This window comes from Oenanthe melanoleuca, chromosome 26 (assembly GCF_029582105.1).
Source record: "Oenanthe melanoleuca isolate GR-GAL-2019-014 chromosome 26, OMel1.0, whole genome shotgun sequence".
Taxonomy (NCBI): Eukaryota; Metazoa; Chordata; class Aves; order Passeriformes; family Muscicapidae; genus Oenanthe; species Oenanthe melanoleuca.
In genome coordinates, this window is record NC_079359.1 from 5479678 (window position 1) to 5549134 (window position 69457).

The following is a 69457-nucleotide window of genomic DNA, read 5'->3' on the forward strand; positions in this document are numbered from 1 at the left end:
TTGTCCCCGTTTATCGGTTCCGGGCTCTGTCCCTGTTTTGTCCCCGTGTATCGGTTCCAGGCTCGGTCCCTGTCCCCTGGGTGTGGCTCTCTCCCTCTCTGCCGTTCCCGAGCTGTTCCGGGCTCGGTCCCTGTTTTGTCCCCGTTTATCGGTTCCAGGCTCGGTCCCTGTTTTGTCCCCGTGTATCGGTTCCAGGCTCGGTCCCTGTTTTGTCCCCGTGTATCGGTTCCAGGCTCTGTCCCTGTTTTGTCCCCGTGTATCGGTTCCAGGCTCTGTCCCTGTTTTATCCCCGTGTATCGGTTCCAGGCTCGGTCCCTGTTTTGTCCCCGTGTATCGGTTCCAGGCTCGGTCCCTGTCCCCTGGGTGTGGCTCTCTCCCTCTCTGCCGTTCCCGAGCTGTTCCGGGCTCGGTCCCGCTCCGGGCAGGGCGGGGCGGTGACTCAGCCCCGCTGGGCCGGCGGTGCCTCCGCTCCTTTCCCACGCTGCCTCAGCTCTGCTGCTGCTCTGGGAGCTTGGGGAGGCTGCAGGGACAGAAGGTGCTGGGTGTGGGAGCTGCTCCGTGTACCAGGAGCCACCACTGCAAATACCACAAACACTCCCTGAGACATCTCCTCCTGCTCCCTCTCTCCTGGCTCCTCTTCTCCTGCTTTGGCATGTCCTGCAGGAAATCTTTTCTGTGACTTCTGGCTTACCCTTGGGGAAAAAAAAAAGAAAAATATTTGGGATAGGCACAGTCAGTTTCTCATTGCACAGCCAAGAACGACAGAAGACATTTAAGAGAGGTGCTGCTGCCTGGGAAATGCAGGGTCCCACTGAAATCCTGCCAAGGGACCTGCTCCAAAGATCCTTTTCAGTGTCTTTCTCCCTCCTGGCTGTGTCTTGTCCCCTGGAAGGAAGCAGGAATCAATTTCACCATGGATAAAACATGTTCAAGAAAAGCTGAAGGTGGAACTCAAAGGCTCCCAGATAATTTCCAGTTTTTCCCTTTATGCTTTTTGAGCATTTCTTTCAGCCCTGGGAAAAGGAGTGGGACTGATTTTCCTGTTCTGCCAGGAGAGCTCCTCGTTGATTGAAGCAGGAGTTTCCTGTACTGGGAGAGAAAGAGGCTTCCTGGAGAAGGAGTAAAAAACATTGGGAAAAAAGCACTGAGATGCACAAAGGAAATCTCTGCTGCCTTTCACTGGGCAGCAAAGGGACCACACTGAACTTGGCCTGGGGACCCAAAAACAGCCACAGGGATTGCCTGAGCTCTGTTCTCTCAGTAACATCCTTCCTTGTGAGGCTCTTTGTGGAGAGAAGTGCCAGGGAAAGGCAGGAGAATACTTCTCTGGGAAAGTATTTGGGTTCTGCAGTGCCAGGAACATGCAGTAGATTTATGACCTTTGAGAATTTCCACCTGCTTTTTTTCCCATGGCATTCCCTTGGGAGGCCAGACCCACACGAGGGGGCTCTTCCCTGCTGCCCAGCTGGGGTTTGGCTGCTTTGCTTCTCCTCTGCAGAAATCAGCCAGTGCAGCTCTGCACCCACGCAGTGCTGAGCCCTGGGGCTGCTGCAGGAATGAGCTCAGCTTTGGCCACATCCCACCTTTGGGATACTGGGGACCTGAAATATTGGCCAAAATGTGGATCAAGACTAGAGCTGCTCCCTAGAAATGCCTGTCAGCAGTTTCACCTTCCCAAAGACATTCTCTGGGACCCTGCAAGGATTCCTGCAGTGCTCTCTTTGTGCCAGAACACTTTCTTGGTCTCCTCCATCAGCTGGGATGAGCAGGCTGGGAGCACATCATTTCTGCACAGGGATCTCATCTCGTTTCTGCCACCACGTCCAGGAGGGGGCAAGAGGGAGGTAATTACATCAAAACCTCTCATCAAAGCTTTTCTGCATGAGAGGACCAAGCTGCAGAGTTGTGATGGGAGCCTGAGAAGCATTCCTGGGGTTTGGGATTAGATGCCACATCCTGATGAGCTGCTCTCAGTTTTCTTTATCTGGGAAATGCTGTGGGTGTCACTGCTGCCCCCACTCTGATGGAGATGGTGCTGTGAGGCTCAGGCTCAGCTTCCTGCATCCCACAGTGCAGAGAAACTTCCTGGTGCTGGTGAAAGGGACAGCCCTGTGCTTGGGATGCCTCCTGGGGCCCCTCCAAAGGCTCTCCTGAGACAGAGACAAGCTTAGGAAGCACCAAAAGGGGCCAAGAACCATCTGGGATCTGTAACAATTTCTGTGCAAGGTGCAGTGGTACAATGGGGCTGTGCACAGAGCCCAGAGTGCTGCCTGTTCAGGGCAGCAGGGACTGGGACCTGTGGGGCTGCTGCCCTCTCCTGGGTCAGCCCCAGCTCAGGGAGGTGCTGGGGGCTCTGGGTGCCAATGCCACACTGGCAAAACAACCAAAATAAAACCATCCCAACCAAAAAGCTTGAAGAAATTCCAGCAATTTTTATTGATTTCAGTTTTTCCAATGAAGCAAATACATACAGTACAGCCAAAACAAAACTCTGAGACATTTTTCTCACATACCTATATCTTACACTGTAGAGCTATGGACTGGTAAGGCTGAGTTGGTCTCACACTGGTGTGTATTCAGAAAGGAATAAAACTGCCTTTGACTTGTCCATGAGGCTTCTGAAATGCTGGGGTGGGATTGTACACACACAAAAGAAACAAAGCATTTATAATAGACCAGAAAAGCTCTGCTGTGCCCAGGACAGTGAGGTGGTGTTTATTTACAGGGTGTCCACCTGCTCCTGCTCCTCCTTCCTCCTCAGGAATTCTCCATCCCTGTGCCACAGACCTGCCTTGTCCCTTGTCCTGCCTTACCTTGGCTCTTCAAGGACAGGAAACCAGCCCACCAGAGAGGATGTCACAGTTAAAATCATGCCTTAAAAAAAATACCTCCCCAGAAGGAAAAAAAAATGTACTGGAGGTGCAAACAGCATTAATTTATGTTGGACAGGACCTCACTGAGCTGGTTAGGAGCAACACCAGTTACTCCAATCTCTGATTTTGCCTTCTCACAACTGGGTACCAAAGTCACTTCCCTGACTTGGGTGGAGTCTGATGTCCAGATTTCAAAGAGAAACTGAGAGGAAATAGAGAGTATCAGAGAATTTCCCAGGGAAGATCCAAGTGCAGAACAGCCCTGGGATGGCAGAATGGTTGTGAATCCTGCACCCAGAGCTCTTCTGAGTGGGCTCTGCCTGAGCTTTGCCAGCAGTGACAAACAGCATCCCAAAAACAGCTCAGGGAGGAACCCCTGGTGTGCCCAGATCAGGGCAGGGACATCCCAGCTGGGTGAGATTGCTCAGGGCTGTGCCCAGGCACATGTGGAAGAGCTTTGAGAATGGAGACAGATTTTATTTTCATCATTTTGTTAGCTTTGAAAAAAAAAACTGTAATAAAAACAACTGTAGCAGTGTTTTTTTGTAATAAAATTTATGTGAATGATGAATCTGTCTCCTGGAGTCCAATACTCACTAATGAAGTCTCCAGGACCTGTAAATTTAATTCTGAGCTGATGGTCATAAAGCTACAGCTCTTTGTGCCTTGTACAGTGAGTCAGTAACTGCATTAGGGGTGAAAGCAGCTGCACTGTTCTAAAATAAAGCTTAAATCACAGCCAATTAGAGTGAATTTCCTCAATATTCCATAAATCCATTTTGTAGTTCTGTTTCCCCAATTAGGTTTCCATTAGTTTTCCATTCACTCCCAGGACTTGTGTCATTACAGAAGAAACCCCAATGGAGAATTGCCCAGAACACTTCCCACCCAAACTGGATCAGTGCTGTGGATGCTGCAGCCCTTGGGGACATCACAGATGGATCTTGCCCAAAGCATTTGGAACATTTTGCATCTGGGAATCCATGTGCACCAAGGGAACTGCTGGGGGGTGGAAGGGCTTTGCCCTGGGCTGGGGCTCCTTGCTCTGTTTAAGTCCTCCTGGAACAATTCTGTCCTACTGCATTCTCCTGGTTCTGCCTCTCCACTTCAAAGGGGCTTTTTTCCCTTTCCTCATTTGGCTGCAGCTTGGCACAGAAAGGTCCTGACCAAAGGTGGGAAAAGTGGCTGCTCATTAAAGTGCACAAGATGAAGCCACCCTTTGTAGCCCAAGAGGAGAAACAGCTGGAAATGATCCCCCTCTGTTCTCCAAATGGGGACCAACAAGGGCCACCTGCAACTGCAGCACAGCAAACCCAAACTTCACAGGGGCTCTTTAGTGGGCACAAATCACCCCATGGATGTGAACTGAATATCCTGAGTCCCACCAGTTTAGGAGCCTGACACTTAAAATAAGACTGCTTTTCCATTTCCAACTCATAATCCATCCTTGGCAAGCACCTCCTGAGCCCCTGATGTTTGAAGAGCAGGGCCCTGTGCCAGCACAGGAGCAAACACAGCTGCTCCTTCCCTGTGAGTCTGAGCTGTGTCCTCTGCACAGGAAGGATATTTTTCTTCTAGAGAGAGGAAGGTGGTGAGAGCTGAGTTGCTCTGAAGAGCTCAGCAGTCCCTCATCACAGCCTCAGCATCACAGGCAGATTAAAGCAATTCAAGATCCTGAGAAATTAAACATTTCCAAACCTGACATCACATAAGTGCTCACATTCCTTTGCACATTAATACCAGTTCTTTACATTGATCAATAAAAACAAAATGTGATTAAAGAGGCCACATCCCTCCCTTCTTTCATTCCTGTGGCAGTCAATGATTCCAGGGGGAAAACACTTGGCCTGTCCTGCTGAGCTTCTCAAATGCCACCTTTGTCCAGGCACAGGCAGGAACTGGAATAGTTCTGGTGCTCAGAATGGAGAATGGGAATGTTCAAGCTCTGCAGCTGAGTCCCAATTGTCCTCCCACAAACAGCAGCAGGGAAGGGTGACTGAGGCCTGGGAGAGAATCTGCAGGTGTCAATTTGCTTCTTGAGATAAAGAATTCATTCAGGAAAGAAAATGCTAACAATTATCAGAGAGAAATCCTAAGCAGAGAAGAAGCCCTTGTTCATAGTTGTTAGGAATAACCATTATGGAAAGTAGAGCATCCTTGTGTGTATCTGCTAATAATGGACAGATGCAAAGGGGGAACTTGACCTAAGATTGACTTTTTTGTGTTTGTGGATAAAAACACCTTGTGACAAATGTTTAGCATAGCAGTATTTGGTGCATGGATAGGGTGGATTCGGAATAAAACCCTGCAAGGGGTTAAACTGCACAATCACCCTGACTTGGGGTGGAAAACAGGGGACAAGGCTGGAGGAAGATCCTGCTCCCCACGTGTACTCTGTGTGCTGCCTGCACACACCTCCACATCACACCCAGAGTTACACAGACACACTCTTGGCAAAAAAAAAATAAAATATTGACATCAAGAAAGTATATAAAAGTCCCTTCTCCCCCCTAAAAAGAAGAAAATGCTTAAAAATATCAGTGTCATCCACATGAAATCCACGTGTGTGGTTTGCTTTACGTTGAGTTGAGTTGAGTTGAACTCAGAAACTCTCATTATCTTTAACATCCTAAGGAATCATGGAAGTGTTGCTCTTCCTGGACATGAACCAACTCCAAATTCTGAAACAGGAAAAAAAAAATAAAACAAAAGAAAAGCAAAACCCCAGATAATTAAAGCAGTTAATGGCTGCAGTTTCTCAGCTGCCCATAGCTTTCTACCCTGCACATCCACACTCCTCAGAGTCCCAGTAAAAACATCCCAAGAGAGCAGGCAGTGAAATCCATTCCTGGGCAGAGGGAAGGAAGGGGCTTTGGCACTGTCTGCTCTTGGTTTGGTCACAAGGACCATGCTGGGGAAGGAAGGCAGGAATCCCCTCTGCATAACCTCTGGTATTTTCAAAGTGCTTAAAGCTCCTCCCTTCAGTGGGCATCATGAGTGAAAAGTGTCTGATGGGTTAAATCCTAATTTCTTACTGTATATGAACCCATAACCATGCCCAGGACATTCTGCCCATGGTTTCTCTTCCCTGGATTCTCTGTGGGGATTTTCAGCTGGCAGAATGTGGCTCTCAATGCTGCCCTGAGGTTGCCAGCTGGATTAAGGGCTGAAACAATTGCTAAGCTGAAGCCATGGGTGTGCTGGAATTCACTGCACACTCCTGGCACTGTCCAGATAACACTGCTCAGTGTTCAGGGATGAGTGCAGTGCCAGGGAGAATCCCAGCAAGAGCCTCATCTGGGAGGATTTGGAAAAATGCACTCAGCCAGTGATTGCTTGGCAAAGGAGGGAGAGGCACAGTCCAGCCCAGCAGCTCTGTCTGTCCTGTGACAGCTGTGCTGAGCATCTCCAAAATGCACAGCTGGGCCAGGGGGCAACATCTGCCCTGGGCCCAGGGACAGCACAGCACTGACCACCCACAGAAACAGACTGGGAAGATTCAGGATGAAAATGTCACAAACAGACTTTTGGGGTGGTCAAAAGTAGCAACAATCTCAAAGGATTCCTGTGCCCCAAATCCACCACAAGGGTTGTGTTCTCACCTGCAGCCTGAATGTGTCTGGAGAGGCTCTAAAATCTGGAGGAGAGGGTCCTGAAGGTCGTTCCAGCTAAAGATCCCATCATGTTCTTATCAAACCCTTGCTGGAAAAGCAGGAACACGAAGTGCAGTGAGTGCATATCAGCTTCTACACTGAGAGCAGCTATTGTGCATGATGCATGTACCCCTGCAGACCCTCATCCTCCTCCCCTGACATTTACCTATGCAAGAAACCTCTGTGTGAACACCAGAATGACTCAGCCACACCAAAATGGGCTGGCACGGGCTGTGAGCAGAGCCTGGCACAAAACTAACCCAGCTCTTGTGCAGAATCCCTCAGTGTCAACATGGGAACAGAGTTTGGATGCTCTGCTCCTGCCTCCAGGTGCTGCCCTTGGTAGGGATTCTTCCCTCTCTTTAATTCAGCCCTGTACTCTCTGCAGGTGCTGCTGCTCCTGAGTTGGAACAACCCAGCTTGTTCAGAGAAATCAACTGGGAGCAGGAGCTGGGAACTGGGAACTGGGAGCAGCTGGAGCTGGAGCTGGGAGCTGGCTCAGTGCCCATTTGGCTCTGCACTTTCCCAGCTTCTGTTGCAGGCAGCAAAATACTCCCCTGCTCTTGGTTTGAACGTTTACCATGACTGCAGGGGGATGTGAGCACAGGGCAGGGTTATGGACAGGGAAGAAAATGGGGGCAAGGAGGGGAGGGACCTTGCCAGGGACCTGCTGGGACCTGCTGGGACCTGCTGGGCTGCAGTGAAGGGAATGCCCTGAATGAGGGTGAAACTCCCAGCCCAGGGCAAGGGGCTGTGCTGGGAGCATCCCAGGGGGTGTCTGACACAGGCAGGTCCCCACCTGCTTTGTCCCCAGAGTGAGTCCCAGAGTGACCCCCTGGCACCTCTCAGACCCCAGGTGGGTGCCCAGGTGGCCCAGGCTCCTCTGGCCCCTGCCCTTCTGCTGGACCAGGCCTTTACACTCCCCTCTTAGCAAGGGAACAGCCCAGGCTGCTCCTGAGTGCCTCCTTACCTGCTTGAGCACACTCTGGAGCTCCCTGTTGGACCAAAGGTCTGTCAGGAGAAGTCGAGCAGCTTCAGCTGCTTTTGGGCAGGAGCTGGGAAGATGAAAGCAGCAGGAGGATTAGAGCAGGCACAGAGCAGCACCCCACAGACACTGCTGGCTCCCTGGGACAAAGCCAGGTCCAGCTGGAGCCTGGCTAGCCACAAACAGGACTGTCAGTAACACCCTCCTGCTCTCTCAGCAACACTGTGTGACAACAGCCCTGAGCAGAGCAGGGCAAAGGAAGGAGAGGGGGGATCTGAGCGGGAAAATGAAATAAAACTGAGATGAGTCTGAAGTTTGAGAGAGGGAAAGAGAAGGAAAATGGTGCCAAGCCCTTGCTGGAGTCTGCAGGGACAGTGTGGGTGGATCCTGGGAGGGGGCAGAGGAGCTCCCTGGAGAGGACAAGGGATGGGAGTAGCTTGTGCAGCTTTGCAATAGCACCTGCAAGCAGCCCAGAGCCCTTACTCAGCACAAGGGAACAGATTCCTGCTCACCAACAGCTCCAAACCATGAGTCATGCAGGACCTGTTATAATTCTGGAACATTTCATACCCAGATATCCCCCCCTCTGGCTCCCATCACTGCTCCCAGTCTCCTGGGCCTCCTCCTGGCTATGGACTCCTGCTCTGGCTTCAGGGCAGCAGCCCCAGCCTGTCCCACTCTGGGTTGTGGAGAGGAACAGCACCAGGCTCAGAACCCTTCCTGTCTGATACAGCTCCACTAAACCTGGTGTCCTCAAAAACATTCCTCAAAACAGTCCTCAAAACAGTCCCCAAAAGCCTACAAGAAATGGGACCATAGATTGTGAGGAACCTGGGCCATCAGCTCCACACTTGGAGTGTGGGAGGACAGGGATGGAATCACACCCAGTAAATTTTGGGGCATTTCTCTGACATACACAACAGCTGTTACCAAAGAAAAGATCGAGTTTAACTTGGTCATAAACTTCAAAGGAGTTGTCAGCTCCTGGTGTTGTGTGGAAGGCTGGAGGACAGCCAGAAATTCCTGAGCAATGCTTTGGGACAGAAAAAAACAGGTTTTATTGTCAAATCTCTTCTCTAGTTACAACCACCCTATGCTCTGTCACCAGGATGACAATGTTTTAAAACATTTTTTGGCTGGAATGTTGTCTGTGGCTGAAAAGCCATTAAATCTCTACAAAGCCAAAGGTGATCAGATGAGCAGAACTCTCTCTTTCAAGGATTTGTAGTTTCAAGCTGTTTTTCTCTCCCTAAGCCAGAGTAATTTTCTCTTATTTTTGAAATAATTTACTTCTAATGATACTAAATATGTACTTTTTGCCACTATGTCTCCAGAGAACACCTCAGAAGTTTTGTATTTTCAAGCCAAAATTACCAGCATCAGTAGCTGAGTCATTCACCAATTCAGGCAGAAGATTTTCTAAACCCTTCATCTGAAGGACTGACTGTTGCTTACAGCATTGACTGCTATAATTTAGGTATAAAAAGCTCAATATGAGCTGGTGGAGCTGTGATGCCAACTTCAATAGGTAAAGCAGCATACCCCAAACAAAATAATCTGAATATAGTAGGGGATAACAAAAGGCAGAATATTAAGCTGATTTGGGGAAAAAAATTCCTTAAGAAAAAATTGCCTGAAAATCAAAGTTGATTTTAAGTACAGTCTGTCTTTAACAAATGGGATTATTCATGAAAAGTTGTGGAAAGGCAAGGAAGATGTCCCCTGGTGGCAGTGGCAAGAGTCACCCAAAAAGCTACAGCAAAACATAAAACACAAACAGAAGGAAATGGTTGGAATGGGGAGAAACAGAATGGGGGCAAAAAAGACAATAATCTTGTCCATAGATATCAAATAATGGGGAGAAATAATCCTTCCTCAAAGGACAAAAGTATAAAGAACTTTGTGTGTCACTGAGAATGCCAAGGAATTCCCAGAACAAGGATTTCTTCAGGATGTGAAGAGATTACAAAACTGATATCAAGGTGCAATCTTTGTAAGAAATGTGAAATTGGAAATGTGAGAACTGGAAAATTGGAAATGAGAAGAACTCTCTGGAACACAGAATAATCAAAGGAAGACCTGAGTTTCTTGAAAGATTAATTTGGGTGAAGTGTTGTGTGGAATTAAACTACAAGACAAAATTGCAATAGCAAATGTGTGAAAAAGTGAAGGAACAAAAAGAAACAGAAATAAATCCATGGTAAAGGGAAGAACTGCAAATATGATGCTCGAAGGCATAGGGAGAGATTTTGGGGAAAATTTTGAGTGCAGCCAGTAGAATTAATGAGGAGAATTTCATTTTAATTAGTGAAATAATATTGCTTGAAAATGAGCAGAGAAATGTTTTTCAGACAGCTGGAGAAAAAAAATTAAGAGGAAACCAACCACCCCAATAAATCAGGTCCAGTGGCTTGATTTTTAGAAACACCACCCAAAATTGAAGGAAATATTCAATATTTTGGCAACTGGGATTAAAAATAATGAAGAGTGAAGGAAACCCCATTTGACCATGTCATAGAAGAGAGCATCTGCAGGAGACACAGACAATTATTTATTGTAGATGCTCCAGGAAGAAGAAGAAACCACATCCATCAGATAAACTGCTGAACCCTTTCTGCCCTTCAGTCAGAATCAGCTGTGAGAAACACGAGGAGAAAAAAGCATGGAAAGGGAGGAGAAGGTGGGAAGGGCAAGATCTGTAACTCCTGGGCTGGAGGCTGGAGTCTCTTTCTGAGCTGTGGCTCTGGAGTGCTTTGAGCAGCTGCAGCTCCTGGTTTGCAGCTGCTAAAGCAGCGAGAGCCCAGCTCAGGAACACGGGGCAGGGTCTGTGCTGGCACAGGGGACACGGGGCAGCCACACCCACCCCAGCTGGGGCCAGGGCTGGCCACAGGGAGCTGGGGCTGGCAGAGAACACTGCCAAAGGCTGCCAGGGCCAGGTGTCCTGGGTTCCCTGGAGGCTGTGCCACCCCTGGGCCCCTGTGCCACCCCTGTGCCCCTGTGCCACCCCTGAGCCACCCCTGTGCCACCCCTGAGCCCCTGTGCCACCCCTGTGCCACCCCTGTGCCACCCCTGAGCCCCTGTGCCACCCCTGGGCCCCTGTGCCACCCCTGTGCCACCCCTGTGCCACCCCTGAGCCCCTGTGCCCCCTCTGCTGCCTGTGCTGCTGGGAAGGAGGAGATGGATGGAATGGCACTCACCAGTTCAGAACCACAGCCCCCTGCACAGGTGGGGACTTAATGATTTCCCCTGTGGAGGGGGGAGGCTCTTTCTGATGTAGGACTGGACAAATCCCACCCTAATTTTTCTTGTTTATCTCCACAAGTGACATGTGACACTGGGAAAATTTCACCTTGTGACCCAGCAAGAGTCAAAAGTCTCTCCAACATCTGTTCTACTGGAACAGCCTGAAATAATGCAGCTCAGACAAGTAAGATCAGTCCTGGGTGGAAATGGTTCTCTTTTTCTTTTTCCCTAAGTATTGAACAGCATAAAAATCTTCAGGGACAAAACCTAATAATGGAGGCAAAGGAAAACTCAGGTTTTGTACAAGAACTAGGGAGTTTCCTGGGAGGACTCTGTGATCCAGGCAGGACTGGAGACATCTCCAGAGTTTGGTAACTCCTGACAGTTCAGTGAGTCACCTCCAGCAAAGCTCATCCCAGCACCAAGGCAATTAAAGTGTTCCCAGCCCGGGTTGTGCAAGGCTGTGCTGGAGCAGCAAATTACTGAGCCCTGCTCTGAGGGAGCACAGTGGGACCTGAGCATGAGTAAATACCATTTGAAACAACGAGGGCTTAGAAGAGGGCTGGGTTTCATGGTAATTGGGCTCCTTGGAGAGTGGAAGCAAATAAAAGCAGCAAAGAGGGTGATGCTCCTTGGCCCAGGCCCAAACTAAACAAGGAGGCCTCTGCAATCACTGAGGGTGTCTGTGCCATGGAACAAGAGGTGCATTGAATAACTTTATCAAAGGATGATGAAGGCATGCAAATGGATTTTCACAACAGAAAACAATGGTTACTTGTCTAAGGCATTTTAAAACAAAGACAGATGGCAGGAGAGATGAAAGCCTAGGAAAGAGAGAACATGGTCAAAGATAATGGAAGTTTAACACCAGTTTGGCCAGAAATGAACACAGAACTTGGCAAGGCTTGACAGGCTTGTGCTGCAGGGAATATGGATAACAAACAGGACAGAATTCCTACAACCAAACCCAAACCAAATCCTAAAATAGAAAGAGGTAAAATATTATGAGATTGCTCAGCTGGTGTAAAATACAGGAGTAGATAGGGAGGTACTTAAAATAATTCCTGTCTATGTTCCCCCAGAGCTCATTTTGAGGAGGATGATTCAACAAAAAGATGAACAGATTTGCACATAAAAGTTAAGCACAATCCTTGTGTAGCTGCAGTGTTGAACCTCAAACTTGACTTCATGACAAGGTTTGAGGGAAGCCCAAGAGCCAGGAAGTCACTGACATCCCCTTTTCTGAGGGCTGGAATTTTTCAGAGATCAGAGAACCCCAGAGTGGTTTGGGTTGGAAGGGACCTTAAAGATCACCCAGTCCCATCCCCTGCCATGGCAGGGAAACCTTCCACTAGCCTAGGTTGCTCCAAGCCCCATCCAGCCTGGCCCTGGACACTGCCAGGGATGGGGCAGCCACAGCTGCTCGGGGCACTCTGTGCCAGGACCTCCCACTGTCATAGGGAAGAATTTCTTCCTAATATCTAGTGTGTCTCCTCTTTTAGTTTGAAAGCATTCCCCCTTGTCCTATCACTATCTGCTCATGCAAAAAATCACTTCTCATTTCTTATAAGCTCTATAGGTACTATTTCTAAAAGACTTTAAGATGTTGGTGCTGCAGTTATTTTTAGAACTTCCTAAAATTCAATCAGAAAATTTCCAGAGGCCTCTTTGCAAATTCCACCCTGGATGGCTCCTACCTATTTCCAAGAAACCAGTACTGAGGATTTCTGCCCAAATGCCCAGTTCCTTTATTAGGAAGGACTAGTGCTCTGCTCTGGCTCTGCTCTGGCTCTGGGGTCATGTGCCTCTGTCCCTGCCCCTGCCTCGTGCCCACACTCACCCGTTCCGGCACAGGCTCACTACATTATTTAACAAGTTGCTGGACAAGTAAGACTTTCCCAGGTGGGGGTTGGACATGATGAGGTTCCTCAGAGTGTAACAAGCTGATGTCATGATCTCCCCATAGCTGCTGGTGTTTCCAGACTGGAACGACAGGAGACGGGACACATCTGGGAGCACCTGGTGAGCTGAAGAGGTGGAGGAATGTTCCAATCAACAATTAAACACAATCTGGCACAAGTGAATGATGCTGTTTGTGTTAACAGCAAGCAAAGTTATCTCTGCAGGGAGGCACTGGAAGTGCTGGACAGCAATGGCATCATTGTCATCAGTGGATTTTTCCAAGCCCAAACAAGGGCTGCAGGCCTTTGGAAGGGCAGTGCTGCTGGCATGGGCACTCAAATCCAACTCAGTTCCCAAACACTGTCACCCTCGTGGTCCTGCAGGTGTGTGACTGTCTGTGGAGCACAGCAGGTGTCACACAGCAGTGGTGGCAGTGCTTGGAGCCAGAGGAAATGACACTGCTGTGCCCAGCTCTGGAGCTTGGCTAAGGCTCCCTGTGGGGCTTACAAAGTGAGCTGGGAGCTCAGCACAGCAGGGAGCTGGGGTGCAGCTGGGGAAAGGACTTACCCATGGTTTTGTGGAGTGCAGGGTGCCTGGACATGTTGCTGAGCAGAGAGGCCCCGGAGCGGACGACGTCGGAGCTGCTGGACTGCAGCAGCCGCGCCACGCGGGGCAGCCCCTTCTCCTTCAGCCCGATCAGCTGGCTCATGGCACTGGACATCTGAGGGACAGCACAGGTGCCATGACTGACAGGGCCAGGGACAGCTGGGTGGTGGTCAGGGCTGGAGGAACGTGACTGCCATGAAACGAGCACCATCCAACCTTTCCCCTGCTGCCATAATCCCATTTCCTCTGCCAGTTGTACCCCATCCAGTCCTTTCCCCTGCTGCCATAATCCCATTTCCTCTGCCAGCTGTATCCCATCCAGACCTTTCCCCTGCTGCCATAATCCCATTTCCTCTGCCAGTTGTACCCCATCCAGTCCTTTCCCCTGCTGCCATAATCCCATTTCCTCTGCCAGTTGTACCCCTCTTCCCACAGTTATGGGAGCCTGGAGGAAGGAGGCTCGGGGACACCTTCTGGGTCTCCTCAACTCCCTGACAGGAGGGTGCAGCCAGGCTCTGCTCTCAGAGAACAAGGGACAGGACAAGGGGAAATCATCTCAAGCTGCTCCAGGGGAGGTTTAGATTGGATATTGGGGAAAATTCTTCACCAAAGCAGTTGCCAAGCAGGGGCACAGCTTTCAGGGAGTCACCATCCCTGGGAATGTTAAAAAAATATGTGAATGGGGCACTTGGGGACATGGGTTAGGGGTGAACATGGGTGAACAGCTGGACTTAGTGATATCAGAGGGCTTTTCCAACTTAATGATTCCTTTATTCTGTGACATTTGAAAAGTCAGCCTCCCATCTGCTGTGATGCAGTTGGTTCTGCTGTTCTGTGGAGCTCCAGTGGAGCAGCTGATCACTCAAATGACATTCCAAAAGCTGGAGAAGTTTTGCTTTCATGTCCACATTGCCCTCATCTTCACAACCCCCTGGCAGCTCCCTGTCCTGGCCCTTCACAGCTCCCTGCCATGCCACAGTGGGCTGCTGGAGAGCAGGAACAGATAATGGCTGCCTTTAAAAAACAGTCTGAGGACCAAAAATACTCAGATGCAATCTTATGCTTGTAAATGTAGAAGGTCTCAGGATGCAGCCAGGGCAGATGAGTTTAAGCACATCCCCCGAGTAAACTGCCCCTATTGACAGAGCTTAAGCTGAACAACTCAGTTCCTGCCCCACCAGAAAGGCTGCTGGAGACACATTCCATCAACATGGGAATGGAGAGAAGGGGCTGGAAAACATGTGCCCTGTGTCACATTCATACCAGCAGGAATGTAGGGTGTGTAAAGTGCAGTTGAAAGACATTCAGAGCTAAAGGATCACAGCAAGCTCTGGAAGCTCATCCCCAGATTCCCTTTCCACCAAATGACAGCAAACTCAGCAATTCCAGCTCCAGCTCTGAGCTGGAATGAGACCCTTAAGGGGAGGAGCCACTTTTGCACATCCAGACAAATTTCAGCCATTCCATTCCAGGAGGCTGAATTAAGTTGCTCCAGCACTGTCAGAGCTGGGTTTGGTTGTTTGTCCCTTATGCAATGCTGTTGCTTGCTGAAATTTTCTTTTCCCTGGAGCATAAAACTCCAGCCCCATTTCTCTGACCAGCTCTACCCATACGTGACAGCCTCTCTCCACCTTCAGGTTCATGGCACTGCTTAGTTAAATTGCCAAAAGTCAAGGTTCCCAATTACTTAGCATGGAAATTGTTGTGACAAAAAGAGATCAGAGCTGGCAGGTTAATGCCAGCCTAGCAGGGAAGGCTCCATGTGAGTCACCCGTGTCTCTGGGTGGGACACTCCCCACACGTGACACGCCTCTCCTACCTATGGAATCATTATCCCTTTATCTCCCCATCCATCTTATTTAAATGGGGATTGACAGAGCTGGGCACAAACAGACAAGTCAGGGGCTGTCCCAGGGAGGCAGCCTGCAAGGACGTGCCCAGGGCAGCCAGGTGGGCCCACAGAGGCCCGGCTGTGACATGTCCCCCACGGTGCCACAGCGTCACCCAGCCCCTGGCACTGCCATGCTGCCGTGCCCATGGCTCAGGACATGTGGCACAGCTGTTTTACAGGTAGCTCTGAGGTGTGGAAAAGCCACAATCCACAGCACAAGCCAGCCTGTCATTAGAGCCACCTCCCCCTGGAGCACACGCACGGGAGGGGTGGCTCAGCCCTTCTCCTGCCTCTCAGCACATCTGGTGCACATCTGGGCTCACCCTCACTGCTGCCCAGGGGGAGGGTGCCAATAGCAGCAGCTGCTTCCAGTGCAACCAACAGACTGGGGAAACTTGGAAACCCAGGACATGGGCCTGGGATGCTGACTGCAGCCCCCCATGAGACACTGAGTTTGGAGTTAATAAACATCCCACTGGATCAAACTATGGAAGGACTGGCTGTGGTGCCCTGAGGTTTAAGGAGGACATTTTCCTTTTTCATGGCTGAGAAGTGATGATGGTCAGTGACCTTAGAGGTCTTCCCAAGCTTACTGACTCTCTGATTCCATGGAGGTGCTGGCACATTTGGTGCACCTGTGGAGGAGAGGGAAGCTCTTACCAGCCCTCTGCTGGCAGTGAGGTTCTGCAGAGCTCCAGCACAAGCTTCCAGGGTGGCATCCTTCTTGCTCTGATCCATCAGGGACAGGTAGGTGCGGATGGCATCCGAGTGGTACAGCCAGCTGGGGCCTTTGGGCTTGAAATCCTCCTCAGGAAGGGGGACCCCATACTCATCATTCTGCCAGGACAGGAGAAACAGGGAGCTCAGACCATGCTCTTCCCTTCAGCCCCTGCTGGGGCTGAACAGCACATCCCCAGTCCCTCTGTGGTACATCCTACCTCCATTTTCCCACTCCTGCTGTTGAAGCAGCCTGTGAGAGTTTTGTCCATGTAAACACTCCGGGCCATGTGGTTGAGCTGGGTGTATTTGTTGGGAACTTCAGCATCCAGGCGGTAGGAGAGATTGTGCAGGATGCAGATGCAGTTCTCCACAGACTGCATCACCCCCAGGAGAGAAATGCAAACATCACATTAGGCAGAAAACTATGGAGCAGCACCAGAGAGGGAAGGGAAGGGAAGGGAAGGGAAGGGAAGGGAAGGGAAGGGAAGGGAAGGGAAGGGAAGGGAAGGGAAGGGAAGGGAAGGGAAGGGAAGGGAAGGGAAGGGAAGGGAAGGGAAGGGAAGGGAAGGGAAGGGAAGGGAAGGGAAGGGAAGGGAAGGGAAGGGAAGGGAAGGGAAGGGAAGGGAAGGGAAGGGAAGGGCTGGTACCTTGTCGTCGGGGCGGCTGGAGGCCACGCAGTTCTGGGCATAGGTCATGACAGAGTCGATCAGGCCGGGGTAGTTCCTCATGGTCTGGCGCCCCATGTCTGCAGAGCTCAGGTTCCTGGGGAAGCCATGGGAAGCACGGCAGGGGACAAGGAGGAGAGAGGGTGAGTTGGACTCTGTTCTGGCTATGGCTGTTGCTGAATTTGGGGATTTTCTGGCAGGTTCAGCAAGGCTGAAGAGCTGCTCCCGTTGTGGAGACCTTTGGTGGGACTGCACCAGTGCACAGCTCTCTGGTTGCTCTTGAGAACTGATTTCACCTGGAACATGTCCTGCAAGGAGATCTGCACAGAAGACACCCTCCTAGGGACAGTCACACCAGGAGGGTGCCTCAGAGGCACTGCATGTGCTACTACAGAGACACTGCCTCCTGAGAGGAGCTTCCAACAGGAAGACTGGCTGAAGACCACCTGGGGCTGTTGTGATCATCAGGAAGGTGCACAGGGCTGCAAGGACAGACCTACCCAGGGTCAGCAGCAATGTCTGACTGGGAAACAGAGTGGAGATGCTGGAGAGTAGCAATGGCTCTGGCCAGAGGGACTGAGCCATCTGTGAGGTTGAAATGGGCTCCTGGACACCAGTGGCTGTCAGGACAGGGGAGTTTTTGCAGTAACAGGATATGGGTTTTGTTGTTTTGTTCTGGTTTTTTTTTTCTCCTTCCCAATTTTATTGCCTTATAGCTTGCAAATGAAAAACAAGGAGAGGTTGGCAGTGGTTGTGAGATATTCACTGCAGGCATTCCAGAACTGGATCTGATGTTCACTGTGATTTGCAGCCTCCTCATTAACATGGGTTCATCTGCAATCCAGAAATGCTTGAGCAGCAATGGCTCAGGCCCAGGGCAAACCCAGGGCTGCTCATCCCTGTGTTCTGATGTGGCAGGGCAGTGACTCAGAGCAGTCCTGGCTCAGCCCTTGGAGCAGGGGCTCTGGATCCAACTCCCAGCTTCCCTCTGCTGCCCAGTCCTGCTCCCTCAGCCTCTGGAGCTTCCCTGCTGTCCTGCAGCTGCCAGTCTTCTTTGGGGTGTTGGGCACTGCTGCTACAGGCTGGGATCAGTCTCAGGAGACAGAGTCTACATCAGTAAAACTCCAGAGGCTTTTTGCAAGCTGCTGCCATTGTCTTTCCCTCATTTTAATGGGATATGTCATGGTGTAGGCAGGCTGGGATGGCCTTAGAGCAGAGCAGCTGATGCCCACCATAGCCCAGCTGCTCGGGGGAGCTGCCTTCCAGGGCAGGGAAGAAGGGAGCAGCACTCCCAATCTCCCAGACACGGCTCCCAGCCACAGGAGGTGATGGTATCAGCTCTCCAAAGGCCCTGCCATGATCAGCCTCTCGCTTCATAAGCAGCTCCAGCTCCTGCGAGCTGCATGTCTGGGAAGGGCGCGGCCGGCGCTGCCTCCCTCGGGGAGAGCTTCCCTTGATGAAAGCACCTCATTATACAGGGCAGGTTTTTGCCCCACTTGTTCCCATTGAGACAAGGAGCTCACATCCAAGTGGAGGAGGAAGGAGGGAGAAACAGCAAGTCAGGACGAAGATCCTCTACAAAAGGACTCTGGATTCCCGTGGACAAAAAAAACTACTCTGGGCTCAGTCTGCACCTCCTGCTTGGAGCTGAGTCTCCTGATGAAATAAGCCAGGAAAGGTCCAGGACAATGGGACTGTTCTGTGCTAAAACAGATATCAAAAGAAGTGGGAAAATGCTTGTTTTCCCCACATAGAGAGTTCTGTCTTTTTCTCACCTAAACCCTAAGTCAGTTTGTTTTCTCTGGAAGCCTCAAATCTCTAAAGGCAAAATCTGTCCAGTTTCCTGGTCTGAGCTAAACACTGATGGGTTTCACTAGTGCAGAAAATAGCTTCCATATTTTTTGAGAAGATAGAAGATAGTTTTAGTTAGCAAGAACAAAATTGTTAAAAATAAAAAGCTACTAGAAAAATATTTTACATGTAATTTTTTTCCTGCACCTTCTCTTAGTCAAGAAAACTTTCTCAAGGAGAATTTTTCATTAACACAATTGTAATGAGCATGAATTCAGTTCATTGTAAGAGGATTTAGATGGCTTCAGCTTTTGCCCACAGACACAAGTTGCAGTCAGTCCCTGCCTGATGACTCACCTCAAACACCCTGTGGCATTGAAGAACACCTCTGGGTCAATAATTTCTCGTGTCCTGTTGCAGCTGCTATCAGACCAGCCCGAGAAAGGGATGATAACACAGTCTGTCAGCACGGGCAGAGCCTCCTGTATCAATTCTTCTTTTAGTTCATCAGTGGAGGAGAGGTTCCAGAGCAGTCCTAGGAAGTAGGTGGGACAGAAGCTCAAGCACAGAGTCATGTGCATTAGGAGCTTTGTTTAGGTCAGGATGATTCCAGCACCAAAATCCTTCTTCCCTTCACCCCTCTGAGTCAGGGTGCAGAGGCTGCCTGCAGCTCTGGTCCCTGTCCATCCCCATGGGAGACAGGCAGGATGGGTCCTGGAGGTGGGCATTTAAGCATCCTCCCTCCTTCCAAAGTTGCTATTTATTGCTATTAGGTTGCAGGGGACAGCAGCATCTCTCCAGGAATCATGGAAAGGCTTGCAACAAAAAACCTGGGACACAGCTGAGGGTGACCTGCACCAAAAAACTCCCATCAATTCCTCAGCAAAGGTGAGGCACCAAAGAGAGGACCCAGCCAACCCTACTGGGGCTAGCAGCTCTCTTGGCCATCCCTGGCAACAGCACAGGGGCCAGAGCATAGGGAGGCACGGGAATGGCAGAGTGACCATGACTGGGAGGAGACCTGTGCAGGTGCTTCCCCAGCGGGCACTCAGGAAGTGAGGAACCCTTATGGAACATGGAAGGGCCAGAGCTCCTGTGACTGAGGTCACCCTTTGGCGCAGGAGCAGCAGGAAACCCCTGTCTGTGCTAGGGCAGCACCAGGGCTACAGAGCCCAGGCAGGGGAGGCCAGCTGCTGGGCTGAGCAGGTGCAGTACCTGTGAGCTGTTTCTGGATTTCCGTGTTCCCTGTCCTGCGCAGGAGGCTCACGCACTCCCGCACCCCGTTCTGCCGCCGCGTCTCCATCTTGTTGGTGGGGTTCTTGAACACCAGGTTCCGCAGGGCCCCCGCTGCCGCCCGCTGCACGTTCTGGTTCTGGCTGCGCAGCAGCTCCACCAGCTTGGCAATGCCCCCCAGCCGATAGACCTGGCCAGGGAGACGGGGCAGACACGGGGTGTGAGCTGGGGCAGCGGGGCAGACACGGGACAGACACGGGACAGACACGGGACAGCAGCACTGACACGGGGCAGACACGGGACAGACATGGGACAGACACGGGGTGTGAGCTGGGGCAGCGGGGCAGACACGGGACAGACACGGGACAGACACGGGACAGACATGGGACAGACATGGGACAGACACGGGGTGTGAGCTGGGGCAGCAGGGCAGACATGGGACAGACACGGGCAGACACGGGGTGTGAGCTGGGGCAGCGGGACAGACACGGGACAGACACGGGACAGACACGGGGTGTGAGCTGGGGCAGTGGGGCAGACACGGGACAGACACGGGACAGACACGGGACAGACACGGGACAGACATGGGACAGACACAGGCCAGCAGCACTGACACAGGACAGACACAGGACAGACACAGGACAGACACAGGCCAGCAGCACTGACACAGGACGCTGCTGGGACAGGGACACCCAGAACTGCCCCAGCAGAGCCAAGGTTGGACAGCCCATCCTGGGGGAGCAGAAGCAGAGCTGCAGGGAATGAGGGCCGGGCCAGTCTGGTTCAGGCCACAGGTCATGAGCACAAAGCTCCTGGCCTGGAGGTTGGAGTGAAAAGCTTGAACTGCAGGAGTGGCTGCCTGTGAGTAATGGCCACGGTCAGAGTCCTTTGCCCACGGAAATGAGCTCCTGCAAACTTTCACCCACCTCCACAGCTTGCACTGAGCAGAAATGCTGCCCTGCCTGTGTGCAGAGGCCATTTATAGCCATCTAATGACACGCTGTGGTCATTTATCTGCATGCTGAGATCACAGGCTGAGCTCAGAGCATGGTCATGGCCAGTGTCACCAGCCTTGAGGCCAGCAGAGGCAGTGGAGGGAGCCCCGACCCGCAGGACAGCACAGCTGAGCTCTCCAGGTGCTGAGCGCTCCCGCGGTGGGATGTGCCCGGAGCCCATCCTGGCACCAGCACCCCTGGCTGAGCTTTGCTGGCAATGGACAATGAATGAGCAGCTCTCAGGAGGGAAGGAAAACAGCGTGTCCTGGGATGAGTCACTGCTCTGGCACATCTTTCTGGGAACAATGGGACGGCCCAGCACTCACAGAGGGTTTGCAACGGTAACAAAGGATGTGGCCACCCCACAACCGGCCACCTGAACTGGGCTGGGCACCTGCACTCATCCAGGAGCAGCCAGGGACAGGGGCACAGCCCCACACCGGGCCAGCTCTCCAGCTCCACTGCTGTGCCAGGACAGGGAAAGCCACCTCTAAAGGCTTGGCATCAGTAAATCCAGGGTGGGGATAAAGTTTGGTGACATCCTTGCTGCTTTGGATCCATTCTTCAGGCTGCCTCCTTTGCTGCATGTTGGCAAAGGAATTGAGGAGGAAGAGCATCAGAAAATTAACCTGTGCTATCAGAAGGGCTTCTCTGTGGTCAAGGATCACAAAATCACAGAGTGGTTTGGGTGGGAAAGGGCCTTAAAACTCATCTTGTACCACCCTCTGCCATGGCCAGGGACACCTTCCACTATCCCAGGGTGCTCCAAACGCTGCCCAACCTGGCCTTGGACACTCCCAGGATAGGGCAGGCACCACTATGGATGTGCAAAATTATCTTTTTACATTATCACTAATTAGCCTATTGGCTCAGGTGGCTAAAATAGTCTGAAAAAGGGCTGTGAAAAAGGCTGGCAAAGGGCTGCAGGGTCACTGACCAATGCCCAGGAAAGGTCACAGTGGGACTTAAAGCAGCTGCTTTGTCTGGCAAACTCTGCAGGTCCGAGACAGTGAAAGATTGATGTGGAACTGGTGCAAGATTGATGTGGAACTGGGTGCAGTTGTCCCCAGGAGAGGACACTGGATGGCAGCTTCCACACTTCCACACCTCCACACTGCCAAACCCCATCACCCTGTGCCACAGCAGCTCATGGTGACAACAGGAACTCCTCTGCTACCCAGAAACTATTCCAGGCATTAAATCCTGACCAACTGCTGTTGTGAGAAAGTGGCCATTAACAGCTGAAAAATCTACTTAATTAATACTTGAGCTTGACTAATGAAGTATAAAGCACCCTTATGAAAACCAAGGGAACTTGTGGATCCTTGGCTCTAGGGAAAACCAGTCCCATCCCTCTCTTGTGCCATCAGCCCTGGTGTGGCAGCAGGGCACTGCAGGAGTCTGCTCACCTCCTGCTTGGCAGACTCATCCTGGAAGCAGGTGTGCTGCAGGTAGTAAGCCCCCATGGCCTGGTACTTGTCATCAGAGGAGCAGAGGAGCTGGATGGCCTTCTGGATGGTCATGGTGCCAGCATCAATCTCATCACCACAGATCCTGTGTCAAAGAGAAATACAGAACTGGGTGAGTGCTCAGCCAAGACAGCTGTGCCAGCACTGAGAGCTGTTGGGAATGAATCAGTGATAAAATATTATCACATGCCACACAGAACACACAGTGCACCTCTAGTGGATTTCTCTGTCTCAAAGAGAGATGGTAAAAGATGGAAAAGACACAGTGAAGAGCAGTAAGGGTAATGAATTCCAGATCCAGTCTATCCACAAGCAAAGGAGACAGAAAATGAAAGCTGGGTTGAGGTGGGGGATGTCTGACCATATCCAAATGGTCAGTTCACAGACCCAGTTCACTGTTCCCCAAATAAAGGAGTGAGTGGACAGGAGTGGAATGAGTGATCTGCCAGGTCATGACGACAAGGTAACACAGGCAGGTGGATTTCCTACACTGTGGGATCCTTTGATGTGAGAGGTGATGGAAGCAGAAATGTAAGAGCAATTGATGGTCTGGGGAAGCTCAAGCAGATCCCTCAGGAAAAGGCCTGTCTGGAATGATGGGATGGACAAATAGGCAGTTTATGAAATGTTAATAATAGCTCTGAGACATCCTGCTCCCAGGGGATGTTCACACTGGCTGTCTCCAAGCTCTTATAAAAGCTGACCACTGTCATCATCCCTGTTAGAGGTAAAGAATGTGCCTGAAACTTCAGAGAAAGGATATTAATTCCTCTGGCTTGGGGCAGGACTGGAACCTCAGGAGAAATACAAACATCTGAAGGTTCTTCTACTTGTTTAGAAATGTGAAAGTCCTGCTTTTTTTGGCTTGCTCTTATTTAGTACCTTCTGTGATGTTTTAACCCCATAAAAGTAGAAAAGGGTCCAAACTTTCAGTGGGGTCTGAACTTCAAAGCTTATCTGTGCTTCCAGTTATAGAAATTAATGTAATTGAAAGTTCCTGTGTCCTCTCAGCACCCTTGCAGCTGAATCCTGCAGAGGCAGCTCATGGCAGTGGGGGCTGCATTATTTGCAAATCCAGGACTGAGCAGAGTCAAACCCAAGCTCCTGCTTTGTTTTACTGACAGCAGTGATGGGATACAAATGGGAAAGGCTTTATTAGCAGTGGATGGAATCCAAAAGTGTGAGGGCCTCCCCAGCCAGTGAAGTTGTGGCTGTGCCTGGCTGATGATGTTCCCTTGGGACTGATGGGGAGTTTTACCTGGAGAACAGGAAATCAGCCCCTGATTGAACCACATTTACTTATACACATTTTTGCTATGTCACACCAGGGATTGACTCTGTAGAGGGGCTGCTCATCTTCAGACAATGCCACAGACTAACAGAACAGCGATTTTTAATCAGTTCTTTAAATGAACCCATTACATTTGAAGTGTTAAATTTCAACAAAAGACAATAGCACTTCCAGGCATGGGATGGACAGAGTTGCTTTGACTGTGCCAAAGAAATGTAAAGAATAAAGGTCTGGAAAGGACATTTAGTCACCACCAGCAGCACTTACAGTGAGATAAAACATTTATCCCTTACAAATCCACACAGCACATGCACAATTCCACAGGGAATTTCACAGAAAAAGCAGCATGAAGGACTCTGGTCTCCACTGCTTTGATACTGATCACCTTTAATTACCCCAAAAGACAAGAGATGGATCAGAAAACACCCTTGGTACCTTTCCTGACTATTTCAAGAGCTCCTGCCCTGCTCTCTGTTTGCAGTCCTTCAGGGAAGCTGATCTCAGGAGGGAATGGCTTTAGGGGACCCACTGCCCCTGAGCTTCAGTCACAGCACAGGCACTGCAGCAGCTCAGCTGGGGCCAGGCTGGTGTCACCAGAGCCAAATATGACACTAAGAAATCCCAAAGGCTTGCCACAGTCTTTGCTGCCTCCTCAACAGTTGCCAGCTGAGGCAGCCAAGACCTCTGGCAGAGCAGCTCTGAGATGTCAGGGATTCCCAGGTGCCTGCAGGGACACTTGCTTCCAGGGTCTCTAATGAGGTGCTTCAGTCTCTGTCTCCACACAGAGAACTGCACAGGGAAGAGCATCCACGTCCCCAATGGGGCCAAAGGTAAATGTGGGTTTGCAGGTGGCCATTAAAGGCTTCTGATCCAGATCAGCAAACCCTGAGCCAGAGACTGTCTGCAGACACCAGCTGCCCATTCCATGCTCCCAAAGGAGAACACCCCAATCCTTCTCCAGGGGTGGGATGAGCCTGGGCTCTCAGCCATGTCCCCAGCTCAGACATCTGGGGTTCCCTGAGATCAGTAAGAGGTGCTGGCTTTGTTAGGGGGCAGATGCTCAGCCCAGACAGAGGCATCTCCTGAAGTGGTGTGACCAGCTCAGGCCACTGCAGGGCCACAGACACCAAGGCCACCTTGCCTGGCCCTGTCTGGCCCATGTGGCCCCTGAAACACAAAGTACAACCGCTCTAAGCAGAACTAAAACCATGTCAGCCCTTGGTGGACACAGCTTTCTTGTACCCCAGGTTCCAGCTGGAGGGGCACAAAGACTCCAAATTTCCTAGGAGAATTAAACATCCCATTGTTTGTTACTGCTTCTCATCATTGCTCCCTGATGACCAAGCAGGATGTAGAAACTTTTATCCTGAATGGGCATAAATAGTATCAATAACATCAAATTGCAACATGTAATTTAGCCAAAAGCTGCCTGCTGAGGGTGCTACCCTGGCCCATGGGGCATGCTGCAAGTGCCACCCAGCAGAGGAAATGGCTCAAAGTGGACAAATATGGGTGGTCTCCACTGCTGAAAACACTGGTGCTGCAGCTTCCAGGGTGAAATGTTGCAGCTCTGAGGGATGTCACAGGAGTTCAGGAAGGAGAAGGGCTCTGTGGAGAAGAGAGAGTCCTGGACACCAAGAAAATTCCTCCAGATCCACCAGACTCCAGAGAACTGCATTTTGGCAAAACATAAGTGCTGCTCATTGAGAGCAGCCTATGGGCAGGAGCCACTGAACAACCCTAAAGATCTGAGCCCAGGCCAGAGCTGCTGAGCTGCAAAATGTCAACCCAGATATCACATAATGATTACCAAGGCTCAAGTCTCTGAGTGGTTAGAGAGAAGTATGTCTGGAATCTCAGAATCCCAGATGTTGGAAAAGACCTCTGAGACCATCAGGTCCATCCATGGCCAATCCTCACCTTGTCACCCAGCCCAGTGTCACATCCAAGTGCTCCTTGAGCACCTCTAGGGATGAGGACTCCACTATCTCCACTATCACCCTCTTCCAGTGTTTAACAACCCCTTCTGTGAAGAAATTCTTCATGGAAGAAATGGAGTGGACATGAGAAGGTCTCTCTCTGCTCACTGAGGCAGGATCATGACACTGGGGCTGGTGGAGAGGAATAAACTGCATGAGTTTTCAATTGTGTTCAATCTCCTGATCTGGGAAACAGTGTAGAACTCAGATTTCATCACCAGAACCAACAGCATGGGGTGAGTAAACCCCTGTGATGTGATCTAGTTTGTCAGGGAATCACAGAAAGGCTTTTCCTGAAGAACAGTTCAGTGTTACACTGCTCATCAGGCTGCTGGAAGAAAGGGGCTTTTTGCTGTAAGAGGGAGGACTCTGAGGGATATCAGTTATCAGAGGCAGCTCTTCCCTGTCTCACACAGCCAAAGCCAGTTCAAGAAATGGCAGCAATCACATGATCAAGAAGAGTTGCAGAAATTAAATAACTTTGTCACCAGATGCAGAGGGACTGCTCAGCACAGACAGTTTGACAGTTCTTGCACACTCAGGATTTTGATACCTGCACACCACTCTCACCACCTACGAACACCCAGTGACCAGTTTTTCCTCTCACACCATCTGGGGAGACCACAGCAGAGGATGCCTGAGAAGCACCATTGCTGAGCCAGTACTGACACCATCAATGGCCATTACAGAGTTTTGTGCCACAGACAGACCCAGCAGATCACAGGTCAGCAATCCCTCTCACAGCAATGGAAATCACCCCATGGATCACCTCAGATCACCCCATGGACCATGAATCCATCCATCCTCAGAAAGCATGGAAAGCATCCAGCCCTTCCCTGGCTCTTGCAGGCTGTTTGCAAGCCTGCAGAAATGGCATCCAACACATCCCAAAACAGGAGATCTGCTGCACCAAAACTGAACACAGAACCTTCATGTCACAAAGGCACAGACTCCACCTGGAGAATGACCAGAATGGAAGGACAGAGCCCCAGACTGGGAGCTGGCAGCAGCTGTGACCCAGCTGAGCCCTGTCCCTGCATGTGGAGTTAATAATGGGGTACCTACCAGCAAAGCTCTCCTTACTCAACATCGGGGGAGCCAAGGGAAGATTGAAATCTCCAGGTGGAGAATCCTCCAGACACAACAGCCCTACAGAGCACAGAGAGCCCAGACATGCTCCTGACCCACATCAGAAGCCCCTCCCCAACAAGAGCACACTGACAGCAAGGCCAACAGCGCCCTGCAAGACACTTCTGAGGGCTAAGAGTCACCCAAAAGAGCCATTTTTCCAAAGACAACAACTCCTTTGTATGTCTCCAAAGCTTTCAGGACAGCTGCTCTCAACCTCCTCCCCTCCAACCAAGTGCCCCCTGCCCCAGTCCAGCTCAGCAGAGCTCCAGGCAGAGCAGGGGCTGTGCCCACACCAGATTCACCCAGGGGACACAGCCCCAGCTCAGCCCACAGCTCAAAGCCCAGCTTGAAGCCCGACTTGGAGCCTGAGGTTTCCACAGCAGAACCAGTTCTGCCAGATGAGCTGTGCCCCAAGCCAGGAGTGTGTAAATGGAGCCACTCCCTAACCAAGGGCAGCCAGAGCTGGAGAGAATCCCTCTCACAACAGCAGCTCTCCTCTCAGAAAATGCCATCATTCTCCAAGTGACCTCTCCACAGCCATGACCAAGCCCCATGAGCATGGCTTTGGCCAGAGCCTGCCAAATTGCTCCAGGGCTGTGTCCTCCCTAGGAGAGGGCACTGTAGCCCTGAGCTCAGGCATCCTGCCACCCTGCCCACTAAACTTTTCTGCTCTTCAGTGAGAAATTCCCTAGAACAAATCACTTCCAGTTTGTGTAACATCTGTGGCTCCTGTTCCAGAGGATTTAGGGAGCTGCTGACAGCAGCAAGCCAAGGCCACCAGTGCTCTGGGCTGGCCAGGGCTCATTGGCATGTGCCACACGTAGAGTAACTGGGCACAGGGGCAGCAGTAACTGGGCTCATGACAGCATTCTAATGGGACAGTGACATTTCCTGGCAGCCATGCTCTGGGACACACCCTCCTATTCGATCCCAAGGGAGGGAGGCTCAGCCAGATGTGGAAAAGGGCATGGTTTGGCTCATGCTGCTGACAGAGAAGGGGATTTTCTCAGTATCTCCATCACTCCTTGGGGCAATGGCTCTACAGTTTCAGGCCTTTTGTGGGAGCTGGAACAAAGTCTATGAGCCCTGATAAACAGACTCACACACATCCTGCACTAGGAAATTTCTCTTTGGGACCAGGGACAACCAGGAAAGAGTTTGGGAGCTTTTAGGGCTGTGTGACAAAATTCCCCCTCTGTCAGGGAGTTGTGAGAGTTTCTGGGCTGGCACAGGGCAAGCCCTGGGTGATGCTGCAGCAGCCCTGGGGGCTTTGGGGAAGCTGCAGCCCCTCCTTCTCCAGCTTTCACTGCAGTGATCTGCAGTTCAAATCATGCAAACCATGGTCTCCCAAGGCTTCCAAGACTATGGTTTGTGCAGACCAAGTCTCTCCCAAGACCACCAAACATGGTTTGTGCTCCAGAGCCAGAGGTAGCTCAGGGCATTGGGGGAACATTCAGTCACCACCCAAAGCAGGTGATGGTCAGCGGGAGCTCAGCTGCATTCACAGGTACATCCTTGGGAGGCTCTGAGCTCACTGCTGTGTTTTACATGCCCTGTGCTTGTAGGCAACATCTACAAGAAGGGATCTGATGCTCAAACATGATGGACCATCCTACACTTATATTTCCTACACCAAATGGACTGGATGGAAGGAATTGAACAGCTTCCACTGGCTTCTCTTTCCTGATTAGTCAGATTATTCCAATTAGGGTATTTATTTCAATTTATGACAGTTTTTTCTGGAACCCAAATCAGACCTTTTTTTGCAAATGAAGCAGAGGCTGGGTGGAGAAAAGAGAGGAGAACACCACTGCTTGGTAGGCTCTCAGCTCTGCTCTGGAACTGACTTCTTCCAAGATGGGGTTTTTTTGGGTAAGTTTTTTGCCAGACTGTAGCAAGAGGCCAGCCAGGAGAGACACCCTGACTGCATGCCAGGCCTTCTGCTCTTCACCTCCCCATGTTATGGGTCAATGCCACCACAGACACTGAGGGATTGTGCTGCCCAATATCACAGAGCTACAGCAGAGATACCTGCACTGAGCCAGTCCCATCCACAGCCCAGGAACGAAGGAGAGCCCTTAGAACGGCCCTGTGCCCACTGTCGGTGCTGCAGGACGCACTGTGAGGGCTGTGGGGCAGCTCGGGTGCCGCTGTGGCGGGCAGAGCTCCCCGCACTCCTCAGGGCCAGAGCACTTACTTGGAGCCGGGCTGGGGCTGGCCATAGAGCCCGTCCTGCTTGCAGCTCGTCACGGGCTGGGCATAGACCACGTCGGGCTTGTTGCTGGAGGGGCAGGACAGGGCCCGCGCCGGCCCCTTCTTGCAGGGCCGGCCGGCTCCCTGCTGGGTGCTGCAGGAGCTGTAGATGCTCTGGCGGTGCAGCGTGGCCTTGTGCTCGGCGCGGCCGCCCTGGGCCCTGCGCAGGGTCCCGCGGGGCGGCTCGCAGTACAGGTCGGGCTCGCTGCGGCTGCTCTTGATGTTGTGCACGAAGCAGTAGTCGCTGCCGGCGCGGGGGCTGCACACGGCCTTGCCGTGGGCGCGGCTGGCCCAGCCCTCCATCTGGCTGTAGGAGCTGTAGCGCCGATTCTCCGCGTCCCGCTTCAGCGTCCCGTTGTAGAGCTGCGGACGGGGAACGGCACAGCGGGTCAGGGCGCTCTGCCTCCCACCCTCTGCCTCCCACCGCCCCCCAGCCCCTCCGGCACCTGTGCCCAACATCCCGGGGCACTGTCCAACCCTTCCGCAGGAGACAAACGCCACCTGGGTATCCCCTGAGGGATCGGGATCTGGGATACAGGGGCTTTAAAGCAGAACTTCGTATAAGTACATATTATATTACTGGCTTTTTGCAAATATTAAAATGAATGCTGTATGTGTAATGCTGGAAAACTTTGCTGAATTAATATAGCTTGCAAAATTTAGAAATAGTAGTGTGATAAATATATTTTTTCTTGGATTATAACATAGTGATGTTAAAAGCTTTTCTGCATGTAACTAACTCAGAAAATAGTAAAAAAAATAATTAAAAAATCTTCACATTCTTAGATTATCCTATCTGAATAAAAACTGAGGTGACGAACACCAAACCTGCAAGGAAAAAAATTATTGATCTCCATTATCAAAGAGTATACCAACAAGAAAGAGCCACAAAGAAAAAATAAAAGTAAAAATGTTGATTTACAGATTAGAAGGGGTAATTTTGAGTAAAGCAGGAAAGGTCTATAAATATGCAACAAGTTAATGCATTCAACGAAATGATTTCTAAATCAAGGTGTGCTCTAAGCTACATGCCAAGCACCCAGCCGTTGTAACCTTTTGCTTTATTGTCTCTTATTGTCTTTTATTAAACTTTTTTAAATCTACCAAGGAACTAAACCTTGTTTTTCACAAACTGAAAGCTGAAACATGACCCTGGTAATAGAGAAAGTGTTTGTTCCCAGCACACAGGGTCTAACCCACCCTGTAACCCCAGGAGCTCACTGCACATCTCCCACCACCATGGAGCTTGATGCCCCATTCTGACCTTCCAGCAGTGCCTGCATTTATTTCTAATTTCCTTATGCTCTTTTCTTCCCCTCCCAACTATTAGGTTCTTAGAAAGGGAGTAAAGGGAGTGAAAAATGAGTAAGAAGGGATCCTTGAATCCAACTGTGCCCAGAAACAAGTGGAGACAATGAATATCTGCTTATGAGTTACAAGGCGTGTAGTATCTGCTCAGATAATGGGATGCTCTGGGAACAATGGGGAATGTGCAATAAAAACTGAGATGACTAAGACAGGAAGTAAAAAAAGAAAGGATAAAAGATGGTAAAATAAACCATCTACAATTAGCAAAACAAAAAGATGGCTTTAGGTGCCCTGCTGTCAGTTCAAAATGCCTTCACCACTTCACCAGAAATCCTCCAGATTTGCATCAAGTTTGCCACACCAGGATTGAATTCAATCTTCTGCAATGTTGAACCTTTGGGATGTCAGTGCTGGCTTGTAGGAGCCTGCAGGGGTATGTCCAAATGAGAGACAACTCATTCAGATGTGCACTCCAGAAAGAAAAAGAAATTAAATTGTTTTAGTGCTGTGTTTGCCCCATGATGCTGAGTTTGTTCTCTGCATCCCCTTAATTGTCTGGCAAGGAGATCTCCAAGACATACAGGGATAAAAAGAATTAAGGAATAAAATTGCCTGCCCCATCCCTGGGAAAGCTCATCCATGGTCTCCTGTTGGATCAAACTGATTCCTTCTCATCCAGCTCTAAGCAGTGGCACTTCAGATGCTGCTGTCTGCAAAGGGCACCCAAGGGTCTCTTTGGCTGGCACAGAAAAGTCAACACTGGCTCCTAATAATTTCCTTGGAATTGTGAAAAGCCTGTGCCTGGTGTAATAGTTCATATCACTGAAAAAAATTCCATATTTCCTAACCTAGAAACACTCCATGACAGAGAAATGGGAATCCTCTGCCAGCTCACCCCAAGTTCCTCAGCTCTGCCCTAACTCTATCCCAGCCCCAGCACACTCAGCATCATTCCTGCCTCCAACACTGTGCAGAATTGTCATTATGTTAATTAATTAAGCCAAATATTTCCATTAACAAACTGATCTTCAGGAATGCAGGGAATCCTCTGGGCTGTGTCCCAGAGAGCTGCAGAGGTAACGGCTGAAACCCTCCCTGGCACCACCAGGGTGGGACTAAACCCTTTAGTCCAGCTCTGCTGATGCCTGGATCTGTTATTTGAGTAGTTTTCAGACTTTCAGATGTGCATCTAAACAGGTGAACTGCTGCAAGGAAGCAAAAGGGGAGCAGATTCTCTCTGTCTTCTGCAGAGGACACAGAACAAACCTGGTGCTGATGGGGCAGGGAGAGGTTCAGAGCCTCCTGCAGAGCTCCCGGGCTTTGGAAGGACAGACTGCAGCTAAAAAGAAGAGCCGGGGTGAGGCACATCAGAGTAGAATGTGATGAGTATCAGGGGCTCTCTGGCAGTGGGACAAGCCCTCTTCTGCCCAGGATAAAATCCAGGATGGCCACATACACAGACTCTCTTCATCCCATGTTTGCTTGGGATGCAGCAACAGCAGTGACCTTCCATGAAGTCATGATCTAGCATATATGTCCTTCTGGGGTGATGTCATCCTCATTTCAATTCATTTTCCTGTGTTCAGAAACCCTGGGGACAGCGAGGGATGGACAGGTGGGAAGGTGCAGGGTGGACTTTGTGCTCAGTGGAGCCGCTGGCAGCGGCTGCAGGACAGAGAGCAGCTCGTTAGATGCTGGATTTCTTTATGAGTCAGTTTAAGCTGGGATTATTCTGTAGGGCTTTCTGTCAGAAGCTTGGCAGAGCTGTGGAGCCCCTGGGCATCTGCTGAAACTGACTCAGGGAAGCCTGGAAGAGGAACTTGTTGTTTATCCAAAGCTGAGATTTGCTCTGCAGTGCACACACTGAGGGGAGGGGGGAGTGCAGCTCTGTTTACTGAGACAGAATCATGGGTTCTGGATTTCCTGCTGGGTTTTAGAGTGACTGTAGCGTTGTCCTCCTCCTTGGCAGCCCCGAGATGGGTGAAGCTGTTTGCAAAGACACCTTTCTGCAACACAGGAGCCCTGGGCTGCAAGTCAGAGCAGGTCCCGGCAGGGCGGGGGAGCCTTTTGCAAACTCATGGGAAAATCGTTCCCGTGTGATGTGAAGCTCATTACCAAAGGCAGTCCACGACTTTTATTGCTGATTCTACCAGATGCTTGGCTGATTTTAATCTCTTTCAAGTGGCACGGACCTAATTGGTATCTCAGAATTCCTTTTTGCAGCAGAAGCCTGATCCAATGGCTCCAGATTGATGAGGATTCTCCTGCCAGCTCCAGCAGACCTCAGACCTTGCCAAAGAGTCTGTGAATCCCTGCAAGGCTGGGGCTGACCTGATCCCTGCCTGCTCCTGGCAGAGTGCCCTGGCTGGGCCTTAGAGCAGCTTCCCCACACTAAAACCTGAATCCCTGTCTTGGGTGCTGACCCAGCCAACCCAGAGACTGTCACTTCTAGCACTGAGCAAATGTGGCCAAGGGAATGGAATTCCCTGCAGCCATCAGTGAGACAGGATGCCCAGCAAGGCAGAAGGGAAGCACTCTGTGTCTGGAGAGATGCCATGTCTAAGGGGGAAGGTGATGCTGTCACACAGTCTGTGGTTTAAAGAGCCACCTGACAACATCTCCCAACTTCTGCTCATGCCACTGTGTGCAGGGAGCTCTCCTTGTGCAGAAGACCAGCAGTGAAAGGGAAGAATCAATCTCTGACCTTCAGACCTCATCAGTGCCCAGATTTCCTAATGCTGTGAACTGCATCTGCCCACTGCCCATGGGTGTGTGCATGGTGTGCCATCCACACCTCTGCCCTTCAGGAGTGTGGGGAAATGCTGGGAAAGACCAGGAAGTCCCTCAAAGTGGGGTGGAGACAGAAGGCAGTGATTGTCTCTGCACTACAGGATCTGGGAGGCATTCTGAAGGGGTCAGGCTGTCACCCCATGGAAGCTGAGAAGTCACAGCAGCTTGGAAGGTGCCTCCTTCCAACACACAACTCCTTGGCAATGTGCACAGAAAATCATCCGTGTCCTGGGCTCATCCCCCAGCGTGGGCTGCAGGGAGGGAGAGGATTCTCCCATCTATTCTGCTCTTGTGACACCACAGCTGGAGTACTCTGAACAGTTCTGGTGCTCTGAACATAAGGAGGACATGGAACTGTTGGAGCAAGTCCAGAGGAAGCCACCAAGCTGATAAGGGAACCTGAGCACCTCCCCAGTGGAGACAGGCTGGGAATGTTCAGCCTGGAGAAAAGTAGATTGTGTGGAGACCTCACATTCCCTTCCAGGATCTGAAGGGGCTACAGGAAAGATAGAGAGGGACCCTTCATCAGGAACTGGAGTGACAAGACAAGGGGAATGGCTTCAAACTGCCAGAGAGCAGGGTTAGATGGGATTTTGGGGAGAAATTCTTCCCTGTGAAGATGGAGAGACCCTGGCACAGGATGCTTGGAGAAGCTGTGGCTGCCCCATCCCTGGAAGTGCCCAAGGCCAGGTTGGACAGGGCTTGGGGCAGCCTGGGCTAGTGGAAGGGGGTGGAATGAGATGATCTGTAGGGTCCCTTCCAACCCAAAACCTTCTGTGATCCTATGATCCTGATTCCAGCCATTCCATCAGGCCCTGTGGCTTTAGGATGCAGGAGGATGCTCAGGTGCAGCCAGGCCATCTGATATTCTGAATTTTAGCCTGAACTTCTGCTCACTGTGCAATGAGTCTGTCTGTGTGAGGCCAGGCCTCAGGAGCTGTTCATTCACATCAGGCAGGGAAAGCTGGGAGGGAGGAAAGGCACTGGAGATGAGCACTGGTGGCACTGGTGCTCCTGTCAGGCCTGGGGAGGAAGTGCTTCCCTCCCTAGCAGCAGCACAGACTGCCTTTAAATTAATAAGCATTTGTGGATCTCCAGTTCTCAGCCTGCAGTATGCTCCAGGAACAACCAGTGGAATATCCAACACCTGAGACAGGTAAACAAACATCTTTATCCTCTTATTTCAGCTGGAATAAAACTGGCTGTAGAGAGAAAGTCAAAATAGCATTGTCCCAGCTATCAGCCATGAGTCCTTTTCTGGTTTTTTCTTCCATAAACCCTTTTGCTCAGCAGGAAAAGTCTCCATCCTCCCCCTGCTTTCCAGAGAAGCAGAAGCAGGGAGCAAGGTGCACCAGGACAGGACTGGCACCTGGATCCAGCTCTGCCTTCCCACGTCAGAGCCCTCCCAGAGAACTGGGTGGTTCTGATTCTGCATCTGAGGACGCCATCAGTTCATTACCTGCCTGGATTTTTTTTCCCTTGCAATTTGTTTGTTTCTAGAGCAGCAGACAGAGAAGTGAGGGCTCCGTATAAACACGTCAGGAGCAGGTTTCTCCCAGGCTGGAGGGCAAAGCACAGGAGATGCAACCTGAGCAGGTCCCACCCTGAGTGCTGGGTGGGGAGAGCTCCTCACGCTCCTTGCGAAATCCTCCCAGTGCTGCTCCCTCCGTGGCAGGGAGTAAAATTGCAAAACCAGCAAATACATTGTTTATCTATTTCTGAAATGCTCCTTCCCATCTCTCTCAGGACCTGCCTTTCCCTATGATTTTTCATCTCTTGTTTTCTCATTCAGCTGAGATTTAGTCTTGCTGATTCCATTGGTTCTGGCTAAGGAAGGCAATGTCCAATTTGCTGTTCCAAAGCCTAAAGCCTTGTGCAAACCTCCCAGGGACACCAGGCTCTGACCAAGCAATGACGTGCAGTGACTCTGAACCTTTGTTTTCTCTGGCAAGATTATCTACACCCTGTCTTTTGGGGTTTGTTTAAGCTTGGATGTATTGTCACAACAAACAACAAATTTTGACCCAAAATCCATATGGAACAAAGCTCCCACTGACAGTGAGAGGTTTTGTCCAAAGAGGCAAAGGCAGGCAAGGACAAAGAGGCAGACAAGGTGATCACCTCTTATTCAGGTAATGCTCTTGCGAGAGAAAGCTCTGACTCTTCCTCCCACAGGAGGATTTTTGGTTAAAAATATTCCTGCAGTCTGTGGCGCAGAGGGATCACCAGTGTGTGTTTCTCATTAGTGCCATAACGGGTGTAATTACTACAGGTACCTGCTTTAATCCAGCACCATCAGGACAGCCAAATATTCCTTGGTCTGGGAGCAAGGCTGCTCCCAGAGGAGTTGTTAAAGTAACACCTGCCCCCCTCCCCACAAAAAGAGAGACACTGAGGGGCTGGAGCTGGCCCAGGGAAGGGAACGGAGCTGGACAAGGGGCTGGAGCACCAGGAGCAGCTGAGGGGCTCAGCCTGGAGAAAAGGAGACTCAACACTGCCACATTCCCCCTAAACCACGTCCTCCAGAGCCACATCCAGAAGGTTTTGAGCACTTCCAGGGCTGGGGACTCCACCACTGCCCTGGGCAGCCTGTTCCAAACTGAGTGATCCTGAAAGAGCTCTTCCTCCAGATTAATCATTTTTCTTACTCTAATACTTGAACATCAGTCTCACGAGATTGGGAAGAAAACACAGAAGTGAAAAGTTTGACATTTCTAGGAAGACACAAAAGACAGAAAGAGGAAGTCAGGGACAGCAGCTTTTAAGAGCTGTGGGTGGGACAGGACACCTTTAGTGTCACCATCTGAGGCAGTGCCTTAGATTAGGGCACTCCAGGAGCAGGGCCTCAGGTGGAGGTGCTGTGGAGCAAGCCCTGGACATGGATTCCCTGCTGGACCTTTGGAACTCTGGGGGACTGGGAGTCAGTCATTCCCTCAATATTGCACTGTGCCACTTCCCTGAAGTACCTGAGTTTGCCTGTGCATCTCAAATGACTTCCCCACTCTTCAGACACATTCACAGCTCCAGCTGGAAATAAATCCAGCAATTTTGCCTTCAAAAATAGATTTGCTTTATCTTTGGTTTCATGTCTTACAACCCAGGAATTACAAACAGGAAATGTTTTTTAGGAAGCCCAGAACCTGCACAGACTTCAAACAGATCTGTAGACACAAGCTGAAGTTATCCCAGGCTGGAGGGTGGTGGTGGATGTGTGGAACCTTTAATAGTGTCTGGATGGAACAGAACAGAGGAGGCTGCTCAGTGTGGCTGGGGAGTCTGCTGTCTGTTGAGCTTGTCAGGCACATTTACACTTGAGGTTTTATGTTCCAAAGTGTCAGTGGCACCTGGGACTGCTTGCCCCGAGTGCAGTCATCTCCCTGTGCACTCATCTCCCTGCTCCATCCAGCTCCAGTGGCAGCAGATAGGGATCCAGGGGGGCTGATTCATCCTGACCTGACAGATTTTCCAGATAGAGGAGATGAATCACCAACCCTACCTCTGTCTTTGTTGGCCAGGGGAGGAGTCAGACAACTTGTCAGGACTAAATGGCTGATTCTCAGATAGACTCAGTTAGGTAAGACAAATTTTACTGTGAATCCTTCACAGGTCCCAGTCCTTTTTGATAAAGTAACCCAAATCCTGAAGACCTTTATCAAAAATATTTAGAATTAAAGACTTGCATGACACTTAAATTTGGAGAAAGACCTTCCCTCCTCAGTAAGTGCAGAGAAGTCTCTCAGAGAACAGACAGAGCTGCCTAAATCCCCAGTGAGCCTGAAGGGACTGACCTGCTGTGTCCACAGGACTCTGGTGTCTAATGGAGGTCCTGACCTTCATCACCTTCACAGCCACCTTCCAGCTGTTCTCCAGAACACAGACACTGCTGACAGAAACCCCCAGCAGCCAGTGGCATTCCCACCTACCCAGCATTTGTCCAGCTGCCACAATGATTGGGAACAAGACCACGAATTAACAGGAAACAATAACCCTCACACCAGCAACAGGAGCTGCAGTAGCACCAGCATGAGCAGAGCTGGGCCTTGGCTTCCTCCCTCTTTAACAAAAAACCCACTTACAAACCCTTGGAATGGCTGAAAGAGAGCAATAAACTCCATTCAGTAATCACAATAGGCAAATACCAACATATAATCAAAACAAAACATCAAGTTGTTTGACTTGTGAAGCTCAGATGCTGGAGCTCTGCCTTGGGAGCCACCTCACCTGCACTTTTCTGGTGGCCACAGAAACCCTGCCTGGTGACCCTCTGCAGGGCTCCACCTCTGTCCTAGGGACAGAGACAGGACACTTGGATGAATGGACCTGTGCTTTGACCCATCCCAGGTCCCATAATGGGACTTGGGTTGGAAACCCTCAGTGGGGTTTGGGTTGGAAGGGAGCTCAAAGCCCACCCAGTCCCACCCCCTGCCATGAGCAGGGACACCTTCCACTGTCCCAGCTGCTCCCAGCCCCATCCAGCCTGGCCTGGGGCACTGCCAGGGATCCAGGGGCAGCCACAGCTGCTCTGGGCACCTGTGCCAGGGCCTCTCCACCCTCACAGGGGAGAATTCCTTCTGTCCCTCACAGGGAAGAATATTCCATCTAACCCTGCCCTCTGGCAGTGGAAAGCCATTTCCCCTTGTCCTGTCACTCCATCCCTTGAAAATAATCTCTCTTCATCTTTCCTGTAGCTCCTTCAGGTACTGCACCCCAAAGCTTCTCTTCTCCAAGCTGAACAATCCCAACTCTCCAAGTCTCCCCTCACAGCAGAATTCTCCATCCCCCTGATCAACTTGGTGCCTCCTCTGAACACACTTTTTCCTTCTGGGGACAGAAGCCCCTCTGGCTGGGATTTAACCAGCACAGGAAAAGACACTGAAATGGGCCAAAAGGCTGGAAATAAACATTTCAAAGACACTCCAGTGCTCCCATTTTTCCTATCACACCCAGATGCAAACTCAGCAAGTGACACCACTGCCTTGAAGCCATCATGCTACACAAGGCATTAGGGAAGACCCAGATAAATCCCTCTGAAGCTGAGGAATGCTGGTGCTCTGAACAGGCAGAGGATCTGGTAACCGCTGTCTGTGTGCTTGCAGCCACCAAAACCTTTCCTGGTTCAAGCCTTTGATGGCTGACACAGAGCTGCTTTACAGTCCTAGGGTTGTTGAAAGGAGCCCTTTGCTTTTCTCTTATTCAAATCCCAGATCTGTGAATTGCTCCTTTCTACTTTAGAGCTGATGAAAAGCAGGGAAGAGCAGAACACAGGCCTGAAATGGAGGGGCAGCACGAGCACAAGTTGTCCCAATGGGCTGTGGAATGGTTTGGAGCAATACCCTGTGTACCAGGTCTGTCACCAAGGACCAGGAGTTCTGTGGGATGTCCAGACTCACACTGCACAAAGACAGCTACCATCTCACCTGCGCTTTTTCTGGAAATCTGCAATAATTTTTTTGGAAATCACTGTGGAAGAACTGCACCCCCTTATTTGAAAGCACAGAGGATATCTGACAAGGGTCTGCAGTAGCTCTGAGGTGGGAACAGCAGCTCAGTTCTAATGCAAATCCCCTGATCCACATTCCCCAGTCACACTCATGTCACTGACAGCCATGTTTTGGTGCACAGGAACAGAGATGGGAACTCCTGATGTGCTCCAGGCTGGAACTGAGCTGTGATAGTCTGAACCCAGTCCTGATCCCTCAGGCTGCTTCCCAACTCTCGTGCCATCGGGTATCAACCCACAAATCCAACCTAAAGCTTGTCCACTCTAAAATCCCCACATGGAACAGCTCTGGAGCCCTCCATCCTCCTTGCCCACTGCACTGAATCCTCTTCAGAGAGCCAGGATCCCTCTCAGCTGAGTTTCCAAAGCACTGTGACCTCCCTAGATGACTGTGAGAGGTTCCTCCTGTCCAGGCCACCAGGCCTATGCCACAATTCCCAGCCCAAGGAGTGCCTTACCGGGTATCCCCAGCTGCTGTTCCCTGCCTGGGCCTTGGTGTAGTAGCTGCCCCGGGATGTCCCGTAGCCATAACCATCAGCCAAACCATCGTACATGGAACCTGCAAATGGAAAAGGCATGGTCAGGACCAGAAAGCATTCCCAGGAGAAGACTCCAGCAGTCCCCTTTCAGAGCACAAAGCTCTTCTTTAACAGCAAGTTGAGTCATGGAAAAGTGACAGTTATAAATCTCAACAGAACCTAGGGAATTCAGGCAGCCCTCTCCACCACAGACCCCCTAAACCACCCCAAGGTCTGCAGAACCTGAGACCAGGAGCCATAAAACCCAAAGGAGAGGAGGAGAAAGGGTCAGAGACAGGACCAGTGTCTGACATCATGGAATCACAGAATCCCAGAATGGTGTGGGCTGGACCTTGAAGCTAATCCAGTTCCACCTCTGCCATGGGCAGGGACACGTTCCCCCAGCCCAGGGTGCTCTGTGCTCTGTCCAACCTGGCCTTGGCCAGTGCCAGGGATGGGGCAGCCACAGCTTCTCTGGGCCAGGGCTTCACCACCCTCACAGGGAAGAATTCCTTCTCAATATCCCATCTAACCCTGCCCTCTGGCAGAGGGAAGCCATTCCCTGTGTCCTGTCCCTCCAGGCCCTGGTAAATAATCTCTCTCCATGTTTTCTGTCAGTTCCTTCAGGTACTGGAAAGCCACACTGAGGTCACCTCAAAGCTTCTCTTCTCTAGGGCTGAACAATCCCAGTTTCTCAGACTTTCCTCACAGGCAAGGAGTTCCTTTCCTCTGATCAACTTGGTGGCCTCAGAGTTGTTGTATGAGAGGAACCTGATGATGTTTTGTGCTACATGTCCCGGAATGTCCAGCCATGGAAGACTTGTAGTAAATACAATTACCCTCTCTGAAGGCAAATCCTACCCCTGACCCTTTCACCAGTTCACTCCATGTCTGAATCCCACCAATCCCATCAGCATGAGCAGCCTGAGCAAGGCTTGCTAGAATCTATCAATGGTCACTAACAAATATCATGGAGAAAGGATGATCCAGTCTATTTAACACTTGGGATCTAAAACATTCAAACACTACAAAACCTCATTGCACTCTTCCAACCTCATCTCTAAAAGATCTTTGTGTGTCTATACTTTCTTTTCCTGAAAATGCATAGAGCTCCATCATTATTTTTGGGATGCTGGAGAAATAAGTAGGGCTGGATTACACATATGCTTTTTAAAGATGCAAATATCTTGGATCAGGAGGCACTCATCAGCTGTTTTCCCTAATTCTCCTATTTCTCAGTGCTTTAACCAGAGTTTGGATTTACCTACCCCAGCCCTCCAAGAGCTCTCCCAGTCTCTGGCATTGCAACCTTTGTATCCCTCCTAAAAGTATTTTATTCAATGCCACGTTCATCACTACAAGACAAATGAAGTGAATAATTTTCTTTCCACAGTGGAATTCTTTTAACCCCCTTTGGATGGTCCAAAAGAATTTAGGGTGATTTCAGTTTCATTTCCAGAAGTGCTCGATAATTGTGGCCTCCCAGGTCCCGTTATGAGGAAGTGCAAACCCTGCACTCCAATTAACTTCCAGGGGACGCTCTGAATGTCTAACAAAGTACAAAATCAGGACTTACCTGTCCTAACTTATGCACCTAAACTGGTGGGTAATGTCAGAAATATCCTAATCTCTGTGATTGTTTGATAAGACTCATCTCTGAGATAAACTGGATAAGCTCGACCACAAAGGCCCTGGAGCCACTCAGGTCTCTTCCAGCCACTGATCCTTGGAATAAACCTGATTTATTGCCCTGCCTGGGGCACCCAGAACCTGTTATGGTGATTTGGTTTGTGGCTAAAAATTCTTGCGTTTTCTCAGGAAGATGATTCCTGTGGATGTGGTGTAAATAATGAGATTTGCTTTCTATTGTCAGCAGGGCTGCACCTGGAGAACATCCCTGGATGGAGAACAAGCAACAGGCAGGTCGGCTCCCAGCCCTGCAGCTGTGCAGGAAACCACAGGAGCTCCTTTTCCACAGTCTGGAGACTCAGTGGGCCCTGCTCCTCCCCTGATCTCCCCAGCCCTGAGTGCCTCATGCACAGAACATTGCACTGCAGAACAAGGCAAGGAAGTGGCCATGGAAATGCAGTGGGAGATGCAGCCATGTCCTTCACCTTGTGCTCCCTCTCCACCCTGGGATTTCCCATCAACTCCACACCAGGACATCAGTGATGGGCCTCAGCAGCAGCAAGACAGTGCTGGAAGTGGTGATTTTGGGCCAGGTGATTCCCCAGGACACAGAGTTATCTGATAACCATAATTCTGAAGGTAAAGCCATTCCATGATAAGTTCCTGGGAATTCCTTCTTCAAATCAGCCTCTCGTTCTATATGAACATCCTGTAACTGCAGATGTGAGCACCTGGAGCCTTTTCCTGAGTGTGTAGCTGTAAAAAGGGTTCTGTGCCTGTCCTGACAGGGGACCACACTTTCCTTTCAGGATCTGTTCCTGCCATGCACTCCAGACTTTGGGGTTAAAGCAAGGAGACACTTAAAATAAGCCAGTTTAGGCACATCTGTAACACTCTTCAATAAATTCACCACTACAAGGCCAAATTCAGGAGATCAAGCGGTTGGTTGAAGTTTATGTTGCCTTCACCTCCCAGAACTTGTACATAACAGCTTATAAACACATAATTACACAGAACCTCAAATGTTCAAGGCATTTTGAAGTCACCCTGCTGGTTGGAGAAGATGCTTCTCCTGCCACCACTCAACTGGGATTTATTGCTTGGAGAGTTCAGTCTTGAAGCCCAGAAGAACCTGGGCATTTTCAGGTGGAGATGGCTGAAGAAAACTTGATCTTTGTTTGTACAGGTTTGGACACTTCTCTGCTTGGCTCATCTTGACAGCCAGCTGGGAGCTGTGTCCCCAGCCCTCAGGCACAGGAAGGAGATCCCTCTTTTCAAACATCTCAAGAGTAAAGACCACAAAATCTGGTCACAGGTCCTTGGAATTTGGGAAAAACCCAGGATAAATCACATAAAACCATTTGGGCCAGGGTGGAAATGCTCCTAGTGAGAGATGCCCCCCTTGTGCTTTTTTCTGGCTGTGTCCACAGGCCTGTGGACATGTGTGTCCCAGATGCTGCCACCCAAGCAGCTGTTTAGGTCCCTGCAAGGGACAGTGCCCTGTGCACTTGGGCAAACACAGAGCCAATTCAAACCACTCTACTCAGAGTAGATAACACAGAACCATGGAATCACAGAATCACTGAGGTTGGAAAAGTCCTGTAAGATCAAAGAGTCAAACCACTCCCCCCGTACTGTCATATGCACCACTAACCCATGTCCCCAGTGCCACATCCACACATCTCTTGAACACTCCCAGGGATGGTGACCTCACCACTGCCCTGGGCAGCTGTGCCAGGGCCCAACCATCTTTTCCATGAAAGAATATTTCCCCATATCCAACCTGAACCTCCCCTGGCACAGCTTGAGGTAATTTCCCCTGGTCCTGTCCCTTGTTCCCTGGGGCACAGCCTGACCTTCCCTCTCAGGGAGTTGTTCAGAGCCAGAAGGTCGTGCCTGGACCCCCTTTTCTCCAGGCTGAGCTCCCCCAGCTGCCTCAGCTTTTCCTCATGATAGAGGACCCTCAACAGCTGGCACAGAGCTAGAAAAATGTGGTAGAACCACAGAAGTGAGGTGCAGCCTCTCAGTGACCATGTGGGCAGAAAACAACCCTGAAGGCTGCTCAGATTCCCCCCTCCCCAAATTATCATTCCCCCATGACATCTCCTTTCAAACTTAGACACTTTAAAATTTCTTTTATCCTCAGTGGGACAATTCACAAGGATAAAATCAATTACAGCAGATAAGAAGGGCAAGACCTTGCAGAGCATCTCTGTGACCCCCCTACACTGCTCCCACTGCCCTCATCCCCTTCTCCACCCTGTCATCCATTATTGCAGAGCAAAGTGAGGCTGCCATCGAACCCAGTGCAGCAGCTCTTGATGAGTTATTTCCTTTTCCCAAGGCAACTCTCCTCTCTTGCAGCTGGCACTGCTGGCAGGAGAGCTGTGTTCAAAGTGCCATTTTCCCAAGCCAGCTGGACACACAGAGCCAATGTGGAGATTGTGGAAAAGGATGTCTGTTAATAAATATTAATCTGTGGCAGGGAAAGGCAAGACAAGAACCAGTCACTCGCAGTGCAGGCTTGGCAAGTTAAATCATAAACTATGCACAGCTTTAAACAATAAGGATGATTAAACATAGGAAAAACACAGGGAGAGCAGAGGCCTGTGGGAGGCACAAAGCAAAGCCTGGCTGCCTTCTAGGAGAGAAGTGTCAGTGAAATCCCAGACACTGAGATTCCTGCAGGAATGACAAAACTCCAGTTCTGCCTTCTGGCCTATGAGCTAATGGGCTTGGGAATTGTCTTTATCCCAATAATCTAAGGTTTGTGAAAGAGTGGAACCTTTCACTGAATCATCTCAAGCTGGGAGAAGTTACAGAAGTCTTAAAGACATTTTATCCCCCAGACCTCCTCTTCACATCAGAGTCCTGGTCCCCCCCAAAGCCAGGCGGGGTCTCATCAGACCTTGGTGGGATTGTTCTCCTCTTAGCCACAGCCAGCACAGAAACTTCTCAGCTCAGCCCTAGGAGAGCTGGATCTGGCACTCCTTGGATGTGTCTCCTCAGTGACAAACCACTGGCAGAACTTTCCTTTAGCCAGAGGACTTTGTAGGGCAGAGCTAATGGCTACAAGGAGCTGGCTCAGCTTGGCCTGGCCTTTGCCATGCCACTGAAATGCATTTTCCCTGGAAATGTGCATTACTCACAAATTCAGGGGGAGACATCTAGTTTAGTATTGCCATGGGGAGAAGGAGAGATAAGCCCTAGAGCAGAGCCCATAGACCCAATCCCCGAGGAGGAGAGACCCCACAGACCCCACAGACCCCACAGGCCCCTCAGACCCCTCAGACCCACAGACCCCACAGACCCACAGATCCCACAGACCTCACACACCCCACAGACCCCTCAGACCCCTCAGACCCCACAGGCCCCTCAGACCCCACAGGCCCCTCAGACCCCTCAGACCCCACAGACCTCAAAGACCTCACACACCCCACAGACCCCACAGACCCCTCAGACCCCACAGACCCACAGATCCCACAGACCCCTCAGACCCCACAGACCCCACAGACCCCTCAGACCCACAGATCCCACAGGCCCCTCAGACCCCACAGGCCCCTGACTCCGCCCTTGGGAACGCTGTGCTGAGCTGTGCTGAGCAGGCCCCGCTGTATTCTGTATTCTGTATTCTGTATTCTGTATTCTGTATTCTGCATACCTCAGGAGCTCTGCCGGCAGCAGGCTCTGCTCACTGTCCCACCCCAGTGCCGGACTCCAAATCACCAACTCACTCCTGTATGGCTCCGTCAGTCACTGGGGTCATGAGGGAGTGTGTGCCCACCCTCAAAGGAGCCCCAGGGGTGGGATCCTGTGTGCACCAAGGTAAGGGCCTGTCCTGTCCCTGTCCCGGTCCTGTCCCTGTCTTGTCCCTGTCCCGGTCCTGTCCTGTCCCTGTCCCTGATCCTGTCCCTGTCCTGTCCCTGACCCTGTCCCTGTCCCTGTCCCTGTCCTGCCCTTGTCCCTGTCTTGTCCCTGTCCTGTCCCTGCCCCTGTCCCTGTCTTGTCCCTGTCCTGTCCCTGTCCTGTCCCTGTCCCTGTCCCTGTCCCGGTCCTGTCCCGGTCCTGTCCCTGTCCCTGTCCCGGCCCTGTCCGTCCCTGTCCTGTCCCTGTCCTGTCCCTGTCCCTGTCCCTGACCCTGTCCCTGTCCCTGTCCCTGTCCCTGACCCTGTCCTGTCCCTGACCCTGTCTTGTCCCTGTCCTGTCCCTGTCCCTGTCCCTGTCCCTGTCCTGTCCCTGTCCCGTCCTGTCCCTGTCCTGTCCCTGTCCTGTCCCTGTCCCTGTCCTGTCCCTGTCCCTGTCCCTGTCCCTGTCCCTGTCCCTGTCCCTGTCCCTGACCCTGTCCCTGTCCCTGTCCCTGTCCCTGTCCCTGTCCCTGTCCCTGCCCTGTCCTGTCCCTGTCCCTGTCCCTGTCCCTGACCCTGTCCCTGTCCCTGTCCCTGTCCCTGTCCTGTCCCTGTCCCTGTCCCTGTCCCTGTCCCTGTCCCTGTCCTGTCCCTGTCCTGTCCCTGTCTTGTCCCTGTCCTGTCCCTGTCCCTGTCCCTGTCCCTGTCCCTGTCACTGTCCCTGTCCCTGTCCCTGTCCCTGCCCTGCCCTGTCCCCGTCCCACACACAGCAGGCACGGCTCCCGCAGCTGGGGCAGCTCTGGGCCCCGCTCTGGCTCTGGCACAAAGCTCAGCTCAGAGCCTGGCAGCAAACCTGGGCCGGGCCCTGCAGTGCCCAGCCCCGCTCCGCGAGCAGGGGGAACAAAGCACTCAGGCCCTCGTTCGGGGCTTGGGAATTCCTCAGCCTGTGCTGCCTCCGAGGAGCATCTCTGAGAAACCTCTCAGAAATGCAGGGAGGTGACGCTGGATGAGGGTTTGGACAGGCAGAATCCACACTTAACAGACACACTTAGCCTCTTCGTAGGAAAACTAACTTTTCTCATTAGGCCTGCCCACCTGATTTTTGGGAAGAGCAGTAAAACCAAACACCTGAAAGCTGAGCCTGACCCACTCCAACCCTGGGAACAAACAGCAACTTCTCATCCTCGTGGGATTCCACCCAGGAGTGCATGGGATGAATCAGCCCCCGGGACCTCTCATGGAACCACCCCTGAGGAACGAGGAGAGGGGGCCTGGGCCCGTGCCTGGGGCAGCTCCTGGGAGTGGGATGTGACTCAGCTTCCCTGGCACAACGAAACCAGAGCTGCTCATCTCCGCGCAATTCCCATTCCCAGACATTCCCCAGAGTGGCTGGAGGAGGGTTTAGCTTGTTGAGCAGAAACAGGCAGTTTGGAAATGTGCTATTTTTTTCCCCAGAGGTTTCTCTTGGTCTCCTCTCCAAGCAGGACAATCCCCCTCTGCCTCCCTTCCTTGCTGCCTGTGGATCCCTCTGCCCACTTCCCCTCCACCCAGAGCCCCTCAGCTCATCCTTTTATTTCTGTGTGTTTTGTGTCTGAAGCAATAAACCCTCCGGAGGTGGGGGGAGATTCCCACCTTCCACTTTGGTGGCAAAGGAGAGCTCTCCTTGCTCGGGCCCATCCTCACCCGCTGGAGTCTGTGTCACAAAACCAGAGCAAGCAGGGATCTGCTCCTGGCAGAGCCCACCTGCCCCTGCTCTGTTCCAGCAATTCTGCAATTCCCAGAGCAGGGGTGGCTCCCGTGGCAGCACCACCTCCCCCAGCAGCCTACAGCCCCCCAGCTTCTCCCACTAATCCAGCCCCAGACATGTCTCTGCACCATGGCACAGGTCTCTGGACCTCAACAGCACAGGACTCAGCCTGGAGGAGCTGCACAAGGCACAGCTCCCAGAGGAGGAATCCGAGCCTGGCCCAGCTCACCCAGGACCCCCCTGCACGCTGCTGACTCCAGACTCAGCTGAATGCACCCCCATGGCCCCCAAGGCCTCGGGATTTCCTCTCCCTGGTGGATTCAGCCAGACTCTCTGTGGCTGCTGGAAAAAGCACCTCCAAGAGCCAGGAAGTTTTGCACAGAGGTTGTCACAACCCTCTGGGTTTGGGGAAAGCTGGGCTTTGCCTCCAGATCAGCTTTCTCCAGACACAAGGATGGCAGAGAGAACCATGTGCCAAGCCTTGATCCAGAGAGGAAGGGATTCCAGCAGGACACCTGGCTGCAGGACTCAGCTGATTGCTTGTTTCTGTGGCACACCCTCAGTGCACAGAACCCCAACATGGGCAAAGTGGAGGGGGCTGTGAAACATCCCCACCAAGCAACACCAGGGACACTTCTCCCAGATCATCTCCTTCCTACCCCTCCCACCGGGGGTCCCACACACTCCACACTTCTCAGTCTGCAAATGGGAGATGTGCTGGGAGCTCCAGAGGCAAATGCCCAGGTTTGTGTCCTGTGTGTGGGCACAGCCTCCTGCTGTGCACCTGCCCAGCACTCAGGAGGCAGCAGAGCCCCAGCCCCAGCCCCTGGCGGGTGGAGGAGGAGCACTGTCAGCTCTGCCCATCCGCGGGAGGGGGCGGCGGGGAATTCCAGACACGGGGGCACCTGCAGAGGAAGATCTGCAAAACCAGACAGCTACTCCAGCTTTAGAGCCAGGGGAGAACAGGTTACAGCACCACACTGAAATGTCCAAGTGCCTCTGGGATGTGGAGCAGAGCAGCACTCCCAGGGACCAGCTCCAGCCAGGAAGGAGCTGATGCCCCCAGCTGTGTCCTCTCCTGAACCCTTCCATCCAGTGCAGGAGATCTCGGCACCTCCTGCCTGAGGTGACCAGGAGAGAAGCAAAGCAATCTGTCCCCCCTGCACACAGCACCCCAGAGCACCAGCCCTGCCCCAGAGGGACCCTCGCTGCAGGACTTTACCTCGGTTGGAGTGGCCCACGCTTGACGACACTGATGACTTTTGCTTCTGCCTCTTGACCGTCATCATCACCTGCTCCTGGACGCGCTGCTTGCCCGTGCCCTTGGTTTTCAGCTTGTGGTCGGAGGGCAGGGCCAGCGTGGAGCTGGCCTGGTCCTGGAAGCACTCGTAGGCCAGCGCTGTTTTCAGAGGGGAGTGCAGCATGGCTGGGGATGGGCACAGGCCGGGCACTTCGCTCAGGACAACACGAGGCACCGAACGCCGTCTGTGCTGGGCTCAGTCCCCCAAAGCCTCCTTGCCATACGTGCCCTGGCCCAGGGTGTCTGAGGGCTGCTGCTCGCAGCTCGGCTCCCCGGCGTGTGAGCAGTCACACCCTCTGCCAGACTGGATATACAGCCCTGCCCGCACACACCCACGCGCGCCCCGCCAGCCCCGGCTCCGGCTGCTGCAGGCACTGCCGGCCCCCCTGCCCCAGCCCAGCCCAGCCCAGCCCAGCCCCGGGGCCAGGGGCACGGGCTGCCAGTGGGCAGGGGCGAGGTGGGGGCGCAGGGCTGGGCATGGACACCGTCCCTGACAAGGTCGGGGCAGGAAACGGCACTGCCCCGCTGCCGGGGGGCTGCAGCATCTCCCCCGGGTTCCTCCTGTGCTCCGGAATTTCCCTCAGTCGAACTGCACCAGGCCCTGGTCTCAGTGCCAAGAGACAGCCCTGCCTGTAGGAGCAACACTGCCCACAGCGCCCGCTCGGATCCCAGCTCTGCCAGCACAGGGTGCAAATCCACCCCCCAAGCCCAGGAACGCAGGATTCCTGCAGGATTCCTGCAGGATTCCTGCAGAACACCAGCTCAGGGCTCAGGGAGGGTCCTGCCAAGGTCCCCTGGAAAGTCAGGGACATCTCCCCAGAGGGTGTCCCACTTGTCTAAGGGACAGGCCTATGGAGAAATCAGGGCACATTTGGGGCAGTCTTTGCACACAGCTTGGGGTAACAGGGAGGAAAAGAGGACATTCAGCAAGGAGATAAAATGGCTGTGCAAGAAATGACACGCCAGGCTATGAATGGGAGCAGAGCTCTCCCTCTGCCAAGCCACACTGCATCTGGTTTGCAGAGAGCCGAGCACCTCGCTGCTGGTGTGACCAGTTTCAGGTCACAGCAAGTGCTGACAAAGCTCCTGCCAAGCCACAGGAGGCTGATACAGGAGAAGAGGCACAATCCCCATCAGAAGGGAGGCTGAGGAGAGGATGCCCAGGGTAAAGGCTGCCTGGGTGCTCCAGAACCAGGAGCTGGGTGCTTGTGCCACCACTCAGAGGAGCAGAGCCCTTTGTGCTGCCAGACGGATCAAGTGAGCGAGAAAGGACGTGTGGAGCTTCTCTCCAGTGAGAATCAGCAGTGCCTAGGGTCTGGCCTGGTGCTTTCACTCCCATCCATCAGGTTTTGTGTTTCCCTGGTGGTTTGTGTCCACATTTCATGTTTTGTAGGAACAAGAGCAGCATCAGAAAGCACAGAGCAGGCTCCTGGGAAAGATGAGCTTTGTGCACTGTCCCTTCCCATGAAACCCAGGAGCAGAAAGCCAGGTATTGTCAATAAGACAGAGCAACTGGAGGGTATTTATTTACCTTTGGTCCCTCTCCCCACCTTTCCTGACACCTCACCAAGGGATGCAGAGGCTTTACTCTGCTCCACCACTCAACCTTCTGGGATTTTTAGGCCATGCCCAAGCAAGGCCAGCCTGGAGCAGGGTGGGTGCTGCCCAGGGCCGGGTGGGTGATGCCCAGTGGGATGGAGTGAGTGGGTGCCCTCCTTTGCTGCTGCTGCTGAGCATTGCCTGGTGGGGATCAGGCCGTGCTGTCCCGGTGCAGGAGGAGCAGTGCAGCAATCCCGGCTGTTTTTTTCCCCTGCCCCACTTGTTTCTCCTGAAAGCTCGATATCGATGCCAAGTGGTGTTTTCGCAAATCAATGACAGGCTGTCAGCGTCAGGTGGCTCCTGCACAACAAAGTGCCAGCTCTCGCAAACCTGTAATGTCACTTGGCCCGGGGCGAGGAACAGCCCTGTCCCCGTCCCCGCGGGAGAGCCGCGTGTTTACCGCATCCCGTCACTGCGCTCCGGCATCTCCCGGTTTCATAACTCGCCCAAATTGCTGAGCTGGGCTGCGGAGCTGCGGACAGGGAGCTTAGGGAGGCTTTCAGGAAACAATGGTTTCTTGCGGCGAGTTCGCACGGTTTAGCCCAAGGGAGGGAATCTCCCGGAATTCTGCAGCAGATTCCAAACCCGCATCTGGAAGAGCGAAAGGTGCTTAAACAAAGGTTTTTATGGCAGTTCTGTGCAATCTGCGGTGCCGGTATCGGGCTGGGGTGTCCCTGAGCGGGGCACGGGGAGCATCATCCCAGCAGCGCAGCGCGGCAGGGCTTTCATCCAGCAGCAAATGCCCCGAGCAAATTCCCTGTCTGCCTCGGCGTCTGCAGCTCCCGGCAGAGCGGCGAGGCTGCAAGGGGCGCAAACCCCGCGCCGAGCTGGGGCAGCGATCGCAGGGTTAAAGAAAGCCAAGGAGGGCGGCGCTCGGCTCGGGGGTCTCGGCGCATGGCGAGCCCGTGACTCACGCTCCGCACCCACTCCGGGACACGCCCTGAGCATCTTCAAAGCATTTTTGTGCGAGTTCCTGGGATTCCTGCCAGATGCCTGATCGCAATCAAAGCGCTCGCTGGCCCAATGCTGCTCCCAGAGAGGCGCAGGTTCCCTGTTCAAACTTGTCGGGCGCTCCTCAGCTGGAAGGAGCGGCGCGCTCCAGTTCTGCTGGGGGAACAGCTGTCCCCAGCCCTGGTGTCAGAAATCCAGCTGTGGGGTCACTCCAGCACCGGGGGCTGCTCCTCCCTCCGGGGAGGTGGTCGCCAGCAGGGGCAGAGGTGCGGATGCTGGGGATTTCTGCATTTCCCGGGATAATGGCGTTTTCTGGGCAGTGACTCATCCTTGCCCCAGCACAGCTGAGACTTTCCAGAGCCTGGCAAGGTTTCTGCAGGAGGGAACCTGCTCTTCAGACCTGCACACCTTGGTTTCACTCTGTCTGCCTTCAAAGTGTCTCTTTTGTGGGTCCAGAAGGCACCATAGGAAGGGGCAGATGGAGAGCTCAGATCCAAGAGAGGAACAGGATACAGCTGGAAGGGAGCATGGAGCTGGCTCGGTGAGGAAAGCCAGGCAGAACCTGCTGAGACTTGTGGCAAGGCTGTTCTTGAGCAAAACCCCCTCTCCACTCCTTGCACACGTGTGGCACCGAGAGGATTTTGGGGTGGTGCTGTGGGAGGACAAGAAGCCAACAGTGCCAGGCAGGTCATGGCAAAGCAGGAACACTTCTCCAGCCCCAGAGATCTCTCAGTGTGCATGGGAGCTTGGAAAGTAAGGAAATCCCTGATTTCTCCCCAAAACAAAAGGATGCTTCAGGCAGAGCTGCTGCATCCAGCCAGCTGAAAGCCTGGGCTGTGTAAGGGAGATAAAAAACCCGGGAACATCAGTGAGGTGTTCCCTGACAGAAACATGGAATATGTGGGTCAGGAAGGGGCTGCCCCTCTGCCCAAAGTAGGGCTGAAACAAGTCAGGACCCAGTTGCTCCAGACATTGTCCAGTGGAGGTTTGATGGAAATTCCAGAGCCTCTCAGGCCTCTCTCCCAGTATTTGACTGTCCTCATGGTGAATTGTTTTCCAGGTATCTAAAAGGAATTTCCCATGTCCCAGCTTGTTCCAATTGCCTCTCCCCTCCCCACCTCAAAAAGTGTGACTCCATCTTCACGGGATTCCCAGAATGGATTGACTTGGAACTGCCCTCAAAGCTCATCCTGAGGCAGGGACACCTTCCACTGTCCCAGGCTGCTCCAGGCCCCCTCAAACCTGGTCTTGGACACTTCCAGGGATGGGGCAGCCACAGCTGTGCCAGGACCTCCCCACCCTCACAGGGAACAATTCCTTCCCACTGTCCATCTAACCCTGCCCTCTAGCAGTGGAAAGCCATTGCCCCCTGTTCCTCCAGGACTTTGGCCACTATCCCTCTTCAGCTCTCCTGGAGACCCTTTAGGCACCAGGGAAGGAGCTCTAAGGTGGAGCCTTCTCTTCTCCAATCTACATCCCCAGTTGGCTCAGCCTGGCTCCAGAGCAGAAGGGCTCCAGCCCTTGGGGTATCTCCATGGCCTCTGGACTTGCTCCATCCTCTCTGTCAACTCCTGTTAATTGGTTGCAGAGAGCTGAAAGATCTCTCCAGACTTTCCCTTCTCCAGTCTGAGCAAACCCAGCTCTCCCAGGCTTTCCTTTGCCTCCTGTTCTCCAGTCCTGACCACCTTGGGGCTGAAGGGCAGGCCAAGCCTTGTCCTTGTCAGCAGGACCTCCCTGAGCTGGTGGCAAATGGCACATGTAGGGGACAGGGGGGCACCAGGCAGGACAGTGTTGTTCTGGGCTGGAGAGCACCCTTAGAGCTCAGAGCAGGGCCTGACAGCAGCTCCAGACTCAGCAACATCACAGCTGAGGACACAGCTTGTCCTGCCCCTCCCTCTGCTTGGGCATCCCCTGACACACAGGTCCCACCTCTGATGAGCAACAGCATCCCAGCTCTGAACTGCTCAAAGCTCCAAGGGCTGTGCAGGCCTGACAGCAGGAAAAAGGGATGTGGTCAGCAGGGAAAAAGGGACATGGTCAGCAGGTCACTCTGGAAACAGGCACCAGGACTGGTTGTGCAGCTGCCAGGGAAGGGCAGGCCCAGGGAGGTGCCCTGGGAGGGGAGGATGGTGCTGGAGCAGGAAGGATCTCTGCCTCCCCTCCAGGACAAGGCCAACCCACCCAGTTTTCATCTCCCTGTGTCCCCATCTCACTTGAGGAGCCTCTCCAGAACAGGCCAAGGAGCTGCTGCTCTCTCCCATCTCTTCCCAGTCCTCTTTGCCCTGCTGTGCCCTGGTCAGGGGAGCCCCCATGTCCCAGTTCTGGGAAGGAGCTGCACTGGGGGGAGATTCTGCACACCCAGACTCACCCAGGACCCTGCTGGCAAAGCCCCTCCTTGCTACAGACCCAGCCAGGCAGCCCAAGGGCAAAGCCTGAGATGGAGTTTGAGTCTGGGCACCCAGGTTGAGCCCCAGGACATTGCACAGGGAGCCCAGCTCAGGAACCCTGGGCCTGGCCCCACCCCAGAGGCTTCCCTGGTGCAGAGACACCTCCATGGCAGGGTGTGACATCCTCAGAGCAGACCTGTGGGAGGACTTGGTGCAAGCCAGGGGTTGCAGCCTGTTCTTGGGGCCCAGTTACCCAGGACTGCTGAAGGAGCCTTCCCTTGAAGGCTCGAGCCTCCCCCTCCACTTGAAGGGGCCCTGCTGGGAGGGAGTGTGGGAGGCTGCTCTGCTGTCTCAGACAAGTGTCCTGTGCTGGTCCCCCCAGCCTGGGGTCCTGAGGGCCCATGAGGTGCCAGCCCCCAGCAGGGCTGTGCCCCATCCCAGTGGGGATGTGCCAATGGCACTGCCATGTTTGTGCTGTCACCAGGAGGAGCAGACATTGTTATCACAGCTTTGCAGTGATGCCATCTCCAGACCTGGCCCCCTGCCCTCCCAAATTCCAGGAAGATTTTTCTGCCACTGCCAGCACAGGTCAGTCCTTGCCAGAAGAAAACACTGGCTGAGCCCATGCCCAGGGTGTCCTGGCCCCAGCACTGCTGCCCACCAGGAACCTGCCACAGCACAAGAGTATCACTGAACCCAAAACTGGCCAAGTAAAGCCATTTTAAACTCCAAACTCACAACATCCAGGGGTCTGAAAGCCCCTGTGAGGGGGACAACAAAACACAGCTGATTCAGGGGCTTATTGTGGTTTTTTGCCATTTCTGCAGACTCAAGGCTCCTGCTGGGCAGTGGAAGCTGCAGAGGAGGTTCATCCCTTCTGTGGCACCCAGGAACAATTTCTCTGTGCTTTACAGACACTGCAGCTGCTGAGGCTGGAATACACAGGTAATCCCAATAAAATTACCTCATTGGGGACTGCTCTGCTGCTTAGGGGTGGCTGAAAAGGAAATCTTACATTCCTTTTGTAGATCAGAGTGCCTTGTGCTCCTCCTGTAATCACACCAGGCTGACATTTGTCCAGTGTTTGCTCTGAAGAATCAAGGAGGTGGTTTCAGAAGTGATTGAATAGCAGCAGTCCTGAATGGGTTTTAACCTCTGGTTTAACTTGGTTTGACAAAATACAATAAAATTTCGAGACTTCTGGTCAGAAATGGGGCATAACACAAGTTTTCCAGACACTTCTACTCCATATTCAACTTGAGGTCTCATGTCCTGGGAATTTCCTGCCCTTATGGGGAACTGAATAAGAGAGGAAAGAGCCCCTTGCTGCAGGCCAGCAGCAGCCTTGGGAGGAGGGAACCTCCTTGGAAAGAGAAACTTCTTGTTCTTGGCACAGCACGTGGCATCCAAAGCATCTGCCCAGGCCGTGGGAAGGCAGAGAGACACATTTGCAACTAGGGCACTTTTTCAACACTGGCCAGGATGAGAAGTCCTGTCTGAGTGGCTGGGACAAGGAAACACTGGCAAGGGGACTCCCACCCAGCCATGGTGTCCTGAGGGTCTGCCCTGCTCAGCAGCACTGGAAGAGTCATCACAACAAGAGGCACAGGGACTGATCTGGGGTCCTGGGGCCATCCATCTTCCATCCATGGGCTCCAGTCACCTGCTTTGGGACATCACTCCTCAGAGCAGCTTGTGTCCACAGCTCCTGCTCTCAGACTCTTGTGTGGCCTGGGACATCATTTTTGTTCTCACAGGGTTTTTCCTGTGTCAGAAATAACTGGAGGGAAGGTGAAGTGGGTTTTTTGTAGCACAAGCCCCAGGCTTTGTCCTGGAGAGAGCTGAGTGGAAGAGCTCAGAACAAGCTAGAGAGGCAGCTGGTGGTGGAGGAGCCTGGGCTGGGCTGGAGCTGCTCTCTGGACCCTCCCTCAGCTCAGGGACACCAGGACAGGGGTGCCACACACTCGAGGCAGCCACAGAGGATCCAGTGTGGGACACTTTTCTCCAAAAACCCAAAAAGCCTCAGAGAGCTGCTGAAATGGCCTGGGCAGCAGCACAGCACCTTCCCAGATGGAACAGGAGTGCCCCAAAGGCTCCCAGGCTTTCACAGCCAGTGCTGCCCCGTGGGCAGGAGGCTGCAGCTCAACTCTCCCCTGTCCTGGCTACTGGGGAGGGCTCATGGGGAGAACAGTCCCTGGACCCTCCCTATCCCTGAAAAAGAGGAGTCTGAGGGGGAAAAAAGGAACTGTTGATGGTTTGAGGCAAGTGTCTTTTACCCCATGGAGCTGCTACACTGGAGCCTTTGAGGAGAGACAGACACCCCTTTTGAGGGGTCACAGTATCCTGCACTGGGGCAGGGAAAGGACCCAGAGACCTTTTGTGCTTCCCTCCCACCCTGGACCATCCAAATCCTGCAGCCAGGACAGTGGCACCTCACAGCAGAGCCAGGGGGTGACAGGGAAGCTCTGGGCACTGCCCTGTGCCCAGTTTGGATGTGAGCAGCCATGCCTGTGGTCCCTGCTGGCTCCTCACTTGTGCCCAGGGCTCAGGGCAGGGAGGGATGGTCAGGTCAGCACTGCCAGGCAGCAGCAGGTCAGTGCTGGCCACAATTCCTGCTGCCCACAGCTCCTGGGGCCATGGGCTGAGTCACGTTTGGGATTGTGCTGAAGGCATGAGCTGCTCTCTGGGCACTTTTCCAGGAGGTGGCACAGGAGGTGGTGCAGCCCTGCTGAGCCAGGTGCCCTCTCCTCAGCCTGGGTCCCTCTGGACAAGGCTCCAGGAGCTGTGAGTTGAAAATCCAGCTCTCAGCTCCTTCTCCCACACGTGTCCCTGTAATAGAGGAGTTTATCCTCTGCTGGAATGAAGCAACTCAGCCCTCCCCTGGCATTGCTGAGCCTTTCAAGCATCCTTTGATAAGCAGTGTGAGCTCCCTGGGCATTGCCACATCTCCTGGCGTGCTCTGCCCTGCCAAAGCTGAGCTCCCAGCTGGTTATAAATTAGCGCCGGGCTCGGCTTTCATCTCCTCCCCGAGCAGCGGGCGGGGGCAGAGGCCACGCCAGGGCAGAGCAGCAGGGCGTGGGCAGGGAGAGGCAGCGGCAGAAACCCCCAGCCCTGCCTGCCCTGCAGCACAGGGGGGAAGGGGCTGCTGCAGGAAGGGATGAGCTCCGGGGGACAATGACAGCAGAGAAACCTGGGGCTCCTTGAGCAGCGACAGCAGCAGCAGCAGCAGCACCAGCACCAGGCAAAGAGGAAGCAGAAAATGGGGAAGGGTCTGGAGGGGAAATCACATGAGGAGTGACTGAGGGCACTTGGTTTGTTCAGCTGGAGAAAAAGAACTGAGATCAAACCTCAGCAGGGGCTGCAGCTCTGATCTCTGCTCTCTGTGACAGGGTCAGGACCCAAGGGAAAGGCTGGAGGTGTCAGGGGAGTTTAGGTTGGATATCAGAAAAGGTTCTTCCCCCAGAGGTGCTGGCACTGCCCAGGCTCCCCAGGGAATGGGCACAGCCCCGAGGCTGCCAGAGCTCCAGGAGAGCTTGGACAGCACTGCCAGGGATGCTCAGGGTGGGATTGTTGGGGGGTCTGTGCAGGGCCAGGGGTTGATCCTCGTGGATCAATTCCAGCTCAGGAGATTCTGTGATTCTCTGAGGCAGCACCATCCCATCAAAAGGGCCACATAGAGGGCAGGTGGCTGTACACAAAAAGAGGAGAAAGGCAGAGCTGTGTGCACAGGGAAAAAAAAGTGCTGCACAAGCCACCATGTCTGGAATCTCCAATTACTCCCAGGCCATCCTGGAGGGAATGGAATTGGCCAGACTGGAGCTTTGGGCCAGGTCCTGCACAGGAGCGAGGAAATGAGAGGAAATGTCATGTGCAGGGTAACAGAACTTCCCAGGTCAGAGCCTCTGGGTCTGTCATGCAAATCTGCATGTGCTGCAGAGGCTGAGCCTGCCCAGGGCGAGGAGGAGCCCGAGTCACTGGAGGCTGAGGGAAACCAGTGTGAGCCTGCAAGCAATGGGAGTTTGTGGTTTTGTTCACATTTCATTCCATAGGCTCCCAGAATGGTTGGGGTTGGAAGGGACCTTAAAGCTCATCCCATTCCACCCCCTGCCATGACACCTGCCACAATCCCAGGTTGCTCCAGGCCCCATCCAACCTGGCCTTGACACTTTCAGGGATGGAGCAGCCACAGCTCCTCTGGGCTCCCTGTGCCTCACAGGGAGGAATTCATTCCCAATATCCCATCTAAGGCTGCCCTCTGGTAGAGGGAAGCCATTCCCCCATGTCCTGGCACTCCATCCCTTGTCCTAAGGCCTTCTCCAGCTCTCCTGGAGCCCCTTTAGGCACTGGAAAAGGCTCTAAGATTCTCCCCAGAGCCCTCCCTTCTCCAGGCTGGATAGCTCCAATTTCAGCATGTTCCTTTCTCTCTGAGTTTTTGGATACCCCTGGACAGACTCCTAGACCTCTACAGGTGCCAGGGAGGAGAAACCTCAAAAGTCCTTTTACACAGAAAAACTGGGCAGCTGAGTTGCCCAGGTGTGGAGATGGTTTCCTTATCAAACAGCTCCTGGTAGTGTAACAAGATCTTTCCCATGGATCAAGGATGCTGCCAGAGCAGCACACACAGCATCACCTTTCACTGAACTGGTGCTGCCCTGCTGCAACCTGGCTTCAAAGAGAACTCCTTGGAGACCTGGAGCTGCAGCAGGCACAGCAGGTTTTGGGTTAATCCCACACTGTGGCATCAGGCTGTGTTCCATGAGGCTTCACACATGGGGGATCCAGCCCCCACTGCATCCCCAGACCTGCCCTCAGCAGGGCAGGGCAGGGCAGGGCAGGGCTGACACCATCCTGCTGCATGGCATTGGTTTGCCTTTCTTGTCGCCAGCTCCAGAATTAAGATGAGGCAGGAAATCGTGGTCTGGTGGACACATCCATGCAGCTGTGCTCGTGGCTGACAGGACCACGTCAGGCTGGACAAGCTCCTGCATCCAGACACTCCCTGCAGGAAAAGTGCCGTGGGTGGGAAGTGCCCTGGGAGCTGCAGCTCTGCACCCACTGTCCAAATCTTGAGAGGTTCAGCTCCCACCACAGCTGAACCACTGCTGGGTTTGGGAACACTCCACCCTTGTCCAGGTCTCCTTCCCTGCAGTGCCAATGGCAGCACTTCCAGCTGGAACCTTTGGGGTGGCTCAGCCAGGAAATGTGAGCTGCCAGTGTCTCCCTCCAGCCTCCACAGAACCCCTGTCCTGTGCAGGAGAGTGAGCCCAGCTCTGAGGGCTCACACCAGGACCCCAGCCAGGGGTCACAGGGAAGGAACCCACACCCCTGTGGCATCCAAACCCACAGGAACAGAGAACAAGGACTTGGAATCTGGTAACAGCAGAGCTTCCTCCCTTGGGAGCATCATCCCTGCACATGGAGGGCTCCAGGGAGGGAATGGCAGCCAGTGCAGGTCCAGAGCCAAGGGTCAGAAAGAGGCTCCATCGTGTCCCCATCCCATTGTGTCCCCATCTTGTCCCCTGCCCATCCTGTCCAGGTGTGCTGGACAAGAAGACCCTTTCCTGTCACTTCCCATGGACAAACCAAGCAGGCCTTACCCTGCAGAGGGGCTGCTCCAAACCCTGCCCCCAGCAAGCCATGGAGCAACCCAGGACCCCACTGGGCTCCTGTTCTTCCTCCTCAGGAGGGCCATATCCCAAACCAGCCTCCCCCAGCACAGAGCATCCCTCCCTGGCCAGACATTTCAGTGTGGGTGTTAAAGGACACTGGGATCACCTCCCTAAGGAACAGACAGTGCTGTACAATCAGTGCCAAATTAGTCCCTCTCATTAGGCCTAGGCAGCTCCCCAGGACTGCTCGGGGGCCCTGCTGGGACCAGTGGTATTTAATGTCTTCACCAATGCACACGAAGGGTTCCCTCAGCAGGTTTCCAGCTGCCAGGGTACCCTCAAGTTTCCAGCTGCTCCTGCCCGAATCTGCTCAGCCAGGAAAGAAGTGCTCCAGGGAGTGATGCCGATGGCAGCTCTACCGCGGGGCTCTGGAGGAGCTGAACGGCAGAGCCTCCGGCACGGAAAACCCTCTCGGGACACCCAGGGAGCTGCGCAGTCCTGCAGCACCATCCCCTGGATGGGAGGGGATGGGGCAGGCTGTGCTCCTGCTGTGCTCCTGCTGTGCTCCAGGGCTGTGCTCCTGCTGTGCTCCTGCTCTGCTCCAGCTGTGCTCCTGCTGTGCTCCTGCTGTGCTCCAGGGCTGTGCTCCTGCTGTGCTCCAGCTGTGCTCCAGCTGTGCTCCTGCTGTGCTCCAGGGCTGTGCTCCTGCTGTGCTCCAGCTGTGCTCCAGCTGTGCTCCAGCTGTGCTCCTGCTGTGCTCCTGGGCTGTGCTCCAGCTGTGCTCCTGCTGTGCCCCAGCTGTGCTCCTGCTGTGCTCCTGCTGTGCTCCAGGGCTGTGCTCCAGGGCTGTGCTCCAGCTGTGCTCCTGCTGTGCTCCTGCTGTGCTCCTGCTGTGCTCCAGCTGTGCTCCTGCTGTGCTCCAGGGCTGTGCTCCTGCTGTGCTCCTGCTGTGCTCCAGGGCTGTGCTCCAGCTGTGCTCCTGCTGTGCTCCTGCTGTGCTCCAGGGCTGTGCTCCTGCTGTGCTCCAGGGCTGTGCTCCTGCTGTGCTCCTGCTCTGCTCCAGCTGTGCTCCTGCTGTGCTCCTGCTGTGCTCCAGCTGTGCTCCTGCTGTGCTCCTGCTGTGCTCCAGGGCTGTGCTCCAGGGCTGTGCTCCAGGGCTGTGCTCCAGGGCTGTGCTCCTGCTGTGCTCCAGGGCTGTGCTCCAGGGCTGTGCTCCAGGGCTGTGCCCCTGCTGTGCTCCAGGGCTGTGCTCCAGCTGTGCTCCAGGGCTGTGCTCCTGCTGTGCTCCAGGGCTGTGCTCCAGCTGTGCTCCTGCTGTGCTCCTGCTGTGCTCCAGGGCTGTGCTCCTGCTGTGCTCCTGGGCTGTGCTCCAGCTGTGCTCCTGCTGTGCTCCTGCTGTGCTCCAGCTGTGCTCCTGCTGTGCTCCTGCTGTGCTCCAGGGCTGTGCTCCAGGGCTGTGCTCCAGGGCTGTGCCCCTGCTGTGCTCCAGGGCTGTGCCCCTGCTGTGCTCCAGCTGTGCTCCAGGGCTGTGCTCCAGCTGTGCTCCAGCTGTGCTCCAGCGCTGTGCTCCAGGGCTGTGCTCCAGGGCTGTGCTCCAGCTGTGCTCCAGCTGTGCTCCAGGGCTGTGCTCCAGGGCTGTGCTCCAGGGCTGTGCTCCAGCTGTGCTCCAGCTGTGCTCCAGGGCTGTGCTCCAGGGCTCTGCTCCAGGGCTGTGCTCCAGCTGTGCTCCAGCTGTGCTCCAGGGCTGTGCTCCAGCTGTGCTCCAGGGCTCTGCTCCAGGGCTGTGCTCCAGCTGTGCTCCAGGGCTGTGCTCCAGCTGTGCTCCAGCTGTGCTCCAGGGCTCTGCTCCAGCTGTGCTCCAGGGCTCTGCTCCAGCTGTGCTCCAGGGCTCTGCTCCAGGGCTCTGCTCCAGCTGTGCTCCAGGGCTGTGCTCCAGGGCTGTGCTCCAGCTGTGCTCCTGCTGTGCTCCAGGGCTGTGCTCCAGGGCTGTGCTCCAGCTGTGCTCCAGCTGTGCTCCAGGGCTGTGCTCCTGCTATGCTCCAGCTGCGCTCCAGGGCTGTGCTCCAGCTGTGCTCCTGCTGTGCTCCAGGGCTGTGCTCCAGCTCTGCTCCAGCTGTGCTCCTGCTGTGCTCCTGCTGTGCTCCGTGTGCTCCAGCTGTGCTCCAGGGCTGTGCTCCAGCTGTGCTCCAGCTGTGCTCCTGCTGTGCTCCTGCTGCGCTCCAGGGCAGCCCCGGCAGCTCCCGGCTCCCCTCCCGCGTCACCCGCAGCCCGGAGATGGCGCAGACCGCGGCTGCCATCGCTCCGAACGCTGGATTCCTGCAGCCACAGAGGAGCTACCCGTCCCCAGCGGAAAAGGACCCAAACTCAGCCTCGGGGGCTGCCTGGGGGCTGACACCGACACAGCCAGGCCCTGCCAGGGAAGGACAGACACTGCGGGATGCACTGAAGCTCTCTGGGACAAAAGGCTCCCCACAGGCAGGAGCACAACTCCCACCCCCAATCCTGCTCCCAGCACGCCCAGACCAGGATCCAAACTCCTCCTGGATGCAGCAGCAGCTCCTTCCAGAGGGGATCCACCAACATCTGAGTCCCACAGCCCTGAGCAGCTCCGTCCTGGAGGGAAGGGAAACACAACTGAACAGGGCAAACGCATGGACATGAACATTGCCAGCACATGGAGACCAGGAACCTGAGGAGGAGGAGGAACAGCCTTGGTCACTGTGCTCGATGGAGAAAAGCCTTTCCTAAGCAGAGCCCAAGGAGGGAAAATCGACAGGGAGAGAAGGTCCAGTGCATTTCCTGAGTGAGATTTCAGTACTCAGAAAACAGCCTGGAAAACCCTGCCAATTAATGGGCAGACTTGATCTTGCTCTCCAAGTCACCAAAGATTAGATGGAGTCCAAACAAAAGAATTCTGAGGTGTGGGAGGAGGGTTGATGCAAATCAGCCAAATACCCCAAGCAATCTCCTGCCCAGGAGGCTCCAGTGTGAGGAGCTGCTTCCTGCCCCAGCACGATCCACCCTCACTGCTCAGGGGCTGAGAGGGGATTTTGCTGTAACACTGCCGGAACCTTCTCCCCGGCTTGTCTGTGCCAGGCTGGCACAGCTCTGACCTCAGCAGTGACACCAAACCCAGCCCAGGAGCACGGGAACAATCCCAGTGCTGGCAGAGGCACGGCTCAGCACACCCTGTTCTGCACAGGGTGGGAGCCCCAAGCTCAGCTCATCCCTCCTCCCATTCTCTCAGTGCTCACCAACTCCATTAATGGGGCACTGCTGCTGTCTGATGGGATGGGAATTTTGGGGAGGGGCTCCCAAGGACTCCCGAGTGGCACCAGTGCCACCCCAGCAGCACCACTGGAACCTTGGTGACAGGGAGCCAAAGGTTCAGGGTCCCTCGAGGACATCCTCTGCCCATTACAAATAGTTCCGGAAAGGAGGAGCAGAGTAACAGAATCTTGAAAGGATTTGGACTGGAAATAAACTTAAAGACCAACCAATTCCACCCCCATGCCATGAAGAAATACCTTCCACTAGAACAGGCGGAAAAGGATGAAACATTCGAATTACAATAAAAAAGTAATTTACTTATTTATGTGTTATTATTAATAACTGCTAAAGTGAACTAAGAGCTGGAACTGCTGGATTGGGAAGGTTTTCTGGTTGTTTTGACAGAGAATGCTCCCAGGCCCTCAGCCCATCACCCTGGGCTGTGGGAGCTGCCCTGCTGTGACTCCCCTGCCGTCTCCCCACACCTGACTGGTTTACAAACTCCCGACTGGAAAATGAAGCTGCCGGTGTTGCAGGACCCTGGCGAAGGCCTGACCTCTCTGGGTGAGGAATGCACCCACCCACGAGTGGGGAAAATCCTGCCTCTGTTTCCCTCTGCACCGGCCAAAAACTTTATCCCTTTCCCCCAGCAAAGGGAGAAGCTCCATTGCCCCCCACGCTGGACCCAGTGCCCAGGAACGGGAGAATCTCCAATATTCATCCACAAACTGGACGAGCAGCAGGTCCTGGACTGTGCGGGAAGCGAAGCCAAGGAGCTGCGCCGCTGCCCGGCCCGGGGATGCTGCGGGGAGCAGGCAGGAATCCCCGCTCCACGAGGAGTTCCAGGAGATCCCGAATGTACTCCGGCCGCACGCGGAGCTGGGACGGCTCCCGGAGCTGGGAGAGGCCGCAGCAGCCCCAGGAAAAGGCCCGGAGGAGAGGCACCAGCCCCGGGGGCACTGGGAGCGGGGGGGAACGGCGAGGGCGGTGCCCCCGCCCAGGGGATCCCCGGGTCCCGTGCCCGGCCCGTCTCGTCCCGCGCTGCCGCTGCTCCCTCAGAGAGCGGCCGGTGCCCTTCCCGGGGCCAGAGCAGCGCTCGCTGTCCGAGCAGCCCCGGGCAGAGCCGAGGGACGCTCCGCAGGCAGACCCAGCGCTCCGAGCCCGCCCGCCGCCCGGCCCGTCCAGACAGCAGCTGAGGCGATCGCCCCGCCCGCTCCGGGACGCCGCCATTGGCTGGGTCGAGGGGGAGGGCCCGAGGATGGGCCAATCACCGACGGCATTGGTGTGATGGACGTGCGGGGGCGGGAGAGCCCATCTGCGGGCCGTGCGGGGGCGCTGGGGGAAGCCCCGCCCCGGGCGAGCCCATCTGCGGGCGGTGCGGGGGCGCTGGGTTTAATTCCATTATCTACTGCTGCTACATCTGTACAGCATTGTACAAAATGTAATCCCAAGGAATATTCCAGCCCCACAGCTGTGGGCTCTCTCCTGTCACTAAGTACCTGGGTGCTCTGGCTGTGACCCTCTGCTACAGCAGCCAGAACATTTTGCTATCCAATGCTGGGAACCCTGGCCATGGCAGGAGGTCCCTGGGGGTCCCTCGCATTTCTGGTCAGCCAGGAAGGATTTTTCATCTCCTTCTGCACAAGGCAAAGGCTCCCAGCAGTGCCACGACAAGGGGCAGATGGGATGCACAGCTGGGGGTGCCTCAGGACTGGCACAGCCTTTGCACAGCACACGCTGTGGTTTGGGAGCTGCTCTGCTCACACACTGGGTGTAGACTTCCAGTCCTTCCCACCAGTGCATTTGCACTGGCAGTTTCACCGACCCCATGCCAGGCTGGTCTGAGATTTCATCTCCTGCCCAGGCAAAATGAGCAAGCAGATGCTCTTTTTAACTTAGGGCTTAGGGAAGATAATTTACTTAACTGCTACTGGTAGTAAAACACATGCAGAACTGCTTCTGCTAGATTTGAGAAACCTGCAGAGAATCACATGGAATCCAAAGTGATTGTTTGGCTTGAAAAAGCATAGTGGAAGGACCAGAGATTGCTGATGTCCAGAAATTTCCTTGTTGCAGATGAGTGGTGTGGCAGGATGGTCTCTCCCAGCTGTGTTCTCTATAGAAAATTTCATTTTGACCAATTATTTTTCCTCTCATCTTCTGTGTTCCTGAAGCTTCTAAGCTGTGTCCTAAAGGTCTCATGGAAAGCCTGATCATTAAAAAAAAAAAAAAAATACAGTGCTTTTAAAGCTTTTTTCCCCCCAGTATTGATGACAATGCAGCACTATGTTCAAAGTGCAATTACTGAATCTGAAAAATAACAGCCTCAGACTGTGAAGAACATCTGACAACAAATGCACAGCCTTCATATGGATGAGTCCTCACCAAAACCTTCTCATCCTCGGAGCCATGCAGGGATGTTCTCAGCAGAGCCACTCTACAGGGAGGAGTCTGAAAGTGAGAGTGAGAGAGAAACAGCTCAGAGTTGTAGTGAAGGAGATCAGCAACAGTCTGAAAGGCTCCTGGGAGGGGGAGTTGAAATGTTACAGGGCCTAAAAGTCTGCAAGAGGGTGACAGGGGTTTAACTGACCCATTTTGCCACTCCTGTAATCCAGCAAGGTATTTTGCATTTAAAGAAAAATATTTGACTCCAAGTAAAGGATATTTCACCAGGTACAGTCACCAACAATGTTCATCCATAAGTATATCCAAGAGTCTATCCCCAGCCATCCCACTGCCTTTCCATCCATATCAGGATCCCAGTGCCTCTGACCATGTCCCTCTCTTTCCTCCCTTTGGCTTTGGCCAAACATCACATGTTCTCTCCGTGCTCCCCTCAGCTGGCACATTTACCTGGGTCTTCATTCTGCAGCTCCTGCACTAGAGAGAAACCTAACCTTGATATAAAGATGGGATTGTTCTTTCTAAAAAATTTGCTCAAGCTCAGCCAAAACCTCTGGCTCCTGTAGAAATCAAGTGGTTTTTCCCACGTGGTTTTTCATTTCTGGTTCTGTTGGGTACTCGATGACGAGTACCACGGTCAGGAATTCAGTAAACAGCCCAAATGTACCACTGCTTTGCCAGCAGTTCCTGAGGCCCTGGGCACAGTGACAGCCCTGGATGCAGCAGGCAGAGCCCTGCAGTTACCTCTGATGGCCAGGAAGGCTTTGCTGTAGGCACGCCCCACGTCGTTGCTGGCTTGCACCATGTACTCCCCCTCGTCCTGCTTGGTGACCCCCAGCACCACCAGGGAGCACACGCCGAAGTCGTTGGTGCAGAAGTAGTTGGGGTCTCTGGAGAGGTCTCTGCTGTCCTTGTACCATGTGATTTTGGGGGGGGGATGGCCCCCGACGGCGCAGCTCATGTGGCACTCGCTGCCCGTCACCACCACGTGGGACCTGAGCGGCACCAGGAACCTCGGGGGCTGCTTCTGGTTAACTCCCCTGTATTCCTGTGCTTTCACTCGAAACTCAGCTGTGAACAATAAACAGCACCAAAGGCACACTCACATGCTGCTCCCAGCACTGCAGGGGTTGTTTTTGCAGTGTCTGGAATTCTGCAAAAAGAGATCCCGTGCACCTATGGATTGTAACCTCTGCTCCTCAGAATTACCCAACACTTAACTTTGAAGTCAGAGACTTTGGTTTCTACAATACTAAAGCCTTAGATTTTGCTGGGAATTAATTTTAGGGCAAATTACATGTCATAATGTCATAAAAATATGTCATAATGGCTGGGAATGAAGGGTCTGTCTGCACAATGTCCCTGCAGAAAGGACAAACCTTCCCTGCCCAGCTGGAATTCCTCAGGACATCTCTGTACATTCCTGTTCTGGGCAACTGAACATTCCCAGGAGGAGAGACCCATTTGAGGGTGTTAGAAGCAATGAGAGAAACAAAATACAACACAGAGAAATATCTGAAAATGTTTTACCCTTTTTTTTCCAGATCCTCCAGGGCTGCACAGTATCTGATGGATCACTGGCTCCCAGGTCATTTTTTGCCACAACCCTGAAGTAATAATCCCTGCCTGGGACCAGCCTGGTGAAGGTGAACTTGTTGTTGTAGATGAGGTCCCCCAGCACGTGCCACAGACCCTTCTGGGATTCCCGTTTCAGGACTGTGTAATAGAGGTTCTTGTCCCACTGCTCGGATGCTGAGGGCTCCCAGGTCACTGTGACTGTGCTGGGAACGTTCTCCTCCAGCTGGATGGCTCCAGGGGGCTGAGGGATATCTGCCAGGGGAGGGCACACAATGTCACAGCTGTAGGAGGGGTTGCACAGAACCCTAAAAACCTGAAGTCTATTGCATGTCTGGGGCTCAGTGAGCATCCTGGTCACTGGAAGGAACAAATTCCATTCTTTCTGCAGGCACACAAATGCATTTACTATGAACTGAGCTGCTGCTGCACAACACTTGCACTTGCTGAGCAATGAGAGGAGAGTGGTACAGCTGAGCTGCCTCCCCTCCTGGGATCACAGCTGGGAGAGCTGTGCTCAGTGTCCAGCCTGTGCTGACCTCCCTCATTCTCTCTGGAAGGGGAGCTTTAGTCAGTGGATTGCTCTGTCCTGTAGACAAGTGAGATCATAAAGTGCCTAGACAATCTCACAGAAAACTGTACCCTGGTTCTCCCTGTGCCTGCACAGCCAAACTCAGTTTGTGGCCTTCTCCCTATTCACAGTAAATCATGGAATCCCAGACTGGTTTGGTGGGAAGGGACCTTAAAACCCATCCAGTCCCACCTCCTGCCATGGGCACCTTCCACTATCCCAGGTTGCTCCAAGCCCTGCCCTACCTGGCCTTGGACACTTCCAGGGATGGGGCAGCCACACTCCCAGGGAGGAATTCCTTCCCAATATCTCATATAACCCTGCCCTCTGACAATGGAAAGCCATTCCCTCTTGTCCTGTCCCTCCAGGCCCTTGTCCCAACTCCCTCTCCAGCTCCCTTGGAGCCCCTCTAGGCACTGGAAGGGGCTCTAAGGTTCTCCCCAGAGCCTTCTGTTCTCCAGCTCTCCCATCCTTCTGTTGCTGGGGGCCCCTAGGGCTGGGGGCAGCTGTGCAGGTGGGATGTCACCTGAGGGGGCAGAGGGGCAGAATCCTCCCCTCCCCTGCTGCCCAGGGGACCAGGGCATGTCCAGCACACCCAAATCCTTCTCCCAGGGCTGCTCTCAGTCCCTTCATGCCCCAGCCTTTACTGAGAGGGAGTTGCTGGTAGATTTGGATGGCTGGCAGTGAGTTACCTTACCTGCAATTTGAACCTGGAAGCTGAAGGTTTCCCTCTTCCCCAGCTCATCCCCCAGCTGCACAGTGTAGGTGCCGCTGTCACTGAACTCGGCTGCCCTGAGCAGCAGCTGGGTGCTCCCATCCTCAGTGCTCACCACAGCCTGGCTGGGAAGGGGCAGCCCATCCTTTAACCAGGTCACCACTGGCTCAGGAGATCCCTGGAAACAACAAGGAGGCACAGCCACTTGTTTTACCACCAGACTATGTCTTATATCTTTAGTTTCATTGTCTTACCTCAAATATGCAGCTCCACAACACAGTAATGTTAGAAATATGGATCCACGATGGATCTAGAGTCCTGATCTGCTCTACAGTTTCTTTACAAAATTTTTCCTTGTTATTCTTTAAGGATGTTATCACAGTAAAGTGTTCAGAACTGTGTCAAACAAGCTATGCCAGATCAAGGTCAGATAACGTCAAGAGTTAATATTTTCTGCTTTAAAAAAAATTCTGTTGGTTTTGGAAAGAAAAAACATCCTCTAAGTCTTTATTTCCATTGTGCCATCTTTGGTCTCTTCTCCCAGAGATTAGGAGAAAGGCCAGCAAATCCACACACTTCATCTCCCTCCTCTGGTATCCCAGACTTCACAGGATCATGGAATCATTAAGGCTGGAAAACACCTCCAAGACCATCAAGTCCAACCCATGACCCATCCCCACCTTAAAACCACTGAGTGCCACATACAGGTGTCCCTTGGACACCTTGGATGGTAACTCCAAGGGCAGCCCCTTCCAAGCCTGACCAGACTTTCCATGATAAAAGCCTGTGTTGTTCCAAGCAAAGCACTGAGGTTTCTGTCAGTGCCTGCCAAGCTCTCATGTCACAGAGCTCAAGTGCTGCTGCTTGGTGCTGGAAATGGTGTCCCCAGGGCCTTCTGAGGGAGCCACAGGGAAATCACTGATTTGGGAGGTCTGACAGAGCAGTACCAGATGACGAGAACATTGGTAATGCTAGGTGGACAGCACTGAGCCTGGTTTGCAGACATTAAGGAATGACCACAATGTCATGAAACACCAATGCCAAGACTGACTGCTCAATTCTGGCTCATGTTTTCCTCACCATGAAAGTCTACACAGCACAGGCAGGCTAAATTATTTGCCCAGTGACTTGTGCATGACATTCCATGACATAAAACCAGTGTCCTGTCTGCTACTGAATGCATCATAAAATCAGGCAGGGAATTCCTCCAAAGCTCTGAATACCCACCTCAAAGGGAATCTTCACCCGGATGGGATTCCCTGCTTTTATAACCAGGAAGCTTTTCACTGTGTCATCTATCAGCAACCTGGGAGAGACTGGAAAAGAAAGATTACTCCAAAATGTGGGTGTTGGTACAATCACTGGTGACAATCACGGTGTTCCAGCCCCTAGTGCCTCTCCCAGCTGTGTGAGGCTGGTGAGGAATTCAAAGTGGGAAAAATCTCCCTGATTCAGTCCCAGACTTTACACCTTTCAAATTTCATTACTATTTATTTATCACTATGACTAAACAACTCAGCCCTGGCTGCTCCTGCTGCCCTGTTCCCAGCACAGAGTCCCTCAGCCCTGGCTGCTCCTGCTGCCCCGTTCCCAGCACACAGCCCTGGCTGCTCCTGCTGCCCCGTTCCCAGCACACAGCCCTGGCTCAGCCCTGGCTGCTCCTGCTGCCCCGTTCCCAGCACACAGCCCTGGCTGCTCCTGCTGCCCCATTCCCAGTACTCAGCCCTGGCTGCTCCTGCTGCCCCATTCCCAGCACACAGCCCTGGCTCAGCCCTAGCTGCTCCTGCTGCCCCGTTCCCAGTACTCAGCCCTGGCTGCTCCTGCTGCCCCGTTCCCAGCACACAGCCCTGGCTCAGCCCTGGCTGCTCCTGCTGCCCCGTTCCCAGCACACAGCCCTGGCTGCTCCTGCTGCCCCGTTCCCAGCACACAGCCCTGGCTGCTCCTGCTGCCCCATTCCCAGTACTCAGCCCTGGCTGCTCCTGCTGCCCCATTCCCAGCACACAGCCCTGGCTCAGCCCTAGCTGCTCCTGCTGCCCCGTTCCCAGTACTCAGCCCTGGCTGCTCCTGCTGCCCCGTTCCCAGCACACAGCCCTGGCTGCTCCTGCTGCCCCGTTCCCAGCACACAGCCCTGGCTCAGCCCTGGCTGCTCCTGCTGCCCCGTTCCCAGCACACAGCCCTGGCTGCTCCTGCTGCCCCGTTCCCAGCACACAGCCCTGGCTCAGCCCTGGCTGCTCCTGCTGCCCCATTCCCAGCACACAGCCCTGGCTCAGCCCTGGCTGCTCCTGCTGCCCCGTTCCCAGCACACAGCCCTGCCTCAGCCCTGACTCACCCACGGGAGCAGCAGCTCCAGCACAGGCCTCCAGCTCCAGGGCCTCGCCGGGGCCGCGGTCGCTGAGGGCCCTGACGCGCAGGAGCAGCTTCTCCCGGGCCTGCAGGCCCTGCACCCTGCACGAGGTGCTGTCTGCAGGGAGGGTGAAGCACTTGGTCCAGGTGAGGCTGTTCCAGGGCCTCATCTCCACCTCATAGCCTTTCACGTCATTCCCATCTTGTACTTCAGGTTTGCTCCATGTCAGGGTGACACTGGTGCTGTCGCTGCTGCTCACTTTAAGGTCCTGCACTTGGCCTGGAGATTCTGGAAGGAGAAATTTTATTTAAACTGTTTTTCTAGGATTTCTCTTCCCTCTTTTCAGTCACTGCCTGAGATTCCCCAACATCCTTGCACTGGATTTCTACCTCGTTTCTTGCCCCAGCTTGTCACAGTTCTTCAGAGCTGGATCTGGATCCTTTCTCCTACCAGCCCTGCACTAAATCCACAACATTCCAAAACACTCTGCAGCCCATCCTGACTGTTCCTCCACACTGCACATTACCCCACATTTGGATCTGCCAAATCTTAACCTGGACACCCTACAGAAAATCCTTCCATTCCTTCCTCCAGCTGATTCTCAGCCATGAAGTATTCTCCAATTACTGATCCTTGTGTCCACAGACTTTTACAGAAGACTGAAGAACACGTCCTCTCCATGAACACCCCGAGAGCAGAGCACAGCAGGGCACTCA

General features: G+C 53.2%; 2 protein-coding genes across 2 annotated transcripts in view; both read right to left on the bottom strand.

The window, feature by feature from the left end:
* Nucleotides 1-2428: 2428 nt before the first annotated feature.
* PKP1 (plakophilin 1) lies at nt 2429-47596 on the bottom strand. The gene is made up of 14 exons (XM_056511563.1): nt 47240-47596; nt 38737-38837; nt 28625-29043; nt 21967-22111; nt 19545-19752; nt 18687-18864; nt 16521-16635; nt 16092-16247; nt 15814-15990; nt 13224-13377; nt 12595-12781; nt 7497-7581; nt 6476-6575; nt 2429-5554 (listed from the first exon to the last, which is right to left on the bottom strand). The coding sequence occupies exons 1-13, from the start codon at nt 47439-47441 to the stop codon at nt 6504-6506; spliced, it is 2199 nt and encodes a 732-aa protein (XP_056367538.1). The 5' UTR covers nt 47442-47596; the 3' UTR covers nt 2429-5554; nt 6476-6503.
* Nucleotides 47597-63036: 15440 nt separating this feature from the next.
* Nucleotides 63037-69457, bottom strand: part of IGFN1 (immunoglobulin like and fibronectin type III domain containing 1) — a 25498-nt gene continuing 19077 nt past the window's right edge. The window contains exons 19-24 of the mRNA XM_056511593.1: nt 68727-69029; nt 67625-67713; nt 66380-66575; nt 65067-65366; nt 64281-64607; nt 63037-63584 (exon numbers count right to left, since the gene is read on the bottom strand). Coding sequence (XP_056367568.1) covers nt 63571-63584; nt 64281-64607; nt 65067-65366; nt 66380-66575; nt 67625-67713; nt 68727-69029 — 1229 coding nt within the window. The 3' untranslated portion in view covers nt 63037-63570. The remainder of the gene's footprint in view (nt 63585-64280; nt 64608-65066; nt 65367-66379; nt 66576-67624; nt 67714-68726; nt 69030-69457) is intronic.

What these genes read in the sequence shown, in the direction of transcription:
- PKP1 (XM_056511563.1), bottom strand. Translation starts at nt 47,441, where the DNA reads ATGCTGCACTCCCCTCTGAAAACAGCGCTGGCCTACGAGTGCTTCCAG. An exon ending in CAGCCCCAGCCCGGCTCCAA is followed by an intron (nt 22,112 to 28,624) that starts GTAAGTGCTCTG and finishes TCTTTGACACAG; the next exon opens with GATCTGTGGTGATGAGATTG. An exon ending in TCACTGCCAGCAGAGGGCTG is followed by an intron (nt 13,378 to 15,813) that starts GTAAGAGCTTCC and finishes GCTGTCCCTCAG; the next exon opens with ATGTCCAGTGCCATGAGCCA.